Raw genomic sequence first — 72089 nt, forward strand, 5'->3', positions numbered from 1 at the left:
CTAGCACACTCTCATGGACACTTCTTTGGCCTTTGTAGCAAATACACACAATATGCGTCATGACCCCACTCTAGGCACATGGATACGTGGCCTGACAGTACACAATACTTGATACAAATACAAGAATGCCCAAATACAACCAATCATAAGCACCCGATTGCATGATAAATAAAGTACCTTTTGATCAGAATCCCACCTTCCAACATGTGTTCTTGGAAGATGAGCAAGGTAACACATGATTGATGTAGGTGGCAGAGATATGAATGGCACATCACATTAGCTACTAGTGTCTCTCAGGGGTTGCTAACTATCGGTTCAAAGAAATGAATAAGAAAAAAAAATCTCCCCTAGGTCGCTCACTTTTGGTCTGCTAACAATACCAATGAGGACAAAAATATCTAGCACGACTATGTTTCCTCTCAAAGAATGAGAGAAGAAGAATGAAAAAAGAAAGGAAAGGAGGTGGAGAAAAAGAAAGAAAAGAGGAGAAGGCACTTGAGTTGTAGTAACAATGTCGGGAACCAAAAAGTTAGAGGATACTTTGGATTGATGATTAAGCAATCCTATAGCTGTAGTCTATAGGATGTATCAACCAATGCCAATATTCGAAGGAAGTGGCAGGAGAAAGAAGGATGGTGACTAGTCCCATCTAGGACGAAGTTATCTCAAGTCGAGCCCTACTTAAGACAGCAATCTAAAGAGAACAAATCACTAGTGAGGTGACCAAAAATATAGGAGACAAAAATTAAATAGGGAGAGATGCAGAAGGAGGAAAATCAAAAAGATTAATTCTCATCATTGCTTTGAATGATTAGCAGGTTATGTAAGGATTTCAAAATCTAATAAAAACCCCCTCACGCCCAATCTTTGATTCAAAGCAATGTTACATGGATTTATTGTATGAAATATGCTAGCAAGTGGGTATGAGAAAAGAAAAATGAAATAGGAAGATTTGAAAATGAAATAGGAAATGAAATAAATACTCGTGGCTAGAATTTAATGATTTGTTGGAGTGAGGGGCACGTATGCACCATTTCATCCCTTGCTTGATGGAAATTGTTCATTCTTGGAGGATAATCATTTTGGAGAGTTTTTATTCCCACAAGTATGGGTTATTTTGGCATTTTTATTATTCTTTTGAGTTATCTCCAGGTCATCTAAACTATTTGTACACTTCAAGAAAAAAAAATTGGGCTTTTCTTGTAAAATTATGGAAAAAAGACTTTGTTACCCTCATAAAATAGAGCAAAATCACTTTCCATTGTTCATCATCATCATTCACTCACTTCTTCTCTAGAGGAGGGTGAATTATCTCTCATCTTTGTTTTTGGATGTAATATGATCATTTATAGAGTGACTTGTCTTGGGAAGGTGATTTTTGCATGGAGATACTTTTGGGATTGGTGAAGTGATTCTTGTTGGAAATGTGTAAGTTTATTGTCACATTTTTCTTTCATTTTGCATGCTATATTTATGAAATTATGGCGTCTATGAGTGCCATGTTAACAAGTGCAATATATAATCTTGAAATCTTGATTCTTGATGGCATGTAATTTTTTTTTTTTTGCAAGAATCCATCAAAGGAACTTGGTTCATGCATCCTTTGACATCAAAATATCCCACATAGAGAAGTTTCTAGGTGTTTCTAGGTAAATAAATTCAATCTTTCACCGTCTTCATCCAAGGCCCTTTATCATTGACCATTCCCTAATTGTCTCCATTGCCCAACCAAAAGCCCTTGCATACCTACCCAAGTCATAAGCGACCAACATGGTGTCAAATTTTTGTCACCAAAAGATAGTCAGATAGGAATGTAAGAGAGGAAAATCGAGAAGATGGGTATTCATAAGACAATGTGATCGACCACAAAGGGTCTAGATATACCACCTAGGTCAAACACTTCACAGAACTCATTCAAGCATGGCCAAATATAACACATGAATACAACAACGGAAACACTTTTGGCTCAAGTAGTGAATTATGATTAAAATAAAAGGTGATAAAATATCCTCTATTTACCCCTAGAGGTGAGGGTTCTAACATGATCAATACCTACACTTACAAAAATGCTCGAGATACATTGCAAGAGCCTATATATGCCATGCCATTATAAAAATGAGAGGCATCTTGGATATGCCAGTAAGATAGATTTGAGTACTTCCTCATAAGTTACCTTGAGGAGTGAAGGTGACACCAACTCTCTAGGAAGGGCAGGAGATGAACAAAAGAAAGAGGAGAAAATAAGGGAGGCAGCAACATTGTTGATGCACCATTAAAGACAAACGGTGGCAATGCCCATGCAAAGAAAGAAAGGGAATCAAAGGTGGAAGAATTATTGAAATACCTATGAATGTAGGAGGCAATAATTACACAAAGTACTAACTAGTTTGCAAGAGTTGTGAGGAGTAGTGAAGGACCAACGAAGATGAGATCTAGAAAAGCTAGTGCAACAACAAAGGCTACTAGAGGAAACACTAGCATGGAAAGGGGGTGAGCAGTGACAATGATAGTGAGGTGTCAATTAAGAAAGAACTCCTTGACACCAATGTGTAGTTGGGTAAGGAAAGAGAAAATGAGAACGAGTCACTTGAGCTATCCCACTTCATTCTTGGGCTCCAACATAAACTACCCAACAAACCTCCTTGTAAGGAATTACACATATTCTCAATTGCTACTAATTATTCTCAATGCCATGAATTTCTTTGATGCACAAGGATCATTTCCACAAAGGCTCCTTTCCCATCATTTATCGTAGTCATGGAATGATTCTTGTTGGAAATGTGTAAGTTTATTGTCATTTTCTTCGATTTTGCATGCTATATTTTCTGAAATTAGGGTTTCTAGGATTGCCATATTAACAGGTGCAATATATTATCTTGAAATCTTGATTGTTTATGGCATGTAAAATTTGTTTTGCAAGAATCCATCAAAGGAACTTGCTTCATGCATCCTTTGAACTCAAAATCTTCCACATAGAGAAGTCACTAGGAGTTTCTAAGTGAAGAAATTCAATCTTCCACCCTCTTCATCCAAGGTTGTAATCATCCTAAATAGGAAAGCAAGTGATATAGAGCAAGTAATCTGTGCAACAAATTATAAAAACAAAATACACATTAAACATCCATAGAAAAGCTACAAATATGGAACTGCTGAGCCATTTTATTACTTTTCTAGAGGAAAAGTACAATGCATAACAAGATGGTGCACTTGGGCTTGTCTCACTGGACAAGCATGACCAAATCCACGTGAGAAAATGGCTAAACTAAAGGTTGTCCAACTGCTGCACCAATCTACACTATGTTGCCCAGAAAACTACCTTTCTACTGAAGTTCGAATAGCTGAAAGGTCCACTTCCTATGCCCAAAAAGTTATATGATTTTAACCCCAGACTCCTTGGTCTAAACCCAGAAAAACCCACAAAGGGTTTTGGCTGGTTCAGACTACTGAAATTCGACCCCCTTGGAGCCCAACTTCAGCTGCAACTACAAAACTCGGCCTGCTAGAAACTGCCTGTAAATCCTCTTGGAAATGGTCCCAAAATGTTGGGCTGACCCCTGCTATCCAATCTCTGACTTCTCGAATGGGCTTCCGGTCTTTGGCACGTGCTCCCAAGCTCCATGAAAACTGTTGGAATAGCCCTTGCACTATCCTCTAGCCCAACAATTCGAACTATTGGAATGTTGGTTGTAAAACTCAGCAAGAATGTTGGCCTAGTGCTGCTCTCTCAGCCCTCTAACTCTCTCGGCAAACACCTAATCTCTGATGGCTCCTAGCTCCCTTTGAGTATTCTCTAGCTACCCAGAAATACGCACACCCTGCTCTGCGAGATGATGGTGTTGTCTCACAACACTGCAACTCCTTAAAAGCTTGTGGAACTGCCTCTCTAGGGCGGGCACGGATGGTCCCATGAATAAAAAGTTGAATCTCCCACCTAAGAGATTCATGACTAAACAGCCAGTTGACTCAGCTAAACAGCAGATCGAACAGTCAAGTAATTTTGTTTGCAAGATGTAACAATGAATCCAAAATGAGAGCTTCTCCCTACTTATAACTCCTTGGGCCCTCCTTGCCTTATGTGGGCCCCTCCATCCACCTATTCGACTTCCCTCCAAGCAATTCGAATAGCCCAGTCCGAATTCTCATGTGGGTAGCCCCCACATTCCACTAGCAGCCAAAAAACATCGAATTGCCTCCTATGTCCCCAAGTAAAAAACGATGGGTCCTCTTCCTTAGCAAAAATTTGTGCAAAATTGTGTAGCAGCACCCTGTTACAAATGTATCAGAGAAGGGACATGACAAAGGCTCTTTATCAATGACCTTTCCCTAATTTTCTCCATTGCCAAACTAGATAAAGGCTTTAATCTAGTAGTATTTGATCATTATAAATCCCTCTTTCTTTTTTAATTTCATGGTAGCTTGGCCTAGGGTTAGCTTAAAATATGAATTTTATAGCGATTTTCTGTGGATATGTTATTTTCTTATTGGAAGGGATTGAATTTAATAAAAAATAAAAATAAAAATATAACATTGATTGAATATTTTAACCTCAAAATTAGGGTTGATGTCTTGGTATTTATTGTGGTCATATGCATTTTCAGCTATTTGAAACTATTGTTTACATAACCCTAGCTTGCTGTAATATCCTTAAGGGAAAGTTAATAGTAAATATTCAAAGAAAAATAGACAAACACACCATAAAATCAAAACAGACAATCAAACCAAGAATTTTCATCCAAAACAACGTTGTATACTCATTTTATTAATTGGAAAGAGGTGTAGAACAAGGTGTTGGAATGAGTGCACCTGGGCTTGCTCCAATCAAGCTAGAGAAAGCCCAAAATGACCACTGAATCACCCTCCTCTAATGTGCTGTAAATTTGGCCCAAGTGTTGCACTGTAAATACCCAAAAATGGTGTTGTTGCCTGAAATGATCTTCTGCTAGAGCCCTTTTCGCTACTCAGAAAAATCCAGTAAGTTAACCCCGGACTCTACTCATGAAACCTAGAATAACCCATGAAGGGTTTGGCCAAACCTTGACCCCCAAATTTCGACCCTCTTGTGCTTGACTGGCTCTCCTACTGGGTAATCGACCCACTTGAATATTCTTCTGTTGAATGCTCCATAAATGTGTGGAAACCCTAGTAGAAGGCTCCCCAGGCCTTCCCTCTTGATTTCCTCCAAAAACTCCCTTATCTCCACAATGTTGATTTGGGGTAGCATCGGATGTGCTCTAGCCACAAAATTTGGTGGAGAGGTTGGGGCACATGATATCTCCAATACCAAGAAAGGGTTTGGGCAGATTCTAAACAGTTTAGGAGATATTAAAATAATTAATATTTTTAATGGAGTCCCTAAGTCTAAACTTAGGGAAGTCAAAATATTAATGTGAATTAATATGAAACTGTGTTAGAATGGTCCAAAAGACATGGATCAAGCTAGATCTAATCTTAGCCATTGATTAGGGACTTAATCTCGGTTGTTGATATGTCAACGAGAAAAGTATAAGAGGAGGTTTGAGGGTCACTTGGGGAGAACACCAGAGTAATCAGTCATTCTATTCTCTAAAGCGGGGTTTGCTAAGAGACATAGAATCAGTGATCGGAGTTGCAACTGAGGGGCATTGAGTACAGAGAGACAGAGAGGTAGAGATAGTGTTGGGAGAGCAGCGCAGTAGCCATGGAGAGTGACGCAGTAGCAGGCAGGGTTCACGTAGGGCCACGCAGAGATAGACGGGAGCTGTGCAGAGCTTCAGAGAGGCCAACGTTGTTGATGCAAAGGGCTAGAAGGCTGATGCAAGGCCTCCTGAGGCTGATGCAGATCCTTTTAGGGTGACGTAGGGCCAACGCTGGGCAGAGAGAGGCTGACATAGTCTAGAAAGGCAGACGCTAGGGTTTCTAGGGCAAATTGTAGCTGAGGAGCTGCCAGAAGTTTTATCCGGGGTTTTAGCTGGGAAATTTGTCTCAAACTGAGAGGTATTACTGGCAAGGAAATTCTTTGTTGGGCAGGCCAGATTTGGCACCCAAATTGTACTATGATATTGCTTAATAAGAAAACCCTCAGATAGCTACACCGATTTTCCCACATTAGGTTTTTCCAGGGACATTGGTCCAGAAATAACGGTGTCATTTGGTGTGATTGTTTCTGTTTCCTTCAATTGTTGATCTGTAATATGTTGAGCATGCACTAGTGTTTATTTTCAGTATTTACATTGTAAATAACTTGTTAAGTAACTGAACAAGTAGGTAGGAATCAATTAGATAAAGTGCATGGAGGGTTTCTAACTGGTAGACTTAGAAAATTCAACACACAACTTCCTGGAGTGCCTCTAGTTATGACTGCACAGTCCCTACATTGTTGTAACTCTCCCTGCTGCTGTAACTCGACTCACTGTTGTAGGTACAAACTGCGATGAAGTAGAACTCCCTCCTTGGGCTGGCACTCAAAGTCCACTAAAGCAAGGGCCGAGATTTCTGCTCGGAAACACCTGATGTGCTGAACAACACATGCAGACTTCACTCACTGATCAAGCGTGCTCTTGTCAAAAGATAAATTTTGAAAATGATAGATGACGACCAAAAATGAGAGCCCCTCCTTCCTTTTGTCGATTTGCCTCCAAGGCTGCCCATGTGGGCCCACATCGAATTTCCCTCACCAATTTCGCTCAAATGAGAGTAGACTCTCCATGCGGGCCGAAATTCCTTTGTGGTGGCCCCTACACTCCACCAAAGCAGCAATCTTTCCATCAAACTCTAATGTTGAGGTGCTTCTCATGCCAAAAATCGAATGTGGGTCCCCTAAGCCCACTTCTCCTAAGTGAAACAATGCAATACGACAAAATTGAGAAAAATTCTAGACTCACTTAGTGAAACACTAAGTAGGAATATCACACTTGCCTCCTTCATACCCTATTGGACCTTTGTTGAACTTATTTCTTCTTAGTGCCCTGAATTTCTTAGATGCATAAGAATTATTTCCATAAAGGTTCCATTTCCATAATTCAATGTAGCCATGGAATGATGACATCAAGCCTAACTACCATGGAGAGACAATATTAGCTAGTATATGAATATAAATATTTAAATGTAATGTAAGATGGAGATTGTAGGAAAATAATACCTGCACTTATCTAAGAGTTTTACATGCAATGCTAGAGCCTATTTAAGGCACGCCATAATGAAAATGAGTCTACTTGAAGATGCTAGCAAGCTATATGTGAGTACAATAAAGCAAGAATAAAAAATTAAATAAAGGAAATGTAAAAAAATAAGGCATAATTAATTCGGGAACCTACTTAGGTGTGCGAACAATGCGAGCGTGGTATTCTCATTGCTGAAGCAAGATATTAACATGCAGTGATAATATTAGAGTATTTGTTGAAGTACGATGTAAAGATGCATGCAAAGTCAAGAATGAAGGAGAGGAGAAGATTAATATGAACTTTAACAAAATTATAACAATAAGTAATCTATGATACGCAAGTATTGAAATAAGAGACAGAGCAAAAGGTTTAACTACCGTGGAACTAAATAGCAATGAAATATGAAATTAGATAATGAAACACTATATAATAAGGAGAACACAATAGATAGATACCTACATGTATCCAAGCACAAGGTGATGCAATGCAAGAAACTGGTTTAGGGTGTGTCGTATGAGAGACAAGACCATGCTTAGACATCCTTAAAAACCAATTGTAAATAATGTAAAGCAATAGGCTCCATAAATTAGATTAAGAAAATGTAAAAAGGAAAGGGATAAAAATTAAATATAAAATTCCCATACTGACCTAATGATGTGGTGTTGTTTCCCGCATGGCATCCTCTGATGCAGCCATGTCACCTTCCTTGCCACCTTAGCATTGTTATGTAAACTTGACTCAGTCAAGGAGTCAAAGTTACTTGTACAACAATGGTGGTTTTGGGCACATGCTTTTGGTTTCCCATGGTTTTTCTCTGATCCGAACCCCATGTTCCTTCTTTGTGGTAGGTATTCATGGCTTGCAGGTCAAATATTTGAATGTTGTTGAGTTTTTTCTGATTCCTATTGTAGAAAAAAAACATGGCTCAAATTATGTAGATAGCGTGTATTTTATTATATTACATTGATGTGGAGGCAGAAGTGATAAGATGAGTTATAGAGGAAGTTCTTGCTCCTCTTGTTGGCATGACCACCATAAGATCACTTCTATGTAGAGAACTAGATTCTATCCACCGAATGGAGTAGAAGAAGAAGACGAATGGCTTGTAACAAGGAGAATGGACTGTCTATGTTGAACAAGTTCTTGATATTCATGAACAAACAAAAGAAAAAGGACAAGGAGAGATGTTAATTCCTGGCCTCAGAGTGTTGCGATTTCGCAAATGCAGACAAACGCAGGCATAAGATAATTTGAGAGATTGTAGGAGAGGTTATGGGGATTCAAAACCCAGAACTCAATGAACACCAACTCCAGGACCTCAACAACAAAATGAAAAAGAGTTTAGGGAAAACTAGAAACGGTAAGCTTAGATCATAGAGCTTTACAACCCAAATTATGTCAAAGGAGGGGCCAAGATGAAGTACTTGGAAGGAAACAGGGTTTACGTACATAGTGCTACCAACAAGGAACTTGGTTATAATTACTTCAAGGCTGAACATTTCCTCCCTAGTGTCAAAGAGTTATTCGCTAAAGCCCAAAGGCAAAGAAGAGGAGGTCAAAGTATACAAGCAAATTGATACCAGTTATTATGGCTACATGGATGACAAGGACAAGATCTTGGAGAAAGTTGAGTGGCCCACGGAGGAGGAGATGCAAGCCAAAGCACCTAGGAAATGGTTGTTAAGATGACAATTGTAACAAGAATTTAAAAGGAAAATGGTTGTTAATATGACAATCGTAACAACAATTTAAAAGGAAAAAAATTACAATCGACTTGAAATTTTTTACATGTATATGGGCATAATGTTGGAAGACTTGGTAAGGCATGTGTACCCCTAGCAAATTACTGGTGAAGTTTGGAGTTATACCTAAGTGACAGGGGGCATGCCAAATTACAAGGTACAATAAATAGAAATTTTGAGGGTTTAGGGCCTAGAGGTGAGCGGTGTTGGTTCACTTGGTCGCTTTGACTAGTTTTGATCAAGTAAAATCCAAGTCAAGGTTTAAGAGGGGGTTGTTTGGTAAACTTCACTCATTGAAAGAGTCAAATTTACTTCGTCAATAGTGGTGGTTTTGGGCACATGGTTTTGGTTTCCCATGGTTTTGCGCCCACATATTGCATGTAATGAAGCAAGTAAAAGGCTTCAGAAAAATTCATTGTAATGTTCCATGGATGTGAGCGGTGAAGCCTCACTTAGACAACTTGGTTTTACATGGCCAACAAGCAATAATAGAATATTCTACTAGCTACTTTTTCCCTGAATAAGGGTTTTTTAGGATAAAACTTGTGTTTTATGTTTTGTTGTTGGTTATTTTAATCCTCTCTTAATAAATTTAATTTTCCCTCCAACAATTTTAACCAGGCCACCATGTCATCCTTCATATCCCCCTTTACTGCTTTCATCCTCTTATTGAACTTTAATACTACAATTTAATTAAATTAGGTCCCCACCTATACGATAAAATTAGGTTTTATAAAAATGAGACATCATTTGGCTGTAGATTTTGGAAACTCAACCCAACTATAGGCACTATTGAAGTTAATATTTCTGCAACAAGCCACCCCCGAGCTAGGGCTATGAATCCAAAAATATAGGCATCTTTTTTCAGTTTTATGGTCTGTCCACTCTTACCACAATCCAAACTCTCTTTACTCCTCATCCTACACTACCCATAGAACCAAATCCCCTTGTTTTCAATGTAGTCCCTCAACCTACACCACCACCTTCATGGGATCTAGCATAGACTAGCCAAGATACCCTCGGCTAGGAATTACTTGGATTCTCAACTGTCACTAATTGTTATAAATGCCTTTAATTTCTCAGGTACCCATGCATAATTTACACATGGTTTCCTTTGCCATAATTCATTAAAATAATAGAATCTTATGTGGGTACTCAAACAATTCTTACCATACAACCTTTGGTAGAAGACTAAGAATCCCCAAATGACAACCAAAAACCATGGAATATGTAGGCATGTTTCCAACTCAAAACATGGCTCTCGAAGAAACACATGTAACTCAATTTTCACACTAACTTCAAGGTAGGTATGACATAGGATGACATAAGAAAGGAATTAAGTTAAATAATAACATATTGTAATTTGTTTTTGGCCCCCTTGAGACCCATGGTCCCCAAGTTTCCCTCTCTTGTGGAATCATATCAACCCCTCTTTCCTTCATTCTTGGGTGCATCCATTGTTTTATTATTACTTTCAATCTACAACTGTTACACAATACATTGCTTGGACTTTGGCAATTCATTGCAAACATGAATAAATATTGCTAATCTAAAGATCATAATTGGGCTATAATGCACGTGAAAATTGTGAGCGTGGTAATATCATTGCTAGAAAAATCTATGCATATGTAATCATAGTTTTATAATATTTTTTGCTAATAGAGTTCTCATTTATGACAAAAAGATGTCATTGATGTCAAAGGGGAGCATGAGACACTAGCAGCAAGACCATCCTTGATGATGAAAGAAGCGGTAGGACTCTTCGTGAAGTAGTATGACGACTTGTCCTTTTGCAAGGTTTCATTACATGAGGATAGGGGTGTGTTACCCACAATTTTGTGAGTAATATCCCTAGGATAATTTTTTTCTCCAAGATGGTCCTCAGCCAGCAGCCAACAGCCCCTTACAGTCACTAGCTAGCTCATTGTGCCATTTCTCTACCACTTGGGCTAGCCATGTGGTCCTTCGCCTATCTGCCATGATAATATGTTTGAAGGTGGGCCTCAAGGTATGCCTTGTCATTGGGAAATTGAGTATTGTAGTTTTCTTATGATGGACACTTCTGGGCATGGATTAATGGGGGGATTCAGTGGAAAGAATGGGCTAGGTCTGTGCTCTTGTCACTTAGACCCTTTTTGGGTATTAACCTTGGATTCTAGTCCAGTGAAACCTCTATTACTGACCATTTGGCTCTAGGGGTGGTATTTCATGGGAAACCTTGATTTTGGTTGCATGGTACCACTCCTTTAATGACTTATATTACCCTATTTCCACTCATTATTATCCCATCCATCATTTCACCCACCTGGGTCCACACTCCTCCATTGGGTCCACATAGCGTTAGCATGCCCCTTCCCCTTGCCCACACCTTGGGTCATGGCCTAGAATGAAGCTTGGAGTTTGATGTAGCTAGAAGAAAGATAAAAGCATTTATGGCCACACTCAACATGAAACTGTACCACAAAATCCAAAATATGGTTGGGACAAACACATTTAGCATGTGGGAAAAAGCCAATACATGAGATCTACCCCATCATCATGGCCATCACCCTGGTTTCTACAAGTTCTATGAACTTCCTTCATCATATAGGAACCCATGATTGTCCCGACCCCTAGTGGGCAATGAACCGCCCCACCTTAAAAGGGGGTATTCACTGCTACATCTCACACATCATGCTTTTACCCCTTAAGCCCCGAGCAGTTAATCAAAGAAAATCATAAAAAGGCAAAAGTCATATAAGGAAGGATGGAAAAATCAAGTTTGGGGCACCTCATGTGCCATGATTTCTCCCTCCCATACATTATAAATCCAAGTGTGGGCTTCCCTCTTATTAGCTACCCTTGTACCCCAGCATGTGACAGAGGGATGCCCCTTCTCATCCCCTACTTTATTCACCTATCTTTCACATGCCACCACCTTTTTAACGATGTACCTTGACTATATTATCCCCTTTAGAAGAAGAAACCACCTAATAGGATTATTGGTTAAACCCATTTGGAGTTTAGGAGACATTGGCATATCCCGAAGCCCATTACGGAAGGGAAAGCCATTATGAAGTCCCCATCTATGGTCCATGATTTGATAAGCTCATTACTCGATCTCACTAATGACTTGTTGTACTGGAAGGCTAGGGGACACATTGAATCTAATGCAGGATTGCAAATGGTCTCCATTTTGGGTTTGGTGTCCCTATACGAGGTCTTAATCCTTCAAAGTGCTACATTGGTGCTTGAAGGGTGTGTGTTGAGAGCCATGGGCCTCCACGTCAGTAGAAAAAACTCCATGGATCCCCACATCCATTTAGAGATTGCTTGTGGTTCACTTATTGGATGAGGAAGATGCACTTGGTCCATCATGCCCAGCTGGCCCCATATTTGCACCATACACTTGGCAGATGATCCAGGAATTGCATGATGATGTGGCATCACCTACGCCATCATCCTACCCTTGCAGGCGATCTACAGGCATCTTCGATTTGTTTGGAGACCCATGAGGACACTTGTGTGCCCCCACATGTCATTTGGAGCACCACGGTTATTACAAGGGGCCAATCCCTTGTCCACTGCTTTTTAGGGTCCTACTCTTCATTGTGGCACCCATGGACCTTATTATGCCTCTTAGAGTGCCCTAAAACATGCATAGACTATTATTTGACCTCTTGAAAGGCTTACTTTTTCATTTATGAGCTAGTTTGGTGGGCTTGTCACCAAAAGTTGAATTATTAGAACATTATTTTATTTTTGGGCTTATGTAGGCCAAGGAGGCTAATTCGAACTCCTAATTTGTGTATAAATACAAGTGAGATGAGCTCTCTCTTCTTTAGAGAAATTCACACTTTTTCTAGAGGATGAATTGGAGCTTTATGGATATATTCTCTTGGAGCTTCTCTCTTGTCAATTGTGAATGGTTGGATATATTCTGTTACATGTAAGCACATTTTTTTAATGTTATTCTTGTTTTACTTTGTCATATACATTGGATTGGGATTTTTTGTTCTAGGGCTAATCATTGCATGCATTTAATGCTTAAAATTGTGGAATTTTGTCTCTATTATAGCATCTCTCAATGTTTGGGCCATGTAATATGAACGATATCTTCTAGGGGTAATTCTATCAAAGAATTTTACCTTGATAATCCATTTCCTTTGCACATCGAAGTATAAAAGCTACAAGATTGCTTCCCCTTGACTTAGAAGGCTAGAGAAGTGGTCTTGAGGCCTCCTTGAATGGGATTCAAGAAATCCTACTCATATTCATCAAAAAATCCATTCTCCCAAAGATTAAGGCATTGATCTACCAAAAGGTGATCACAAAAAATCACATTCTTTCACCTTCTTTTAGGTCCAGCCAAATTGGGGCACCTAGGCCATCAATTTTGTCGACAAGCTAGCCCTCCAAAAAGTTCGATCCCCTAGGGTCTCCTGCGTTGGTGTTTCCTTAAGCTCTCCTCCAATTTTGAAGCCATTCTGACGGTGGAGTTGGGAGAAAAGCCAAGCCCTAGCTCCAGGATCAAACATTGCATTAACATCCCCAAGGTTGGTACCTCGTAGGATCAAACCAACACCTTGAAGTGAAAATTATTTCTTTGATCCTCTCCACACCATGTCTAGGGTAAGAACATCATTGGTTGTTGTACACATTCCCCCTATTCTAGACCGGGTCCACTTGGTCCCGTGTCGCCCCATTCCTTTGAAAGACAATTCTTTAAGAACCATCCAGGATACCAATTACAATAAGGATTTTAGGGATTGGGAAGTTCCTTCATAATTTATATCCCATAAATCTAACCCTTGAATCCTCAATTCATTTACCTAGAAGACATTATACTTTTCTAAGAAAGCAAGAAAACCTTATCCTTCTAACTCTTCCGAGAAAGGGATTATTTGGGTCACTCCACATCATTTCATTGACTTATCCTTCATCGGTAACTCCATAATATATCGAGTCTCCTCCCATCGGTGAAAGTCCGTAAATTGAAGGGAGCCTGAGCTGAGGTGACAGTGGGCTAAGTCTCCATTTGTTGCCCTTGGCCTAACATTTCCCCTTTAGGAATCCCCTTTACATCCCTTGCTAGTTTGAGTGGTAACAAGGTGCTTGATGTTATTTGAGTTTTTGAAGAAGAAAAAATGCCCAAAATATCTCACCAATAGTATGGTTGCGTAGTTCTTATCGATACCTCTTCAACGCTATATTTTTCTTAGAAAAAATCCTCCCGGATGAGAAGTTATGGCCAGTTGAAAATTAGTATTAATGGGGAAAAAAATTAAAAGGAAATATTATAGGGCCAAACCCAAAATATTAATTTGTTAAAAATCGTGCAAGTTTCTTGAAGATCCACCACTAGATAGGCAGATAAATTCCCACAAGCACATGGAGTTATGGACTAGTTAACGTAGTTAAAAACCATGCAAGTCTCAGATCAATCCATTGTGTGCTCAAAAAATTAATGGTCAGAGGAAGGAAATGATGCTCGATGTTTAACTAGTCCAAGCAGACCAATAGGATTATGACACGTGGCAAGGTTATATTAGTAGACGATGTTAGCATGTTGATGAGGAGCCACCTCAGGCTGCCACTTGTCAGACAAAACTGGAAATTTCAACTATCTAATGAGCGTGTTTTGGGTGATATGTGGCCCACTCTAGGTATGCCACATGGTTGTTGTGACATTGTCGATGGAATTAGCATTTGAACACTCAATGACCATGGGCATGGTCTTATGGCTTATGGAAACGTTGGCTCCGGGGTTAAAAAATCAGTCTTATGGTCGATTAGGACAACCATGTGACCATAACTAGTCATGCGACTACGATTTGAATGCAATGGAGGAGCGATGACACATATTCGATCGAACAATGAATGAGTTTTGATATGTTAAGTTCAGTACAATGATCTGATGGTTTGGTTTGAAATCAATGTAATACATGACATGGTTTGGAGTGGTTTTGATTTTTTCTATTCGTTGTGGAATTTTGGCTATGAATTCGTAACAAAGATCCGATCATGTCAACTCGTTGCAAGGTTTTGAAGCCATTATAATTTTGTTGCGCATGTTTTGAATATGGAGTGTAACTCTTTCATGTGGAGGTCCTGTGACAATATTATGATTTGGTTTCGTTACAACCCATCAACAAACTAGCAGAGATCTCATATATTGAGCGGAGCATGAAGGTTTGGCAGAGGTAAGTTTCGACATGAGTTTAAATTTAGAAAGGGAGTTCATGTGGAAATATTATATGGTGGAAGCATATAATAGAGGTTGAGTCTCATTATTGATCCAGTGATATTTGGTTATGGTTATGTTTAGATGGTTCATGGCTTGTTGCTAATTTTTTTTTTTACATAGTCTGGGTTCTATACATCAAATTAATCACTCAATGCATGCAATCGATTGACATGTCAAATCATTGCACGATGCAATAATAGGGAATCTTGATTGGCTTAGACCTTGACACATAGATGCACCATAAGTTGATGTAAGCATTTAAAACAATATGAATCATTGCACCACTCTAGGCACATGGATACATGGCCTAACAGTACACAATACTTGATACAAATACAAGAATGTCCAAATTCAAACAAGCATAAGCACCTAATCGCATAATAAATAAAGTACCTTTTGATCAGAAGCCCACCTTCCATCATGTGCTCACGTCGGCTACTAGTGGCTCTCAAGGGCTCTTAGCTATCAGTTCGAAGAGATGAATAAGGAAAACGTTTTTCCTATGGGCCACTCATTTTTGGTGGGTAACAATACCAATGAGGACAAAAATATCTAGCACGAGTATGTTGCTTCTCCAAGAATGAGAGAAGAAGAATGAAAAAGGAAAGGAAAGGAGGCATAGAAAAAAGAAAGAAAAGTGGAGAAGACGCTAGAGATGTACTAACAATGTCAGGAACCAAAAATTTAGAGGAGGGATACTCTGGATTGATGATTTAGCAATCCTATAGCTACAGTCTATAGGATGTACCAATCAATGCCAATATTCAAAGGAAGTGACAAGAGAAAGGAGGATGGTGACCAGTCTCACCTAGGAAGAAGTTATCTCAAGTCGGGCCCTACTTGAGAAAACAATCTAAAGAGAACCAATCATTAGTGAGGAGACCAAAAATATAGGAGACAAAAATTGAATAGGGAGAGAGAGGCAGAAGGCGAAAAATGGAAAAGATTAATTCTCATCATTGCTATGAACGATTAGCAGGTTATGTAAGGATTTCCAAATCTAATAATGGATGGATAAATTGCCTATCATTCAAGGAAATAATGCAGTTAGTGCTAACTCTCATATAAAATCTTTTGGTTCATGGCTAGGTAAGTATGCAAGGGCTACTGATTTTAATCATGAAGATGTAAAAATGACCCTTTTTGTTCTTACCTTGGAGGGGGATGCTTTAGATTGGTTTATGAAAAAGCCTCAAAATTCATTTGATTCTTTGCAATTGATTGTTAATGCCTTTAAGGAAAAGTATGGAGATAAGAGAGAAGGAAGGCATCTCGTAAAGGCTATCAGTTAATTCAAAAGAGAGAAAATGAGATCGCAGAAGAATTTAACAAGAGGTTCAATGATATTATTAAGGAATTACCTCAAGATTATAAACCTATTGATAAATCTCTTAGGGACTTTTATATTGATGCCTTTAGCCCTGAGCCCTCTTATGAGTTAAGACGTGCTAAACTTCCTGATTATAGGGATTGTCAAGTAGTAGAGCTTGAAAAAGATAAGGCAACATCTGGGAAGTCTGAAATCCCAGGTTTTGATAGAGCTTCAACGAAATTGAAAGAACCTAAAGGAAAAGAGGTTCAGGAATCTGATAACGACCTTGTTCAAAAATTACTGCAAAAAATTGAAAGCATGGAGATTAACCAAGTGAAATTAACCTCTAACCATGCTAAGGAAATAACTACTTTACAAAATAGGTTGGTCCAAATGGAAAGAGCTCAAACACAAAAATTTCTAGCCTAGAAATAATAATAATAATCCAAATAACAATTGGCAAAAGAAAGGTCAATCTAGTGAGCAGAGACCACCTAATCCGCTTGAACATACTAATTTGGTTGATGATGCCCCGCCTTATTGTCGGGCTTGTGATGCTCCTCATGAGGAGGCTACTTGCCCCATAGAAGAATTTTGGATAATGGAATGTTTGGGGCAAGTAATCAAATAAATGTAGTGGGTAAAGAGTTTTCTTTGTCTATGGAAGACTGGATGGAAGTTAAGGAAAACAGTCGAGATGTTATGCCTCCCACATCAGCTTTTAGTATAAATAATTTTGAGAATGAAGATGATATGATGATTAAATTATATGGTGAGAAGCCTTCTCCAGAGCGAATCATGGAAATTGCTAAAGATAAGGGTTTAACTTATCAAAGAAGAGATAAAGATCAAAGCAGGAACCAAATTCCCCCTCGAATTTTTAACCCAGGTTCAAACTCTGGGTTAGATGTCGATTTGGGAAGTTGGTTTAATAATGCAAAAATCTAGGTTCCTGTCACCGAGATTGCGAAGATTCCTTCCCAAAGGGCTAAGTTACTAAAAGCTATTGAAGCTCCTCAAGTGAATGTTTCTCAACAGAAGGCACCTGAGGTTGATTATCAGGATGCTCCTATATATTTGCAAAGTTTAGATTCAGATAACAAGGATCATCAACCATTCTTTATTACTTTGATGGTTAATGGATATAAATTGAATAAGTGCATGCTAGATTCTAGTGTGTCAGCTTGTGTCATGACCAAAAGGGTCATGGAACAACTTAATTTAAGAGTTTCTAGGACTTACTACAATATATGTGCCATGGATTCTAAGAAGATTGAAGTTCACAGTCTAATCAAGGATTTACAAGTTCATTTATTAGCTTACCTTGACATTATGATTGTTATGGACATTGTTGTTGTTGATGTGCTTGATGCTTGGGGTATGATTTTATCTAGAAAATGGGCCTCTGATCTAGGAGGGAGTATTCAAATGAATTGGTCATATGCTATGATTCCTTCTCCTAGAGGTGATGGTTTTGTGAGACTTAATAGAGAGCCTGAGAGAAGATTCCATGTTGAAGATCCTAAGAGACCTCATAATGAGATAATTAAAGAACAATCTAACATTGGGAATTATGCTATCCTGTCTAATTCCATAGTTCTTCCCGATGATAAGGTTGATAAAAAGATTGGGGATCTCAAGGATAAAGTTTGGTACATGTATTTTGATGGTGCATCGTCTAGGCACGGTAAAGGTGCAGGAGTAGTATTAAAATCACCCCTTGGTCATATTTTCAAGTTTGCCTATCGGTTGGAATTTGAAGCAACCAACAACGTTGTTGAATATGAAGCTTTGTTATTGGGTATTAAGTTGGCAAAGGCTTTAAGAGTTAAGTTGCTTAGCATCAAGGGGGATTCTGACTTAATTATCATGCAGATTAAAAATAGATTTACATGTAAAAATCAAAGGTTAAAGAATTATCGAAATGATGTATGGGATACTATGGAATACTTTGATGCCCTTGACTTTGAGGCTATCCCAAGAGAGCAGAATAGTTCGTCAAATGAGCTTGTCGTAGCTGCTTCTACTTTTCTGTTATATGATGGGATGATTAAGGATAAGATAAAAATGGAAGTTATATTTAGGCCTTCTATTCCAGATAACTCAAAGCATTGGCAAATTTTTGATGACGAGAAACAAGTGATTCATTTTCTTGATAATTTGGATGAGTTTGAGAATTTTCGGATAGATTCTAAGGAGGATGGGTCTGATGATCATGAAGATATCATAAATCCTACTCCTAGGAATGTGGTTTCTTTAGAACAACACTTTTATCAGCATGATGCCACAAAGATGAAAGAGGAAAATAAAATGGATCTAGGCGAATACATTGAGGTAAACATTGGTACTTCTAGGGATCCAAAGATTATTAAAATTGGTAAGGGTACTAATGTTGAAGAAAGAAAAAATTTAACCAATTTACTTCGTGAATATTGGGACGTTTTAGCATTTTCTTATGATGAATTAAAAGGTTATAGGGAAGATTTCATGGAACACACTATCCCTTTGAAAGATGAAAATGATAAACCCTTTCATCAAAAGCTTAGGAAAATAAATCCTAAGTTAGCCCCTTTGGTTCAAACGGAGCTTTCAAGGATGCTTGCAGTGGGAATTATTGCTCAAACGAGGCTCAACATGGTGTTCCAACCTGGTGATTGTTAGGAAAAAGAATGGTACAATAAGACTTTGTGTCGATTTTTGAAACCTTAATTAGCATGTAAGAAAGATAATTACCCTTTTCCGAACATGGAGACTATGTTGCAAAGAGTAACTGGTTCTGGAATGATGTCATTGCTAGATGGCTTTTCTGGATATAATCAAGTGTGGGTTAAGAAGGAGGATCGTCACAAAACTACATTCACCACACCATGGGGTACTTTCAAATATATTAGAATGTCGTTTGGATTAACCAATGCTGGGGATACGTTTCAAAGGGCTATGGATTATGCCTTCAAAGGTTTAATTGGGAAGTTTATCGAAATTTATTAGGATGATCTTACTATTTTTCTAAGGATAGTATTAGTCATATAAGTCATATTAGGCAAGTTTTTGATAAATATAGAGAGTATGAGATTTCTTTAAATCCGGCTAAGTCTGTTTTTGGAGTAACTAAAGGGAAATTACTTGGTCACATCATTTCTAAAGATGGAATCAAGATTGATCCTGAAAGCGTTGAGGCAATCCAAAAGATTCCTCTTCCCCATAATCTTAAATCCCTTCAATATTTTCTTGGAAAAACAAATTTTCTTAGAAGATTTATTCCAAATTATGCGGAAGTAGCTAAGCATATTCAAAGTCTTCTGAAAAAAGATGTAAAATTTGTTTGGAAAGAAGATGGCAAAAAGGCTTTTCAGGAAATCAAAGGTTCTATTGCAAAAGCCCTATTTTAGTTAGTCCCGATTACTCTAAGGATTTCATGATTTTCTCTTTCGCTTCTGAAGATACCATTGCTAGTGTCTTATTGCAGAAAAATAAGGATGGTCATGAGCAGCCTATTACTTTCATGAGTAGAGCGCTTCAAAATTATGAATTAAAATACAATACTATTGAAAAGCAAGCCTATGCCTTAGTCAAATCTCTTAAGCATTTCAAGACTTATGTGGGTTATTCCAAAATCATTGCTTTTGTCCCACATTCTGCGGTTAAAGATATATTAACTCAAACTGATTGCTTAGGGACTCGTGCTAGGTGGGTTACTAAAATACAAGAATATGACTTAGAGATTAGACCCACCAAGTTAGTAAAAGGCCAAGGCTTGGCTCAAATGATGACCGAAAGTAATAAAAAAGCTCTTGGTTTGATTTGTCTTAACGATTCATCTTCACTTGAGCTGCAAAGATTAGGAGAGCATGAGTGGTACAAGGACATAATTTATTACTTGTTAAATCTTACATGTCCTAACCATTTAGTCACTCATAAGAGAAGGGCTCTTAGATTAAAAGCCACTAAGTATTGCCTCATGAAGGATGGCCTTGGATGGAGAAATCCTGAGGGCATAGTACTTAGGTGTGTTGATGAAATTGAGTCCAAGAAGTTAGTTTCTGAGTTTCATTCGGGGTTTTGTGGTGGTCATTATGTTGCTAGAACTACTGCCCACAAAATTCTAAGAGTTGGTTATTATTGGCCTTCGATTTTTTCTGATGTGCATAAGTTTGTTAGAAGTTGTCAAGCCTGCCAACTGTTCATTGGGAAACAGAAGCTTGCTTCCCTGCCCTTACAACCTGTGGTTGTGGAGGCACCTTTTCAGCATTGGGGTTTGGACTTCATCGGGAAGTTTCATGAAAATTCTAGCAATGGCTACTCATGGATTTTGACTGCTACCGATTATTTCACTAAATGGGTTGAAGCCATCCCTGCTAAGAATGCCACTGAAAAGGTCATTATGGATTTCATTGAAAATAATATCATTACTAGATTTGGTGTCCCTGCTAAGATCACTACTGATAATGCCAAGGCTTTTAGTTCTTCAGAATTTTCATCTTTTTGTTTCAAGTATGGCATTGTTTTATCTCATTCATCAAATTACTATCCTTAGGGTAATGGACTTGCTAAATCAAGTAATAAAAATCTCATAACCATTATCAAGAAGATAGTAGGAGAAAATAAGCAATCTTGGGATAGAAAAATCAAGTATGCTTTATGGGTAGATAGGATTACTAAAAAGAAAGCTACTAGTTAAAGCCCCTTTGAATTAGTTTATGGCTTGGATGTAACTTTACCTGTGCACCTGAAATTGTTAGCTTATCAACTCTTTCAGCATTTTTCCACTAATAAAGATGTTATTCAAATAGAATTAATCAGATTGTGGAGTTGGATGAAATTCGTAGGATAGCTTTTGATAATATATGTAAAAGTCAATCTTACATTAAGAAAAGCTTTGATAAATCATCTCGATCTAGATATTTGCAGGTTGGAGATATGGTACTCCTTTGGGATTGCAAAAATGAAAAACCGGGAAAACCTAAGAAATTTGACAATTTGTGGCTAGGACCATATATTATCCGAGACATTGATGGGCCAAATTCATTCTACTTGAGCAAATTGGATGGCAAACCACTTGACTTACCTGCAAATGGCCAAATGTTCAAGCTATTATTCAAAGATGACATCTGATGCCATGGGGCATCTTCTGTATTGTATTTCTAACCCTACACCTTGTCATTTCAACATTTCATTTCTGTTTTAGGATTAGATTTACTTTTCATGTTACTAGATAGTTAATAAATGAAGAGCTTATATCTTTCCTGTGCTTAATGTTATATGATGATTTTGAATGGATGCTACTTATGTTATATTGTGTGTTGCGTGGATGCAGATTCTGGATTCTCACATTCCTACAGTGCAACAACGTGTCCCCAAGTAGAGCCAGATGTTGACCACTACGTGTCAATGACCCATAGCAGTACACCCCTTTTTTTCGCAAAAGGGATAGCACCTGATTGATGTGTCCGCGTCGTCCAGCTATCATCATCAGCTTGGTTGTCATGTTATAATGTAAACCCATTTTGCATGTATGTGATGTAAAGAGTCTCAACAGATATGTGTCATGTATGTAATTGCCTAGGTAAACCTATTTTTCTGGTAAAGATCTACATTCCGGGAGGTTTTTTGTCTCACTGATTCATTCTCAGATGGTCGGTAGAGTTTTCCTTCAGCCTTACCCCAAAGATGGAATGAATTTTATCACCGTGATCTTAAGCGAATCCTTGTGTTATAGATCGAGTCTATGTAAAAGTGATTTGGGAATAATGCTAACTATTTGGTTAGGTTATTTTATTACAAATTGCTTAGTCTATTGGATTATATTTGTGTCACAGAAATGGGTAGTCTGTGAGGGTCTATTTCAGATGGGTTTTACCCCTTGTGATGTAAAAGATATGAAAATAATGATGTAAAGTGTCTTGAGGGTTGGAAAAGTAATTTATCCCCTCATAGGTTAATTAATTAAATTTTTTGGCCAAAATTAATTAAAATCTTAAGCCAGAAATTTAATTAATTATAGTTCCTAGGTAAATTTAAATTTTCCAAAGGCAAAATTCGTGGGTCCTTAAAATTCAAATTTGAAAAGGCCCAGGGACTAAGGTAAATTGATTATTTTGCTAAATTTTAGGCCTTTGGTTCCTGGGGTTATGTCAAAGTCAAAATTTTGAGGAAATTAATTCAAAAATTTAATTTTTGAATTAATTAAAATGCATTTAATTGAAAAATTCGAAATTTCCTCAATAATTAAAATTTTGACGGATGAGATTAAAAGAAATTTTGATCCTCATCAACGGTTGAGATTACTTTGACAAGGATCACTCGAACTAGCTGTTGGAAGATTTATATTTAAGTAGGAGGTCAGTGGTCAGTTGAGATCATCCAATCTTTGGATCATGTACTAAGTGAAAAGGTCTCTTGTAATCTTTTTATGAGCAATAAAGAAAGACTTTGGGGTTAAATTGCTGTTGGTGTTACTCTTCCTGGAAATACTATAAGATGTGTCATTTTCATGCATAGATTTCTTTTTAGCCATTGATGATAACTTTTTGAAGAGCGATTTGAGTACAGGTATCTTGCTCAGTCGCTAGGGTTTGAATGATAATTTAAGTTTTGAATATAATAGTAGCTACCTCTATTTATTTGAATTTTATTATCGTTTTCTCGCTCTATGTTGATGGTTAAATTGAGTTTTGCAGGAAATCCTTGATTATTAGATCATCAGGCGTTCGGGAAAGTTCTCGGCTGAACCAACCAACTCCCGATCTATGTTTTTTGAAGAGCCCAGCTTAATTTGATCCCGGGCTTATCATAAGATATTTTTTATGGGTGATGCATGAAGGGTTTTGAGCTCAGTACCTCCTCTAAAATTCAAAATTTTAAATTTTCTATGCTAAATCGATAGATCTGGTTGTTGAGAGCCTCAAATTATCAGATCTGGGAGAGGAGTTGGACTCACACTCTCCAGATCTGATAGATATGCCATTCATGAATATAGATCTATAATTATTTTCAATTTTCTAACTTGGGTTTTCAGGGTTTTACTTTTTTGGGTCATTGTATATATCGTTATGGGTGTTTCTTGTTGTCCTGAAGCTGTAGATCTGAAGCTGAAAGCTATGCAAAGTCCAAATCTAGGCCCTGGAGTGTAAGATCTGGATCTCTAAGGGTCCATCAACATCATTTTGGTAGGGATCATATCCAGATTTTGCAGTCCAAGGGTTTAAATTTATTTATTTTAAGATCTGAAAATTTTCGTGAGGGTTTCATTAAGAAATCTGAAGCAGAAGGATTTTAAATTTTAAATTAAGATTACTGGAATTTTTTTTAGAGGTTCTAGTGATTTTAAGGGGTTTCTGGGCCACCATCTTGCTAATTGATTCTTTGATTTGCTGCCTGGTTTGTTTTAGGGTTCACTGTGCATTTCAATTTTTTTTTTAGAAACCCTTCTACTGCAGCTTTTCCTTGCTGTGTTTTTTCCTCCTGCATTCATCAAATCTGTAACCCTCGAACCTGCAACCCCTCCACTACTAGAGCATCCCATTGTTGAGTTTTCTTTCCCTTACCTGCAGTTCGATCCTCTTCTCCATTTTCGCAGGTTCTCCTCTTCCAGTGGCTCATTCCCTAGCTCCCACGCTTACCCTCTGCCACTGCCCACACCTTTTCTGCCTTCACGCATGATTTCCATACTCCATCACTTAATCCTCACGCCATCAAATCAGCCTTCTATAATCCACACATTCACTGCTTCAACGTTGCTTTCTCCTCGACATTCCCTTGCATTTCATCTGCTGCTCCATCTAGCTCCTTAATCTGCATGTCCCTTTCCACTGCAAACCGTGACTTCTTAACGGCTCCATCGTTGTCCTTTCTCATCAAACTCCCTAACCCGAAACTCTATCTCCCATCCACACGTCTAGCCTCCTTCCACTGCATGTTGCTCCTTGTTAAACCATCTGTCGACCTGCACATCGAAAACTCTCATCGCTGCCTCATTCTACTATCTTTCCTTCGTTGCATCTCTTCCTTCCATCGTCCAGATCTCACCTGCTGTCTATGTGAGCCTACTGCCTTCACGCAATCCACGTAGCCTTCAACCTACAAACAGCAAAGCGTTCTGACTTTTTCTTTACTTTATATTTTTTTTTTGTTTTAATGTGTTTGGGTTAAGTGTTTTTTTATGCATTCGAATTTATTTTTATGTTTTTAGGTTTGAGTTCATTAGGATTAGCCTATGTATTTTAGTTTCATTAAAATCTTAATTTAGATTTGGTTTCCCTTTTTTTAAAAAACCTCCGATTTCATTTTAGTTTGATTTCATTAAAAAAATTTAAATCTTAAAAAATTATATTGGATTTTTTTTTTTTTTTTTTTTTTTTTTTTTTAGGACTTTTTTAAATTTTAGGATATTTTTAATGTTTATAAATTTTTGAATGTTTTAGATTTTTAGGATTTTAGAATTTAAAAAAAAAAAAAAAAAAAAAATTAAAAAGAAGTTCTAAACATAAAAATAAAAAGTGAAAAAAAGAAGGGGCTTCTTTTTCATTTTTAACGTGAATTTGAAATATCCTAATGTTTTAAATCAAAATATATTTCACATTTAAGGGTTTTAAGTTTTTTATGTGGCCTCTGGCCCATTAAAAAGTTTTAAAATTATTAAATATTTTTCGATTTATTTTGGTCACATTTAGTCTTGTTTAGCACATCGAAAAGTTTTCCTAAAGACTAATCAAATTTGTCAATGATAAAATCTAAAGGAGAATTTCGTGGTATCAACATTTCTTTTTCTCTATAGTTAAATGTGCTTAAATTTTCATATATAAAGATTAACTGTAGGAAAGTTGTAAATTTCCTATATTTGGGTCACTAAGCATAATCATTTAAATTCTAGGATCTAAATCAGTTAGCATTTAAATTTCGTGGTTGTTTGGAGTATTTGAATCTCTTAAAATTTAATTGTTAAGGCATTGTGCATCTGTTGAATATCTTGCATCTATCTATCGTCATTGCTTGGATTATTTAATGCTCATTAAATGCTAGAAATTTCACAAATCTTTTCAAGTGATTGTTAAAAAATCTTGTTGTGGAACTATAATAGATTGCATACCTCTGTTTCCTACGCTGAATATTTGTGAAAATTTGTTGACATTGATATCGAATTGCAAAGTAAGTTTTGTTCTCTTTGAGCTATAACTGTATGAGGAAGATTTTGAAATAAGCTGGTGTTTTAATTGTAATATCTTCAAAAGTTTATCTTTTAAGTCTTCATCCATAAAGCGAGCATTTCATTTGGGTAATTGAGGGCTTTTTGTGACATAAGTGTTTTCCCATCCTCGAGTCTAGCTTCATCTCATCTTCTGGTGCATTTGCATATAAGTTAACTTTGCATAGATAAAATTTACTTCCAAGCATAAGCTTGGTCGATGGACAGATAGATCTCCATCTGTCTTTTCTTGAGAAACCTGTTTTAATAGTACTTAAAACAGTGACCTTGCAGTCGTCAGAGCCACAGTTCTCTGTAGCGCCGGAGGCACCAGGTATGTTAGAAGTTCAAGAGAGGTATCATTAATCACACCTTAGTGTGCTTCTCCTGATCTTCTCTCTGCCAATTACTATGAAATCAGGCTCAACATAGAAAGGATTGAAGGGTTCACATTTAAATAGGCATTTAAACTAAAATTAACTAAGATTTTGCATCTCACATTAGTTTTAGAATCTGCATTTCATATAAGATAGTCAATCATCTAAGCAACAATTGCTAATCTATTACTTGATCTTAATTTCCCTAGTATGGTCCTTGACTCCATAAGGCACTAGTATCAATCGTTTAAAATCTAATGAAATCCTAAGTCTTGCTAAATCTTAATCAAGTACTTGATCGCCTCGCTATGTCTCCCGAACTGGTTGGTTCCCAACTAATTCTTCTTCATTACATTTTTCAATAGGGTCTACCCCCTTTAGCCTGCTATAGGGAGACAACTTAAACAGAGAGATTGGGGATCAAGGTGATAGCCCCTGATCTGAGCGTTGTCGCAGTGCCTAGACATTCTATGCGACAACACCATCATTCACCAGTCAAGGATTCCTAGGCCCAACGAGGCTCCACCCTCTAGAATTTACCATGTATCCCGCCATTCACCAACTGAGGATTCCTAGGCCCAATGAGGGTATACACAATCAGACTTTACTACAACCCACCTTCACCGGTCCAGGGATTCCTAGGCATTGTGTTTCCTCTTGAGACCACCCCACATAGTTTCGGAACCATCTGAAAATCCAACTCAACAAAGAAAGAGAAACCCTATCACACCATGGTTGTCTGGAAATTACAAGGCAAGGCTGAAAACCACTTTCACACCTGGAAAAAATCATGACCATGATAGTAAGAGAACTAAGTACAAACATGCATGTACCATGCATGCCACAACTAGAAAGGAAATCATACATGCAACTTGATACCTGCAAGTAATCCTGTTGTAGATGCTAGAACCCGCTCTTCCTTGCTTGATCTTTGCTTCCCTTTTCTTTCTTGTCCTTCATTTGCCTTCCTTCTTCCAATGCAAGAATGCTCCAAGAATTCTCTAAGTATCCAAGAGTATGAGAGAGTAGAGAGAATAGAGGGAAAGCTCCAACACTGAATTGAAAAAAGGTTGTGAACTGGTCCTCATAAGCCTTTTTATCAATGATCCCTCTATTTTCTTCAATTTCCAATATTTTTCCTTCATTTTCCTCTTCACATGCAACCTGTGACCTTTCACCTTCCTTTTCTCCTAATTTCCTTTATTTTCATCCATAAAATGCCAATTAGGGCCTCTTGCCTTTACAAATCCTTTGCCATTTTCCTTAGCCATAATTAACCAAATGAACACCCACACGAGGATGTTTTGGCCAACATTCGGCTTGGAATAAGTGTCCCATGACCTTGGTTATTATTTTTCCTTTATTAACTTTATTACATGTATTTTTAACCAAGGGTTGTTACAAGAGCCTAATTAGGGAATGCCATATTGAAAATGAGAGTCTTCTTGATGACGTTAGCAAGTTAGATGTGAGTACTTTAAAGAAAGAATAAAAAATTAAATAAAGAAAATGTTGATGTGGTGTTGTTTCCCACAAGGCATCCTCTGATGCAACCATGTTACCTTCCTTTCCATCTTAGCCTTGTTATGTAAACTTGACTCAGTGAAAGAGTCAAAGTTACTTGGACAACAATAGTGGTTTTGGGCACATGGTTTTGGTTTCCCATGATTTTGTTCTAATCCAAACTCCATGTTCCTTCTTTGTGGTAGGTATTCATGGCTTGCAGGTCAAATATTTTAATGTTGTTGAGATTTTTGTGATTCCTATGGTAGAAAAAAGCATGGCTTAGAGTATGTAGATAACTTGTATTTTATTATATTGCATTGATGTTGAGGAAGAAGTGATAAGATGAGTTGTAGAGGAATTTCCTATTCCTCTTGTTAGTATGGCCACCATCGGATCACATCTATGTCAAGAACTAGATTCTATACGCGGGATGGAGTAGAAGAAGAAGAAGAAGAATGGCTCATATCAATGAGAATGGAAGGTCTATGCTAAACATATTCTTGATATTCAAGAACAAATAGAAGAAAAAGGACAACGAGAGATTTTCATTCCTTGCCTTAGAGTGTTGCGATCTCACAGACACATACAATGGAGGCATAAGATAATTTGAGAGATTGCAAGAAAGGTTATGTGGATTCAAAACCCAGAACTCAATGAACACCAACTCCATGAACTCAACAATAAAATCAGCAAGACGTTAGGGAAAACTAGAAATGGGAAGCTTAGATCATAGATCTTGGCAACACAAATTATGTCAAAGGAGGGGCCAAGATGAAGTACTTTGAAGAAAACGAGGTTGATGTAGCCACTGATACCAACAAGGAACTTGGTTATAAGTACGTCAAGGCAGAAAATTTCCTCCCTAGGGTCAAAGAGTTATTTGATAAAGCCCAAAGGCAAAGAAAAGGAGGTCGAGGTATATAAGAAAATTGATGCCAGATATTATGGTTACATCGATGACAAGGAAAAGATCTTAGAGAATGTTGAGTGGCCCATGCAAGAGGAGATGCAAGCCAAAGCACTCAAGAACTAACTATTGAGAAGATGACCGTAACAACAATTTAAAAGGAAAAAAAAGAGTAAATTTTACAATCAACTTGAAAAATTTTACACGTAAATGGGCATAATGTTATAAGACTTGGTGAGGCATATGTATCCCTAGGAAATTAATGGTAAAGTTTGGAGCTATACCTAGGTGATAGGGGGCATGCCAAATTACAGGGTATAAAAGATACATATTTTAAGGGGTTAGGGCCTAGAGGTGAGGGGTGTTGGTTCACTTGGTCGCTTTGGCTAGTTTTGGTCAAGGAAACCCCAAGTCAAATTTTAAGAGGGGGTTGTTTGGTAATCTTGACTCGGTGAAAGAGTCAAAGTTACTTGGTCAATAGTGGTGGCTTTGGGCACATGGCTTTGGTTTCCCATGGTTTTGTGCCCATGGATTGCATGTAATGAAGCACTTAAAAGGCTTCGTGAGAATTCATTGTAATGTTCCAACTTGGATTTGCATGGCCAACGAACAAAATAGAATATTCTATTCACTAGTTTTTCCCCGAATTAGGGATTTTTAGGATAAAACTTGTGTTTTTATGTTTTTTTGCTGGTTATTTTAATCTTCTCTCATTAAATTTAATTTTCCCTCCAGCGAATTTAACAAGCCCACCATGTCATCCTTAATAGCCCCCTTTACCACTTTCATCTTATTATTGCACATTAATACTATAATTTAATTAAATTAGGGCCCACCTCCACCATAAAAATTAGATTTTATAAAAATGGGACAACATTTGGCTGTAGATTTTGGACACTTAACCCAACTATAGGCACTATTGCAGTTAATCTTTCTACAACAAGCCACCCACGAGCTAGGGCTATGAATCTGAAATTATAGGCATCTTTGTTGAGTTGATGTAAGATAAAAATATTTTCTCAGGCCTTGACACATAGACACACCATAAGTGGATGTAAGAATTTCACACAATATGAGTCATGACCCCTCTCTAGGCACATGGATACATGGCCTGACAGTACACAACACTTGATACAAACACAAGAATGCCCAAATACAACCAATCATAAGCACCCAATTTCATAATAAACAAAGTACCTTTTGATCAGAAGTCCACCTTCCAATATGTGCTCTTGGAAGATGAGCGAGGTAACACATTACTGATGCAGGTAGCAAAGATATGAATGGCAAATCACATCAGCTACTAGTGGCTCTTAGGGGCTACTAACTATCAGTTCAAAGAAATGAATAAGAAAAAAGTTTCTCCCCTAGGTCACTCACTTTTGGTTTGCTAACAGTACCAATGAGGACAAAAATATCTAGCACGAGTATGTTGCTTCTCAAAGAATGAGAGAAGGAGAATGAAAAAACAAAGGAAAGGAGGTGGAGAAAAAAGAAAGAAAAGTAGAGAAGACACTAGAGTTGTAATAACAATGTCAGGAACCAAAAAGTTAGAGGTGGGATACTTTGGAATGATGATTAAGCAATCCTATAGCTGTAGTCTATAGGATCTATCAACCAATGCCAATATTCGAAGGAAGTGACAGGAGAAAGGAGGATGGTGACCAGTCTCATCTAGGAAGAAGTTATCTCAAGTCGGGCCCTACTTAAGACAACAATCTAAAGAGAACAAATCACTAGTGAGGTGACCAAAAATATAGGAGACAAAAATTGAATAGGGAGAGAGAGGCAGAAGGAGAAAAATCAAAACGATTAATTCTCATCATTGCTATGAACGATTAGCAGGTTATGTAAGGACTTCAAAATCTAATAAAAAACCCCTCATGCCCAATCTTAGATTCAAAGCAATGTTACATGGATTTATTGTATGAAATATGGTAGTAAGCGGGTATGAGCAAAGAAAAATGAAATAGGAAGATTTGAAAATGAAATACGAAATGAAATAAAAACTCGTGGCTAGAATTTAATAATTTGTTGGAGTGAGGGGCACTTATGCACCATTTCATCCCTTGCTTGATGGAAATTGTTCATTCTTGGAGGATAATCATTTTGGAGAGTTTTTTTCCCACAAGTATGGGTTATTTTGCCATTTTTATTATGCTTTTGAGTTATCTCCAGGTCATCTAAACTATTTGTACACTTCAAGAAAAAAAAATTGGGCTTTTCTTGTAAAATTATGGAAAAAGGACATTGTTACCCTCATAAAATAGAGTGAAGTCACTTTCCATTGTTCATCATCATCATTCACTCACTTCTTCTCTAGAGGAGGGTGAATTATCTCTTGTATTTCGTTTTGGACGTAATATGATAATTTATAGAGTGAATTGTCTTGGGAAGGCGATTTTTGCATGGAGATACTTTTGGGATTGATGAAGTGATTCCTGTCAGAAATGTGTAAGTTTATTGTCACATTTTCTTCCATTTTGCATATTGTATTTATGAAATTAGGGCGTCTATGAATGCCATATTAACAAGTGCAATATATTATCTTGAAATCATGATTCTTGATGGCATGTAACTTTTTTGCAAGAATCTGTCAAAGGAACTTGGTTCATGCATCCTTTGACATCAAAATATACCATATAGAGAAGTTTCTAGGGGTTTCTAGGTAAAGAAATTCAATATTTCACTGTCTTCATCCAAGGCCCTTTGTCATTGACCATTGCCTAATTGTCTCCATTTCCCAACAAAAAGCCCTTGCATACCTACCCAAGTCATAAACGACCAACATGGTGTCAGATTATTGTCACCAAAAGATAGTCACATAGGAATGTATGAGAGAAAAATCGAGAAGATGAGTATTCATAAGACAATGTGATCGACAACAAAGGGTCTAGATATACCACCTAGGTCAAAAACTTCACAGAACTCATTCAAGCATGGCCAAAAATAACACATGAATACAACAATGGAAACACTTTTGGCTCAAGTAGTGAATTATGATTAAAATCGAAGGTGATAAAATATCCTCTATTTACCCCTAGAGGTGAGGGTTTAACATGATCAATACCTACACTTACAAAAATGCTTGAGATACATTGCAAGAGCCTATCTATCCCAAGCCATTATAAAAATGAGAGGCATCTTGGAGATGCCAGCAAGATAGATTTTAGTATTTCCTTATAAGTTACCTTGAGGAGTGAAGGTGACACCAACTCTCTAGGGAGGGCAAGAGATGAACAAAAGAAAGAGGAGAAAATAAGGGAGATAGCAACACTGTTGATGCACCATTAAAGACAAACGGGCAATGCCCATGCAAAGAAAGAAAGGGAATCAAAGGTGGAAGAATTATTGAAATACCTATGAATTTAGGAGGCAATAATTACACAAATTATTCACTAGGTTGCAAGAGTTGTGAGGAGTAGTGAAGGACCAACGAAGATGAGATCTAGAAAAGCTAGTGCAACAACAAAGGCTACTAGAGGAAACACTAGCATGGAAAGGGGGTGAGCAGTTACAATGATTGTGAGGCATCAATTCAAAAAGAACTCCTTGACATCAATGTGTAGTTGGGTAAGGAAAGAGAAAATGAGAACGAGTCACTTGAGCTATCCCACTTCATTCTTGGGCTCCAACATAAACTACCCAACAAACATCCTTGTAAGGAATTACACATATTCTCAATTGTTACTAATTATTCTCAATGCCACGAATTTCTTAGATGCACAAGGATCATTTCCACAAAGGTTCCTTTCCCATCATTTATCATAGTCATGGAATGATTCTTGTTGGAAATTGGTGGGCTCCAGTATTGTAGCAATAATGCTACAACTCCTGGGGCTTCCTATCTCTAATTTTATCAACCCGGTAGTTCGTAACAAACTTGGAAGCGACGGTGCTGTATGCACAAGTACTAGCTCTTGCCGCAGCTGTCACTTGGTCAGCTGGCACAAGTCTGCTAGGGGCTCAAGCCAACTTCTATGAGCTCTTAGAAGAAGCTTTTTAACTGATGGACGAAAGCTAACTCAAAGGAAGCTAATCTACTTGCCAAAAGAAACTGAAAGCCAACCAAAACATGGAAACCCTAGTAAACCCTAATCTGACTAGTTTAACCTCTATGATGCAATAGTGAGAGTGCAAACTTCTAGAAATGATGCCATTACTGCTAGTGATATGAAATGCATGAACTTAAACTACTTCTATTGAAAAGAACATTGTTTTTGTATTTTTGCTTAAGTGGTTGGAGTTATTATGATTTTGTTTCTTATTAGGGTTTGACTGTGCAGGAGTAGTGCAAAGCAAGAGAAAGCTTGGGAACGGTCAAGAGGGCTAGGAGAGGTTCCAGGGGATCCCTAACATCATTCCACAGGAGTCCACAACGTTCAGGTGCTTGGCAACCGAGTTTGCAGGCTTCTACAGGATGTCTGCAGGGGATCCTACAGGAACTCGGGATTTCTACAGGAAGTCTGCTAACTTCTATAGGATGTGCTGCCGTGGGAGTTTTGGGTGATGGAGGAGTGAAGGAGCGGTATGGGTGGATAGGGAGGATGAAAAGGGAGCTTGTGATGGCTCAGGGACAGAGAGATAAGATGGAGAAAGAGTGGGTAAAGTTGGTTGGTGGATAGAAGGGTGGAAGCAATGAAAAGTTAAAAAGATGGAGCTACGTGAGAAGTAGAAGGGTTGGAAGGAAACTGAGCTGAACAGAGGATGAGTAGGTGGCTTAGGCACGGTTCAGAAAGAGAAGAACACGATGAAGTGGTGCTGTGTAGTGGAAATGAAACAAATCACCCTTATCTTGCATGTAAACGAAAGTTCACCAACCTATTCTAACTGTTTTATTAGGAATCAAAGAACAGCAACGTAAGTTGAAAGGAATTCGTGCATAATGCTGAACCAAAGAGTCATTACTCAAGATATAATCGCATGAACAATTCTTCAATCGAAAACATTACATCAATACTTGCATGCATATGTTGAAACAGTGTTTTTTTTGGCAGTTGGCAAGGCCTACACTTCCGGTCCCCAAACAGAGGTGAAAGTGAGCATGCATTCAACCTTTTTGAACTCAACTTAACTTCAATCTCCCTACGCTAATTCTGAACTAATGAAACAACTGCATTCATGAAAATAACCTACGTAACCAAACCGAAACAGTCAACTCAGCAAACTGTATTTTTCAAGTGCAAGTAAAGGAAAGAAATGCAATGATAAAAAAAACAAGTAACAATACAAAGGAAAGGAGGTCTATTGCTCTCAGGTTGGGCCCTAACCTGAGAGCTATAGCTCCCTTAAAAACTTAGAATTGAATCCAAAGCTGCCTGCCTTTATTGAATAATCATGAGTCTAACATCATGCCAAAACTGGCTTACAAAAAGACTAACTGGCTAACCAAATTGACTAACTGAAATGAGGTCTTAAGCCCTCTTATTTATACAATTTGAGGACCCAACAGTCCTCCTAAAATTTGGGGACTCGGCTGCCCAAAACTTGGAGTTAACAGCAGTCCTATTTGACTTGCTTGGCTGCCCTTGTGCTGATTGATTCGGTGGCCTTTGAACTCCGAGCTGATGGTGGAGAATTTGAGGTAAGGGCCCATAGATGAAGGGGACACCTTCCTACAAATCCTCTAGCTTGTTCTCCCACGAATTTGGCTGCCAAGTGCTCATTAAGACCTTCCATTTTGTCTCCAAGTTGACCAAAAAGGCTACACAAAGCACCCATTAGACTTGTTGGCATAATGACTAACCAAATTCACTCTATTAACATAAAAATAATCAAAAACATGCAATAAACCAATGAGAATGGTGGATTAAGTCAACTTAGGAGGTTGAATGAGCCCAAATAATTGCCCATTTTTGGGGCTCATCATCACCCCCCTACTGAAAGTGTTGCTCATCCTCTGAGCAACCAATCTCTCTCCTCATCTTTGATGGCCCAGGTGGCTTCTTTGGCTAACATCTCGGCCGATTTCTCCTTTGGCTTCCCTCTTTTCAAGCTTCCTGTAGAAACAGTTCTCTGTCTTCCTGTAGAAACAGTCTGCTAACTTCCTGTAGAAACAGTCTGCTAACAGTTCTCTGTCTTCCTGTAGAAACAGTCGGCACTGTCTTAGCCTGCTTGGCTGAGGGTGTTTTTCCTTTCAGCTTGGCTGTGGCAGCCTTCGTCTTCTCTGTCAAAGACAATTCACCAGCATTTTGTGTGAAAGCAAATATACCATCAAACTATCACCTCTCAGCTCCAAAGTAAGATCTTCACAGAAATCATCAAAGATGAACATCTTGCCAACAATCCTCAAATGCTAAGTTGGACCAGTTAGCAGAATGAAGCCATCACCAAATCACCCCACTTTTCAAAGGCTTTGGTAAGCAGGTTATTGTGCTTAAGCATATTAGTAAAGGGAACAAGTAGCAATATACGAACACACCCAAGTCCCAAGTTGAAAACACCTTCCTCTTTTATAAATTTCACAAACATCAGTGAAACAAGGAGACACAAGACAATCAATCAAAACCAAGCCAAAATAGTGTTTTCAGGACTTCCTGTAGAAAGTCCTGTAGCTGATTTTTGGCTTCCTGTAGAAGCCGTTTTCACACTTCCTGATTTGGCTTGCATGGATGGGGTTGTCTTCTTCTTCAATTTTGCTGATGCTAGTTCCAGGACCTTGAGACCTGACCCTCTAGTGGTGAATGCTGCCTACACTAGCATCCTCAAGTATCAAACTTGAAAATTTTGAGAAATGTATGCAAATTTGACTCCATTTCAGCTGCCTGTTCGTCAAGGTAAATTAAGAAGCTCTGATATGAGTCAATCCCTTTGAAAATTGCATGGAAGTAATCATCTTCGATCTTATCTCTCTTTGCAAAAAGGCCCTTGGTGTCTACTTTCTGATTTATCTTGTTGCCGTTTTCACCAGCATCATTTACAGCAGTTCTTAGAACTTCATCCATATTAGTATCCTTGCTGCCTGGATCCAACTGAAATGTTCTACTAATTTTTTGGCACAAGATGCAACTTCTTTGGAAGAGACAACTCTGGCTGGTCCCTCAGTCTCTTTTTCAATATCCATGTCAAAACGTGTAGACATCATCGTTTTAATTAATTGGGTTTCCTTTACTGAGATTGCCTCACCAAGCTTTGTCAAAGGCTCATCAAGAAGCTCCACGTGGTTTTTTACAATTCTCCAAAGCTTGTAGCACTTTCTTTTTTCCCAGAAGCATTTCTCTTGCAGAAGATTCCTTGCCAGCCTTTACACTAGCAACAGCCTGGAGTTTAAGTTTGTCCATAGCTTCTGTTAACCTCAGAAATCAAGATCTTGCATGGTTTGCTCTTTCAGAACTGCAAACTCGATGAAGAAAAGTCCAAGCTTCTCTGCTTTGGAAGGATATGCCATACTTCCTATAGAACTTCTTCTTGTAGAACTCTCGTCAGCTTGTGAAGGATGTCACTGCGCCTCTAAATGAGCCCAGTACGTGGGAGAATTTCAAACTAGACCGAGAAGCTCAGTGGAGGACGGCAAGTTAACAGCTTGTGCAAACTTCAATTGACGATGTGGCAAGTGCAGATGAACAACAATTCGTGAGATTCAGCCGAGCCTACTTTAGTTGCTGCGTGAATTGTGGTGAGCTGGCGAAAACATGTGCACTGGCTTTTTAGAACTGCAGTGATGTTATGAACTGCATGTCTTCATCTATCTGTCAATCATCTGATGTCCTGTGCACTGGAGTTCAACAGATCTACCACTAACTGTGTTTTTCAAATTTTTCATGAATGACCATACACGTATGCTGCGTGATTTTTCCTTGAGCGCTAGAGAACTGGGTGTCTTGCTACATTCATGGCTTAATTTCACCATTCCATTCGTTCATGCAATGCTTAGACTAGATTCATGCAATAGATGAACAAGGTTTAGTCACGTACCTGAAGTCAAACGGCTGCTTGTGAAGCTTTTTTTTTTTTGCTGCTGCATGCTCTGATTCTGCTGCTGCATGCTTGGATCCTTTGATTGCGTGAGGGCTTGGCTGATGATTTTTGATTGCTTTTCCTTGTGCAGGTGTCCTCTGGCCGGATCTGAGCTGCATGCAATTGTTTCCACGTTCAGATCTGCACGTTCAAGCTGCTGCTGCTGCAATGTCACAGAACCAGAACTTGTTTTCGCCATTGCTCTCAAACGGTAAACCGGATTGATTTGAAACTCGGTGAGCATGTTCCTATCATCATTATGCATCTCCCATAGCAAAATCATGATCAATGGATGCACGGATTTCAAGAAAAATGGAAAATGGCTGAAGATTTCAGAGCTCGATTTCTCGGAAACCGTGCATCAGAATCGGCTGAAACTGCTTGGGTAGGTTACTATCACCCATGTGCATCTCCCCATGAAATAGGTTTTGAAACGGATGCACGGATATGGAGAAAAGACAAAAATGGCTGATGGTGATGGAGGCTGATTTCTTGGAAACCGTGCACCGGAATTGCATGGAACTGCTCAGGCATGTTTCCATCAACCTTGTACAATTCCCCATAAAACGGTTTGTCAAATGGATGCATGGTTTTCAAGTTATGGCAAAAACAAATTTTGTTCTAGGTATTTTTGCTTCAAGGCCTTTTGCATGTGCTTGCATGGAAGGAAAAACTGAGCTTGGGCTGTGATGCAGGTATGGAGATGATGGAGGAGGAGTTGGAAGATTGCATGAGGGCTTCTGAACCCTTGAGGAAGCTACCATGTTCGCCAAACCACTTTTTGAAATGCATGCCTAGTTTCCCACAATTTCTACAGGAAGTTCCTGTAGAAGCACAATGAGAAGCACAATGAGGTGGAAAAAATGATGGAGAAAGGCAAGGGATGGACACACAAGTGCTTGTAGGCCTAATCAACAGATTCCCACCATCAGATTCCACTTTTGAAATTGAATTTGGCTCGTCCAAAGGTTCTACAGGATGCTTCCTGTAGAAATACAGAGCTTCCTGTAGAAGGCACAAGAAAAATTCCTTTAACCTTGATTCGAGTGCTCCTCCTGTCATGAAGCGTCCTTCTTGCAACCTGCAATGTCATTGCTGCAACATGAAATTATTCAATGGAGATTAGCTTTATTTTTCTTTTTCTTTTTCTCTTTTTTTTTGAAAAACAACTAGGGTGCCTCATGGAGGTTTTCACCCTAATTGCCTGCCCTGGGCGCCTCCAAGGAAGGTTTTCACCCAGGGATCTTATTCCATTTTTATTTTCTCTTTTTTCCAACCCATTGACCACCTCATGGAGGTTTTCAATCAACGAGCCAATCTAAGGCGCCTCCAAGGAGGTTTTCACCTTAGATTTTTATTTTTCTCTTATTTTCATTTTTTTTTTTTTTTTTTTTTTTTTTTTTCTACCCTACCCTACTTGAAAACAAAATCATTTTCAAGTATAAGAATACTTCCAATGGAGCCATGTGCACATCGAGATTAGAGAAAAAATGATGTGAAGGCTCGAAATGCATGCTTGGACAAGTATCCAGATCTCAGAGACCAAATGATCTGGCGTTGAAGGGATCAAACAAAGCTGAGGAAGAAAGTACTTCTGCAACTTAGTGACCTTCTGAAACCATATCTCAATATAGCTTTGATATCCTTGGTTCTTTTGCTGATCTGGATCATTCTTCATGTCACCTTCTATCATGACCTTCTGATCTTCCTCTTTTTGTTGATCTTTCTCTTGAGTACATGGAGGATTTGATGATAACCATGAGGGAACTCTCTTGATCTCTGATTTAGATCTCTTCTCTTCATCAAGTGTAGCCCATGGTTCTTTGATCTCCTCTTTGGAACCTTCTTTTTCCTTTGGTCCTTCAATGTTGTCAATAGATTCTCTCTTTTGCAACACTCTTCCTGAGCTTTGGTGAACATCATTGAGCTCAAAAGGAGTCATTTGCACATGTTGTGCCTCAGCTTTGCAATTGGGTTGAGCTACTCCATTGTATGGCTTTGGAAATGGTACGGGTAGTTGAGTGGAGGTGTGAAATTGAGATGGAGATGGATGGCAGTGTGGTTGGGTAGGCATTTGGGGTTGCCTTGGTGGAGGAGGAGGCGATGGTTGTGGATGAGCAGGTGGTGGAGGAAAATGAGCGGGATGAGAGTTGTACTGGGGCCTCCACTCCTGATAAGGTTCATTCCACTGAGGTTGCGGCTGAGCATAAGAGTGAAACGAATGAGCAGTTGGTTGGGCATAGTATGGATCTGTGAAGGAATAAGGAGGAGGTGTGAACCAGGAAGGGTGAGCAGGGGGACCCCAAGAAGGCATGAAGGTGGCTTGATAAGGGTCATAATAGGTCTCGGGTGTCCCTTGCAGTTCCTGCTGGTAAGGTATAGGTCCATGCGGCCTCCTTTGGTTCATATAATAGAGTGATTTAGTGGCTCCTTTGGCTCTCTGATAGGCAGCTTTGATTCTGGGTAAGGAAGGGCACTGATCTGTAGGATGGTATTCTTCACAGATGAAACACACTTCTAGGGAGTGCATTGGACATTCATTCCTAGGATGCTTTCTAGTGCACCTAGGACAAAAGATGACCAAAGCCCTCTTGGCTTCTTCTTGCTTCTTTTGGATCCGCAAGGTATCCAGTTGCATGGCAAGAAACTGCCTCATATCACTCTTGAAACCTTCGATCTGATTTTCAAATTCATCTTTGGACAAGGTGCTGCTCCCAACGTTTCTGCTTGTAGCCATTTGCTCCAGAGGAATGTTTTCTTCTTCTTCTCCCCTAGAGGTTCTTTAAATATGCCTTGATGTCCACCCAGGGGTTCTTTAATCACAGCCATCGAAGAAGAGATAACGTTGGCTGTGTGAAGCAGTGGGGGGTTGTGCAATCATTTTTCTAACTTATCTCTACTCCTACAAGGCATGAAATGAAATCTTTTTGGTTGATTTTTTCTTTTTTCTACTTCTACTTGCAAAACTGAAATAGATTGAACTGCAACTAACTATCTTGCTAAAATGAAAATGCGGAATTGAAATGAAAGCAGGAAAGGACTAATCTATTTTGCTCAAATGAAATTGCAGGAATGAAATGCTAGTCTACGCTTGCGGAATTGAAATGCTAATCTACGCTTGCAGAAATGAAATTGCGGAATTGAAATGCTAATCTACGCTTGCAGAAATGAAATTGCGGAATTGAAATGCTAATCTATGAAAGCAAGAAATGCTAATCTATTTTTGCATAAATGAAATTGCATAAGGGAAATGAAATAAACTACTTAGCAGAAGGTTGTAGTAGAAAATAGAAGAATAGCAACAATCACCAATACTCTGCCGCTTCCCCGGCAACGGCGCCAAAAAGATGGTGGGCTCCAGTATTGTAGCAATAATGCTACAACTCCTGGGGCTTCCTATCTCTAATTTTATCAACCCGGTATTTCGTAACAAACTTGGAAGCGACAGTGCTGTATGCACAAGTACTAGCTCTTGCCGCAGCTGTCACTTGGTCAGCTGGCACAAGTCCGCTAGGGGCTCAAGCCAACTTCTATGAGCTCTTAGAAGAAGCTTTTTAACTGATGGATGAAAGATAACTCAAAGGAAGCTAATCTACTTGCGAAAAGAAACTGAAAGCCAACCAAAACATGGAAACCCTAGTAAACCCTAATCTGACTAGTTTAACCTCTATGATGCAATAGTGAGAGTGCAAACTTCTAGAAATGATGCCATTACTACTAGTGATATGAAATGCATGAACTTAAACTACTTCTATTGAAAAGAACATTGTTTTTGTATTTTTGCTTAAGTGGTTGGAGTTATTATGATTCTATTTCTTATTAGGGTTTGACTGTGCAGGGGTAGTGCGAAGGGAGAGAAAGCTTGGGAACGGTCAGGAGGGCTAGGAGAGGTTCCACGGGATCCCTAACATCATTCCACAGGAGTCCACAACGTTCAGGTGCTTGGCAACCGAGTTTGCAGGCTTCTACAGGATGTCTGCAGGGGATCCTACAGGAACTCGGGATTTCTACAGGAAGTCTGCTAACTTCTACAGGATGTGCTGCCGTGGGAGTTTTGGGTGATGGAGGAGTGAAGGAGCGGTATGGGTGGATAGGGAGGATGAAAAGGGAGCTTGTGATGGCTCAGGGACAGAGAGATAAGATGGAGAAAGAGTGGGTAAAGTTGGTTGGTGGATAGAAGGGTGGAAGCAATGAAAAGTTAAAAAGATGGAGCTACGTGAGAAGTAGAAGGGTTGGAAGGCAACTGAGCTGAACAGAGGATGAGTAGGTGGCTTAGGCATGGTTCAGAAAGAGAAGAACATGATGAAGTGGTGCTGTGTAGTGGAAATGAAACAAATCACCCTTATCTTGCATGTAAATGAAAGTTCACCAACCTATTCTAACTGTTTTATTAGGAATCAAAGAACAGCAACGTATGTTGAAAGGAATTCGTGCATAATGCTAAACCAAAGAGTCATTACTCAAGATATAATCGCATGAACAATTCTTCAATCGAAAACATTACATCAATACTTGCATGCATATGTTGAAACAATGTTTTTTTTGGCAGTTGGTAAGGCCTACACTTCCGGTCCCCAAACAGAGGTGAAAGTGAGCATGCATTCAACCTTTTTGAACTCAACTTAACTTCAATCTCCCTACGCTAATTCTGAACTAATGAAACAACTGCATTCATGAAACTAACCTACGTAACCAAACCAAAACAGTCAACTCAGCAAACTGTATTTTTCAAGTGCAAGTAAAGGAAAGAAATGCAATGATAAAAAAAACAAGTAACAATACAAAGGAAAGGAGGTCTATTGCTCTCAGGTTCGGCCCTAACCTGAGAGCTATAGCTCCCTTAAAAACTCAGAATTGAATCCAAAGCTGCCTGCCTTTATTGAATAATCATGAGTCTAACATCATGCCAAAATTGGCTTACAAAAAGACTAACTGGCTAACCAAATTGACTAACTGAAATGAGGTCTTAAGCCCTCTTATTTATACAATTTGAGGACCCAACAGTCCTCCTAAAATTTGGGGACTCGGCTGCCCAAAACTTGGAGTTAACAGCAGTCCTACTTGACTTGCTTGGCTGCCCTTGTGCTGATTGATTCGGTGGCCTTTGAACTCCGAGCTGATGGTGGAGAATTCGAGGTAAGGGCCCATAGATGAAGGGGACACCTTCCTACAAATCCTCTAGCTTGTTCTCCCACGAATTTGGCTGCCAAGTGCTCATTAAGACCTTCCATTTTGTCTCCAAGTTGACCAAAAAGGCTACACAAAGCACCCATTAGACTTGTTGGCATAATGACTAACCAAATTCACTCTATTAACATAAAAATAATCAAAAACATGCAATAAACCAATGAGAATGGTGGATTAAGTCAACTTAGGAGGTTGAATGAGCCCAAATAATTGCCCATTTTTGGGGCTCATCAGAAATATGTAAGTTTATTGTCATTTTCCTCGATTTTGCATGCTATATTTTTTGAAATTAGGGTTTCTAGGAGTGCCATATTAACAAGTGCAATATATTATCTTGAAATCTTAACTATTTATGGCCTGTAAAATTTGTTTTGCAAGAATCCATCAAAGGAACTTGCTTCATGCATCCTTTGAACTCAAAATCTTCCACATAGAGAAGTCACTATGGGTTTCTAAGTGGAGAAATTCAATCTTCCACTGTCTTCACCCAAGGTTGTAATGATCCTAAATAGGAATACACGTGATCTAGAGAAAATAATATGTGGAACAAATTTTAAAAACGAAACACACATTAAACATCCATAGAAAACTTGCAAATATGGAACCACTGAGCTATTTTATTACTTTTCTAAAGGAAAAGTACAATGCATAACAAGATGGTGCACCTAGGCTTGTCTCAATGGACAAGCATGACCAAATCCAGGCGAGAAAATGGCTGAACTGAAGGTTGTCCAACTGCTGCACCAATCTGCACTATGTTGCCCAGAAAACTACCTTTCTACTGAAGTTCGAATAGCTGAAAGGTCCACTTCCTATGCCCAGAAAGTTATATTCTTTTAACCCCGGAATCCTTGGCCTAAACCCAGATAAACCCACGAAGGATTTTAGCTGGTTCAAATTACTAAAATTCAACCCCCTTGGAGCCCAACTTCTGCTGCAACTGCAAAACTCAGCCTACTGGAAAATTCTTGTAAATCCTCCCAAAAATGGTCCCAAAATTCTAGGCTAACCCCTGCTATCCAATCCCTGACTTCCCGAATGGGCTTCCAGTCTTTGGCACCTGCTCCCAAGCTCCACGAAAACTGTTGGAATAGCCCCTGCACTATCCCCTAGCGTAGCAATTCGAACTATTGGAATGTTGGCTTTGCTGGCTGTAAAACTTAGCAAGAATGTTGGCCTAGTGTTTCTCTCTTAGCCCTCTAACTCTCCCAGCAAACATTTGATCTCTGATGGCTCCTAGCTCCCTCTGCTTATTCTCTAGCTACCCAGAAATACGCACTCCCTGCTCTGCGAGATGATGGTGTTGTCTTACAACACCACAACTCCTTAAGATCTTGTGGAATTGCCTCTCTAGGGCGGGCACAGATGGTCCCTCGAAGAAGAAGTTGATTCTTGCACTTGAGAGATTCGTGGCTAAACAATCGGTTGACATAGCTAAACAACAGAGTGAACAGTCAAGTAATTCTGTTTGCAAGATGTAACAATGAATCCAAAATGAGAGCTTCTCCCTACTTATAACTCCTTAGGCCCTTCTTGCCTCATGTGGGCCCCTCCATCCACCTATTCGACTTCTCTCCAAGAAATTTGAATAGCCCAATCCGAATTCTCATGTTGGTGGCCCCCACATTCCACTAGTAGCAAAATAAAGTCGAATTTCCTCCTAAGTCCCCAAGTCGAAAATGATGGGCCCTCTTCCTTAGCAAAAATTTGTGCAAAATTGTGTAGCAGCACCTTGTTACAAATGTATCAGAGAAGGGACATGACAAAGGCTCTCTATCAATGACCTTTCCCTAATTTTCTCCATTGCCAAACTAGATAAAGGCTCAAACCTAGTAGTATTTGATCATTATAAATCCCTCTTTCTTTTTTAATTTCATGGTAGCTAGGCCTAGGGTTAGCTTAAAATATGAATTTAATAGCGATTTTATGTCCATATGTTATTTTCCTATTGGAAGGGATTGAATTTAATAAAAAATAGAAAGAAAAATATAGCATTGATTGATATTTTAACCTCAAAATTAGGGTTGATGTCTTGGTATTTATTGTGGTCATATGCATTTTCAGCTATTTGAAACTATTGTTTACATAACCCTAGCTTGCTCTAATATCCTTAAGGGAAAGTTAACAGTAAATATTCAAAGCAAAATAGACAAACACACCATAAAATTAGAACAAACAATCAGACCATGAATTTGTGTCCAAAACAACATTGTATACTCATTTTATTAATTGGAAAGAGGTGTAAAACAAGGTGTTGGAATGAGTGCACCTGGGCTTGCTCTAAGAAAACTAGAAAAAGCCCAAAATGACCAGTGAATCACCCTCCTCCAATATGCTGTAAATTCAGCCTAAGTGTTGCGCTGTAAATGCCCAAAAATGGTGTTGCTTCCTGAAATGATCTGCTGTTAGAGCCCTCTTCGCTGCTCAGAAAAATCTGGTACGTTAACCCTGGACTCTACTCAAGAAACCCAGAATAACCCACGAAGGGTTTGGCCAAAGCTTAACCCCCAAATTTTGACCCTCTTGGGCTTGACTAGCTCTCCCACTGGGTAATTGACCCACTTGAAGATTCTGCTACTGAGTGCTCCATAAATGTGTGGAAACCCTATTAGAAGGCTCCCAAGGCCTCCCCTCTTGATTTCCTCCAAAAACTCCCCTATCCTTTGACATCAAAATATTCCACATAGAGAAGTTTCTAAGGGTTTCTAAGTAAAGAAATTCAATCTTTCACCGTCTTCATCCAAGGCCCTCTGTCATTGAACATTCCCTAGTTGTCTCCATTTCCCAACCAAAAGCCTTTGCATACCTACCCAAGGCATAAATAACCAACATGGTGTCAGATTATTGTCACCAAAAGATAGTCAAATAGGAATGTAAGAGAGGAAAATCGAGAAGATGGGTATTCATAAGACAATGTGATCTACGACAAAGGGTCTAGATATAGCACCTAGGTCAAAAAATTCACAAAACTCAATCAAGCATGGCCAAATATAACACATGAATACAACAATGGAAACACTTTTGGCTCAAGTAGTGAATTATGATTAAAATCGAAGGTGATAAAATATCCTCTATTTACCCCTAGAGGTGAGGGTTTAACATGATTAATACCTACACTTACAAAATTGCTCGAGATACATTGCAAGAGCCTATCTATGCCACACCATTATAAAAATGAGAGGCATCTTGGAGATTCCAGCAAGATAGATTTGAGTATTGCCTTATAAGTTACCTTGAGGAGTGAAGGTGACACCAACTCTCTAGGAAGGGCAAGAGATGAACAAAATAAAGAGGAGAAAACAAGGGAGATAGCAACATTGTTGATGCACCATAAAAGACAAACAGACAATGCCCATGCAAAGAAAGAAAGGGAATCAAAGGTGGAAGAATTATTGAAATACCTATGAATGTAGGAGGCAATAATTACACAAAGTATTAACTAGGTTGCAAGAGTTGTGAGGAGTAGTGAAGGACCAACGAAGATGAGATCTAGAAAAGTTAGTGCAACAACAAAGGCTACTAGAGGAGACACTAGCATGGAAAGGGGGTGAGCAGTGACAATGATAGTGAGGTATCAATTCAAAAAGAACTCCTTGACACCAATGTGTAGTTGGGTAAGGAAAGGGAAAATGAGAACGAGTCACTTGAGCTATCCCACTTCATTCTTGAGCTCCAACATAAACTACCCAACAAACCTCCTTGTAAGGAATTACACATATTCTCAACTGTTACTAATTATTCTCAATGCCACGAATTTCTTAGATGCACAAGGATCATTTCCACAAAGGCTCCTTTCCCATCATTTATCGTAGTCATGGAATGATTCTTGTTGGAAATGTGTAAGTTTATTGTCATTTTCTTCGATTTTGCATGCTATATTTTTGGAAATTAGGGTTTCTAGGAGTGCCATATTAATAGATGCAATATATTATCTTGAAATCTTAATTATCTATGGCCTGTAAAAGTTGTTTTGCAAGAATCCATCAAAGGAACTTGCTTCATGCATCCTTTGAACTCAAAATATTCCACATAGAGAAGTCACTAGGGGTTCTAAGTGGAGAAATTCAATCTTCCACCCTCTTCATCCAAGGTTGTAATGATCCTAAATGGGAATACAAGTGATCTAGAGAAAATAATATGTGCAACAAATTATAAAAACGAAACACACATTAAACATCCATAGAAAACCTGCAAATATGGAACCACTGAGCTATTTTATTGCTTTTCTAAAGGAAAAGTACAATGCATAACAAGATGGTGCACCTAGGCTTGTCTCAATGGACAAGCATGACCAAATCTAGGTGAGAAAATGGCTGAACTAAAGGTTATCCAACTGCTGCACCAATCTGCACTATGTTGCCCAAAAAACTACCTTTCTACTGAAGTTCAAATAGCTGAAAGGTCCACTTCCTATGCCCAAAAAGTTATATTCTTTTAACCCCGGAATCCTTGGCCTAAACCCAGAAAAACTCATGAAGGGTTTTAGCTGGTTCAAATTACTGAAATTCGACCCCCTGGAGCCCAACTTCAGCTGCAACTGCAAACATCAGCCTGCTGGAAACTTCCTGTAAATCCTCATCGAAATGGTCCCAAAATGCTAGGCTAACCCTTGCTATCCAATCCCTAACTTCCCGAATGGGCTTCCGGTCTTTGGTACCTACTCCCAAGCTCCACGAAAACTGTTGGAATAGCCCTCGCACTATCCCCTAGCCCAATAATTCAAACTATTGGAATGTTGGCTCTGCTGGCTATAAAACTCAGCAAGAATGTTGGCCTAGCGTTGCTCTCTCAGCCCTCTAACTCTCCCAGCAAACATTTGATCTCTAATGGCTCCTAGCTCCCTCTACTTATTCTCTAGCTACCCATAAATACACACTCCCTGCTCTGCGAGATGATGGTGTTGTCTCACAACACCACATCTCCTTAAAATCTTGTGGAACTACCTCTCTATGGTGGGCACGGATGGTCCCCCGAAGAAGAAGTTGAATCTCCCGCCTGAGAGATTCGTGGCTAAACAGTCGGTTGACGCAGCTAAACAGCAGAGCGAACAGTCAAGTAATTTTGTTTGCAAGATGTAACAATGAATCCAAAATGAGAGCTTCTCCCTACTTATAACTCCTTGGGCCCTCCGTGCCTCATGTGGGCCCCTCCATCCACCTATTAGACTTCCCTCCAAGCAATTTGAATAGACCAATCCGAATTCTCATGTGGGTGGCCCCCACATTCCACTAGTAGCAAAATAAAGTCGAATTTCCTCCTAAGTCTCCAAGTCGAAAATGATGGGTCTTCTTCCTTAGCAAAAATTTGTGCAAAATAGTGTAGTAGCACCCTGTTACAAATGTATCAGAGAAGGGACATGACAAAGCCTCTCTATCAATGACCTTTCCCTAATTTTCTCCATTGCCAAACTAGATAAAGGCTCTAATCTAGTAGTATTTGATCTTTATAAATCCCTCTTTCTTTTTTAATTTCATGGTAGCTAGGCCTAGGGTTAGCTTAAAATATGAATTTTATAGTGATTTTATGTTCATATGTTATTTTCCTATTGGAAGGGATTGAATTTAATAAAAAATAAAAAGAAAAATATAGCATTGATTGAATATTTTAACCTCAAAATTAGGTTTGATGTCTTGGTATTTATTGTGGTCATATGCATTTTCATCTATTTGAAACTATTGTTTACATAACCCTAGCTTGTTGTAATATCCTTAAGGGAAAGTTAACAGTAAATATTCAAAGCAAAATAGACAAACACACCATAAAATTAGAACAAACAATCAGACCATGAATTTGCATCCAAAACAATGTTGTATTCTCATTTTATTAATTGGAAAGAGGTGTAAAACAAGGTGCTGGAATGAGTGCACCTGGGCTTGCTCTAAGAAAGCTAGAAAAAGCCCAAAATGACAAGTGAATCACCCTCCTCCAATATGCTATAAATTCGGCCCAAGTGTTGCACTGTAAATGCCCAAAAATGGTGTTGCTGCATGAAACGATCTGCTGTTAGTTCCTTCTTCGCTGCTCAAAAAAATCCGGTAAGTTAACCCCAGACTCTACTCAAGAAACCCAAAATAACCCATGAAGGGTTTGGCCAAAGCTTGACCCCCAAATTTCAACCCTCTTGTGCTTGACTAGCTCTCCTACTGGGTAATTGACCCACTTGAAGATTCTGTTGTTGAATGCTCCATAAATGTGTGGAAACCCTATTAGAAGGCTCCCCAAGCCTTCCCTCTTGATTTCCTCCAAAAACTCCCCTATCTCCACAACTTCCCGGAGTGCCTCTAGTTATGACTGCACAATACCTGCGTTGTTGTAACTCTCCCTACTTCTGTAACTTGACTCACTACTGTAGGTACAAATTGGGATGAAGTAGAACTCCCTCCTTGTGTTGGCACTCAAAGTCCACTGAAGCAGGCGCTGGGATTTCTGCTCAAAAACACCCGATGTGCTAAACAACACATGCAGACTTCGCTCACTGCTCAAGCGTGCTCTTGTCAAAAGACAAATTCTAAAAATGATAGATGACGACCAAAAATGAGATCCCCTCCTTCCTTTTGTCGATTTGCCTTCAAGGATGTTGGTGAGCACCAGTATTGCAGCAATAATGCTGCAACTCCTGGGCTTCCTACTTTTATCAAACTGGTAGTTCGTAACAAACTTGGAAGCGAAGGTGCTGTATGCACAAGTAATAGTTCTTACTGCAGGCTATCACTTGGTTAGCTGGCGCAAGATCACTAGGAGCTCAAGTCAACTTCTATGGATTCCAGAAGAAGCTCTATATGTGATGAAAGAAAGGAAAGCTTACTCTACAGAGGCTACTCTACTTGCAGAAAGGAAAAGAAGACTGGAATGTAAAGTAAACATAGTAAACCCTACTTAACCAACTAATCCTACTTTTGCAGAAAGAGAGATGAAAAACCATGAAATGAATGCCATTACCTACTTAGGAAGTAAACAACATCTACTCAAGCTATTTCTAGAAGTAAATGAGCAAAAAACATCCTTTTGGATTTTTATGTGAAATTATCATGCATGTAATTTATTTGATTGTGAATGTGATAGCGATTAGGTGGCGATGGAGGGCGGTTTTGGGACTTGAGAAGATGTAGGATGGTGTGGATGGGTCCTAGGAGGTCTCAGGTGGCCTTTTGGAGGCTTTTCCCGCAATCAGACTTCAAAAAGAAGCCTACAGGAAAATCTACAGGAGGCTGCAGGGGATCTACAAGAGGTCTACAGGAGGATGCTGAGAGCAGTTTTGAAGGTTTTGAAGGTGTGAGAATGGGTGGAAAGGGTAGCTGAAGGTTGGGATGATGTGTTAAGGTGTCTAGGGGTCACCAAGGATTTCTAGGAGAGGAAAAGATGGTCGGGAGAGAGGAAGAAATCCTATGGAAAAACGCAGAAAACTAAGGCAGATTTGAGGTGAACTCTGGGTGACATGTAGGGCATAGATTAGGGAGAGAATGTGATGGCTGGTAGGCTGAATTGCTGTGAGAAGAGATTTTCTGCAAAAGGACCTGAAAATCAAACAAGGAGATCAAGCAAGCAAGGAAACTAAGTACATCAAAAAACAGAATTTTGCATCAAGCTAATCTAGATTATGAGCTATGGAAAGAAATGCTAAAAAATGCTATAATGAGAGAAAGCATGGAAGGAAACTTATTGCAAGACAGAAATGAGCATGGTGAAAGAGATCTAAAGCAAAGCATTAACCTTCTAACAAACTGCAACACTAGAAATCCTATGGAGAAGGCAAATCTGTGTTTTTTGTGGCAGCAAGAGGGTCTTGGCCTCAGTTCATGGTCCCAAAGGGAGGAAAGGAGGCCAAGGCTCTATTGATGGCCTTTTTGTATCTTCTTTCTATCACTGTTCAACCTACTATAGAAAACTCAAATGGAAACAACCTTCTAAATTACCAAAAGCAACCTATTCTTAACCAAGAAAGAAATTTATCTAACAACAACTAATCCATAAACTGAAACAAAGCATATAAATACAAACAAGAGGAGCTTGGCTGCTTGGATTGGGCCCTAACCCAAGAGCTTCAGCCCTCTGAGGTAACTCAATGCTAGCTCAAAAAGGATCTCATCTTTATTATCAAAATAATAATAGGATTACATGAAACTGTCAACAAAAGTAAGCTCGAAGTTGAGCAAAGTAATGCTGCAACAAGAAGTCGAAAATTTGACTAACTCCCTAATGAGGCCCTAGGCCTTTCTACTTATACAACTGAAGCTCCCAACAACTTCCTTAAAATTAGGAAAGCTTGGCTCTCAACATTTGAGATAAACATAAGTTATCCTCCACTTGCTCAGCTGCCTCCTAGTGCATTGATTTGGTTGTTTGTGCTCTGAGCTGCATGAAGGAGAATTTGAAGTGGGGAGTCATAAATGAGGGGGATACCCTCCTATAAATCCTCTCCTTTTTCCACTTTGAATTATTGTTGCCAATTGTCCATTAAATCTTTGACTTTGTCTTCAAAATTCAACAAAAATCTGCATTAAACACATATTAGACTCCATGGCAACATAACCAACCCAACTCACTCCATAAGCATAAATATAATAAAAAAACATGCAATAAGCTAAGAGAATGGTTGATTAAACTATGTTAGGAGGCAAAATGAGCCCATATAATTACCCATTTATGGGGCTCATCATCACCCCCCTACTGAAGGTGTTGCTCATCCTCTGAGCAACTTAGTCCATCTCCTCATCTTTGATGGCCCTGATGGCCTCCTTGACATCCCATGCTTCTGATGTGAGCTCCTCTTCTCTGTCATGGAATCCTGCCTTTCTGTCCACCTCTTCCCACTATTGTTGCTCTTCTTCCTCTTTTCTGCCTTCTAGCATGCCTAGCAGCAGTGGGGGACTCAATTTGAGGCCAATCCAATTGACCTTCAAATTTTGCATAGAGCGCTTGTACAGTGGCACTCTCCTTAATGCTTCTTTCATCCTTGTTGGGGAGTGATACTCCCTGATCTGCAAACTGTGTGGTAGGGTGTTCCATCTCCTCATACAAGCATGAATACAGTCATCCCCAAGTAATCTTTCCATATCCTCAAAATGTGCAATGGCTTGAGCCTGATCATTGATATACTTAGGGGCAATTTGGGGATTATTTGCAAGTAGTTGGTGTGTGCTGATGAGAGCCATGGGATCTGATGGCTCAACTCTGATCATTAAGGGCTCATTCTGCTCCTTTATCATCAACTTTCTTATTTCTGCTGCCCTTAACTCCTCATGATTCATCCATGATGCCATGGCCATTAGTTGTAGGTCCCCTAGCCTAGCATTGGGGTCCCACACATTCATGTCTGTGAGGGCCATGTTATGCAAATAGAATTCTACTATTTTTGCCTTGTCTTCTGATGAACTTTGGTCACATAGGTCCATAAATTGTCTATAATCTTGGAAAGGCATTGTGCCTCTCTGTGCCAAAGTATTTATCTGAAACTGCAGCCATTGGTCCTTGAGGTATAATCCATATGATTTTGCTGGTGTTTTGCATTGCAGTGCCTCCATGGACCAGCTGGCCATGCATACCAATTGTGTCTCTTTTTCTTGTAGCTGTCTTTTTAGCAATTCATTTTCTCTTTGAAGGCGAGTTCTTGTGATTTCTTCTCTATTTCTGACAACAATTAGTTCTCTGCCCATTTCTCTGAGTTGATTCTCCATCTGGCCAATATCCTCAACTCTCTTGGATTTGGCAATTTGCATCCACCTATGGCTTCTTATTCTTTCTTTCTCCAACTCAAAGAAAAGTGGGATTGCAAATTTCTGTGGAATGATTCTCCCCCCCTCAAGAAGATTATAGTAAGAGCCCAAACTAGGCTGGGGGTCAGGTTCTTGAGCCTCTGTTACTTCCTCCTTCCCCTGTGACTGTCCTTCTAGTCTTTTTTCAAGTTTTTCGATCTCCTGTAGTCTTGACAGGGTCTCCTGTAGAACAGTCTGTGCCTCCTGTAGGACTGTTTTTGAGTCCTGTAGTTCTACTTTTTCCTTCCATGTGGGAGATCTAGGAGTCCCCCTTTCATAAGTGATAGGTGCCTTGGAAGGGGATTCCTTCCCTTGGGCAGAGGGTGAATCTTCAATAACAATGGGCACTTTAGAAGAAGGTTAGGGTTTCCCTTGTTTGATCCTTGTGCTCTTCCTAGCCCTAAAATACATTGAGGTCTGCCTCTTCCTCTTTTGTTTTGGTTTAATTGGGGTGCTGAGGGCAGTGAGAGCAGCTGTTGCCTCTCTTTCTAGGGTCTCAGGAGACACCTCGGTCTTTTCTGCCCCTTTTTCTCCTCCTTTTGTCTTTTTCTCTGTCTCTGTTGGTTTTGTTTCCTCCTGTTCTATTTTGGTTTCTTTTGTTTTGGTTTCTTCCTCCTCTGTTTTGGTTTCTTCCTTCTCCCCTTCTTGTTCCTCAGTTTCTTCCCCTTCTCCCCCTTGTTGCTCCTCCTCCCCACTATCAGAAGGATTGATATCATATGTGAGGGCCTTTATGTCATCTTCTGCTGTCATGTTTCGGAAAATCTCCCATGCTATGGGGATTGTGAAGGTATGGAGGGCTTCTTCCACTAACATTTTAATTAACCCATGGTGAGCCAGCTGATCTGGACCTCCTGCCTTCAACTTAATGCTGGAGTCTATGAGGGACTGCAGGAGAAAATAGGGGATGTTGAGTTTCTGGGGTGTTGGAGTGTCCATGCCATATCTCAGCTCATGGAGAAGTCTAAAATGGTAGCCATAGACTATGCTATACCTCCCTTCACAGGAAATATATTTGATGATTTGGTAACTGACCTCATCCCAAGGGTAGGGTATGCTTGTCCTTCTAATGCCATTTTTGTCTTCTACAGGATGTTCATTGTTTTGGAAGAAGTTTTTCTTAGCAGCTTGTCCAATTGGCTTTTCATCTTTTCTCCAAGGTAATCCAAGAGAAAGGGTAGTAACCCTACTGATAAATTCTGGGGTTAGTTCCATGGAAAGACCTCTAAAAGTGATAGTGGCATGGGTTCTTGAGTGAGGGACTAAAGAAAGGGCAAATTCCTAAGCAACTTCCTCATCAAACCCTTGGAATCTCTCAAAAAATGTCATCCAATTTGCCCTGGTGAATATGGCTACTACCTAGGGATGTTCATGGAGCTTGGTTGAATTTGTGGGCTCCTTCCTCATGAATCCCCCTGTCATTTTTCTTATACCCCTTTTGAACACCAAATGATGGAGACAAGAATTTTGTAGAAAACAGGAAAACAGAGAAAAACTGTGTTTTTTTTAAGAAAACAGGCAGAAATTTTTTATGTAATTCCTCTTCTTCTATGGACTCAATTCCTCCTTAAAATTATATCATTCCTTGCACATATTGATAATCAAGGTGGGTATGCACAGAACCTACCTCCTCAAGCCAGAAATCGAGCAAAAACCCCGTGTTTTCTCCTTAAAAATAGCTTACTGCCCCTCCTGTAGAACTGCCTGTAGGTGCTCCTATAGAACCTGTAAGTGCTCCTGTAGAACGTCGATAGCAGGAGGATGGATGAAAGTGATGGAGAACGATGGTTTCGAGGCTATGGGGGTGACAAAGAGCTTGTTGCAGCTAAGTGGACGAGGATGAAATGAAAGAAAAGGTGGTGAAGGAGTTTCGAGGAGGAGTACTTATTTCTTCTTTTAGATATTTCTAATGAGGGGGTGAGCTGGCAAAAAATGTACGTTGCCATATTTGGACCATTGGTCCCCACTTGCCTTGTCATCATGCTTTCTTCCTGCAATCACCTCCCATCATTGCATCGGAGTTTGCAAACCCTCCACTACCTATCCTTGGGATTTTTCTCTGAGTTTGACTACATGCACATGTGGTGGCAACTCCGGATGAGCGCAGTCAACTAGATGAGGGTGGCCAGTTAACTGGCCACCTTTTCTCATTCAACCCTAACCATCTCATTCGCTTATGCATATTTTTCAATTACACCAATGCAATAGAGGAGCGGGTTAGTCACTTACCTGTGAGTTGAATGTATGTGCTGTGAGGCATTTTGGCTCCTTTTGCTGCTGCATGCTTGTATTTCCTTTGTTGCATGCCTGTATTTCCTTTGTTGCATGATTTCTGCTTTCTGATGTGTGGTTGGTTGTTTTGTGCTGGTATCCTCTAGTTGGATCTAGCTTCAGATGTCTCCTTCAATCCCATGGTTGCACTTCTTTTGCTGCTGTGGCTTGATTTTAATGGGATCAGCTACTACAGGAATTCCTACAGGAGCTCCTGTAGCTGCTTCTCCCTTTAAAATTTTAGCTAATTTTTGTGCTGGGAGTGGTGAGGATGATGCCAGAGATGCTGATGGAGATGGAGAGGTACTTGGTAAGCTGCAGGTGAGATTTGAGGTGCTGCTCCCTTTATTTTTTGTTTTTTTTCTAAAAACTGGTTTCTGTGTTTCCCTGTGACAGGAAGGGAAAAAATGATGATGATGATGTGATGCAGGTGTGGGATGGATGGCAAGGAGGGTGGATAGCTGTAGGAGGGTCTAAATGCTTTTCATGAAACTTCCCATCCTCTCAAACTGCTTTTTGGAACCATTTCTGGCTCTTTGTGATTTCTACAGGAGCCTCCTATAGAACACACAGTTCTCGGCAAAAAACACAGTGGTGTGGAAGAAAGGTCAGAAATGATGGAGAAGAGTGTGGAGGAGATGAAATAGGCTTTTTGGCATCTTCCCTTGCTCCTTGTGGTCCTCCTGCAACCCGCAATGCACATTAAAACTCAATTTTCTTTTTCTTCTTTTCTCTATTATTTTTTTTTTGGAAAGACAACTAGGGCGCCTCAAGGAGGTTTTCACCATGATTGCCTACCCTGGGCACCTCCAAGGGAGGTTTTCACCCAGGGATCTTATTCTCTTTTTCTTTTCTCTCTTTTTTGCATCACTGGGCTGCCTCAAAAGAGGTTTTCAACCCAATGATGGGACTCAAGCGCCTCATGGAGGTTTTCACTTGAGTCCTTATTATTTTTCTTCTTTTTTTCTCTGTTTCTTCAGTGTGTGGAGGCTAAGACATGCCCCACTACCATCACTGTTTTATTCAGATCTTCAATGAACTCTCACTTGAAGAGGGGCTTCTTGTAAATTTTCAACCTATGTCCATTGACAAGCATGGGGATGGCTTCCGCATCAATGGTTCTGATCAAAACTGAACCATTGCCATTGCATTTTTCCACAGTGTATGGTCCCTGCCATATTGTCCTCAACTTGCCCTTGAAGTTCTTATACCTTGAATCATAGAGCAGTGCCCAATCTCCCTCTTGGAACTACTTCTCCTTGATATTTTTATCATGTCATATCTTCCTCTGAAGTTGAACTACCTCTGTGTGGAGGAGGGCCTGCAATCTTTGTTCATCCAATCCATTGAGCTGGAGTAGTCTTTCCTTTTGTGCATGGCTGAGGTCTAGATCCAACTGAGCTGCCATCCTTAGTGTATTGTATTCAAATTCTATTGACAGCAAAGCCTTCTTCCCATAGACTAGTTCATAGGGTGTGAACCCTGTGGTGGTCTTCCATGTTGTGTTGTAGGCCTAGGTGGCCTCAAATAATCTATCCGCCCAATATTTTCTGCTGCTACTCACTACCTTGGTCAGAATTACTTCCAAATCTCTGTTAGTGACTTCCACCTGCCCATTGGCTTGTGGATGGTAAGGGGTGGAAGTCCTGTGCTTGATTTTATGATGTGTGAGCAGTTCTTCAATCAAATTGGAAGTGAACTGACTGCCCTGATCTGTGACCAATTCTCTTGGATACATGAACTTATACAATATGTTTTCTCTCAAAAACTCAGCTACCTTTTCCTCTATTATTGCTTTGATTGCTTTTTTTTCTACCCATTTTGTCAAATAATCAGTGCACACAATGATGTATTGCTTTTGTTTTGAAGGAGGGTTGATAGGACCCACAAAGTCCATGCTCCACTTCTCAAATGGCTCAAAGGTCACTTGAGGTTGCATGGGCATCTCATCCTTTGGAGTAGGTTTCCCCATCCTTTGACACCGATCACATTGGTTGGTGTATCTCCTCACATCTTGATGAAGAGTGGGCCAATAGTAGCCTACTTGCAATATTTTGAAGGTAGTCCTCTTTGCTGCAAAATGGCCTCCACAAGGCCCGTCATGATAGGTCAGGAGAATGTCAAAAACTTCCTCCTCCCTGACACATCTTCTCAAGATCTGATCTGGGCCAAGTTTGAAGATATTGCCCCCAATCCAGGTGAAAGGGGTGCTTTTCCTCACGATCTTTCTCTTCTCCTTTGAGGACAGGTGTGGTGGAAACTGTGCTGAAACCAAGTAGTTTGCTATATCAGCAAACCATGGAGAGAGTATTGAGATAAAAAACAAGCGTTCATCTGGCATTTTATCATCCACCATTCTTTCTTCATCTACAGGCAAATTTACTCTAGAAAAAAAGTCAGCAACAACATTTTCTTTACCAGGCTTATCAACAATGGTCAAATCAAACTGCTGCAGTAAAAGCAACCATCTAATAATGCGAGCATTTACATCCGGTTTGTTCATTAAATATCTAATTGTAGCATGATCAGTGTGCATAAAGGTTGATAGCCTATGATATAATGTTTGAATTTGTTTAAGGAATGCACCACAGCTAGGAGTTCCTTCTCGGTCACGTGTAGTTTAACTCTGCCTTTGACAAATTTTTGCTTATAAAGTATATGGCATAAGGTAACTTTTCATCAATTTGTCCTAAGGTTGCTCCTATTGCTTTGTTCAAGGCATCTGTGTGAATGTGGAAAGGTAGGGCCCAGTTTGGGCCTTTCAAAATTGAGGCAGTCACAAGTTTGCTTTTCAAGGTATCTAGGGCTTCTTGACAAATTTTAGACCATATGAACTTGACATCTTTTCCTAAAAGAGAAAACAACGGAGAGACTAACTTACTGAAATCTTTAATGAATCTTCTGTAATATCTAGCTAAGCCTAGGAAACTTCTGACATCTCTCACCTTTTGAGGTGGCACCCTTTGGATGATGGCAACTTTATTAGGGTCCACCTGCAGTCCTTGTTGAGATATTGCATGACCTAGCACAGTCCCTTAAGTCATCAAAAATTCAAATTTTTCCGGACTGAGGGACAGGTTCATTTCAATACACTTGTCCAAGACTTTTCCTAGGTTAGATAAAGCTTCCTAAAAGTTAGAACTATCAGGAGTGAAATCATCCATATATATTTCCACTGCATCATGAACCAATTCAAAAAATATACTCAATACTGCTCTCTGGAAAGTGGCTGGAGCGTTGCACAAACCAAAGGGAAGGACCCGATATGCAAAGGTACCCCAAGGACAAGTGAAAGTGGTTTTATCTTGGTCTTCCCGGGCTAATTTAGATCTGATTGTATTCGCTAAACCCATCTAGGAAGGAGAAAAACTTTTTCCCCACCAACCCATCTAACACTTGATCTATGAAAGGCAAAGGAAAATGGTTCTTTTTAGTGGCTTTGTTCAATTCCCGATAATTGAGACAGATTCTCCACTTACCATTTTTCTTTGGCGCTAGCACCAAAGGAGAGACCCATTCGCTGTCAGAGATGAGGTAGATGAATCCTGCATCAAGTAAATTTTGCAATTCTTCCTTAACAATGTCTTTAAGGGCTGGATTCATCCTCCTTTGAGGCTGCCTGATTGGTTTGCAATCTTCCTTAATGTACATATGATGAGTACATACTGAAGGGTGCACTCCCTTCATCTCCTTATAACTCCAGGCGAAGGCATCTAAATGTTTTCTCAATAAGCTACATAGTGCCTTCTCGTGAGAAGTGGATAGGGATGGATTGATTTTCAAGGTTCTTTCTAAGCCGAACTCTATATTATTAACACAGAGAGAGGTCGGGTCGACCACACAGAGATCAGTTAAGGGATTGTTTTGGGTTTCTTTCACCATGTCCTCCAATGGCAAGATACTGGGGGGTGGATTATGAATTAAATTTTCAATGATATCATCCTCATCTTGCAGTTTCACCCCCCATGGCGATTTCTAATGCACAAAGTGGTGCAGAATAGACTTCATCCTCATCCTCCTCCTCCAACCAGAGAGGTAGATCATGTTCTAGCAAGGGTTGGGCAGGAGGGTATAGGACTAACTGTTTGGACATATGCCCGTTCTTGATGGTCATGTTCCCAGCCCGACAGCTAATATAGGCATCAACAGTAGCCAACCAGGGTCTTCCCAGGATGAGAGGATACCCAGTGAGCTTTGCCTTCGGCTGGAGAACCAAGAAATCAACAGGGTACTCCCAAGAATCAATGGAGACCATCACATCTTCCACAATCCCCTCAGGGGTCACGGTGGAGCAGTCTGCTAGCTGCAGTACTATCGTGGTCTTCCTCAAGGAGCCCTGGAGGTTGAGTTTGAGCATGGTATCCTTTGTCATCACATTAATGGCAGCTCCCAGATCAATCAAGGTGTGTGGGATCATGGTGCCATTGATGTGGACATCAACTACTGGGCTTCCAGGGTCCAGATATTTCAAACAGATTACCTGCCCCAACATCAGGTCAGACAGTTGTCCTATGACATTGATGGTTGGGGCATCTCTCTAGCGCTTGCTTGGATGCTTAAAACACTTCTCTTTGATCAACCGATTGTATATAGGCACATCTTTTATGGCTTGGAGAAGTGGTATCTTCACACATAACTGTTTCAATTCTCCCAGAAGTTCATTTTCTTCTGGGGTGGGCTGTGTTGTCCCGGATAGTCTCTCAGGAAAGGGTGGAATTGCTTTAGGTTCACTTTCCTCTTTATCTTCCTCAACCTCCCTAGGGGGAGGCTTTCTATCTGGGAGAACCTTCCAAGATCACAGGTTAATCTCCTGAATCTCCACAACATAAGTTGGGCATAATGGTTCCCCACTATATACTTGCTAAGCTTGTTTGTTGTTCAGGTTCAGGTTCGGCTGGGCAGGGATTTGGGGTTGCCTTGGTGGAGCAAGAGGCAATGGTTGTGGTTGAGCAGGTGGTGGAGGCAAAAGATCGGGAGGAGAGTTGTACTGGGGCCTCCACCCCTCATGAGATGCATTCCACTAAGGTTGTGGCTGAGCATAGGATTGGAATGAATGAGCAGTTGGTTGGGCATGGTATTAAGATGGAAAGGACCAAGGAGGAGGCATGGACCAGAAAGGATGAGTAGGAGGGCCCCAAGAAGGTATGGAAGCGACTTGGTTGGGGTTGTAGTATGCCTGAGATGTCCCCCGCATCCCCTGCTGGTATGGTCTGGGTCCATGCGGTCTCCTTTGGTTCATGAAATAAAGTGGTTCAGTGGCTCCTTCGGCCCCTTGGTATACAACTTTAAGTCCGGGCAAGGAAGGGCACTTGTCTGTAGAATGATCTTCTTCACAGACTAAACAAACCTCTATAGAGTTCAACGGGCATTCGTTCCTAGGATGCCTCCTGGTGCACCTAGGACAAAAAATGGCCAAATCCCTCTCTGCTTCCTCTTGTTTCCTTTTGATATGCAAGGTATCCATTTGCATGGCAAGATTCTGCAGCATCTCACTCTTGAAGTCTTCCAGCATGTTTCCAAGTTCACATTTGATGGATGAATTGGATGAGGAGGTACTAGCTATGGGTTGACCCCCCCTACCTCTCTTTTTGGCTACTCTAGAATGGTTTCTAAATATAGTATTTATGTCCTCATAAGGTAGTTGGTAGATGTCTCCCCCGGCCAGTAAATGGAGGGTGTCTAGAAGGTCTTTTGGAATTCCCCTGAGTAGGACCAACTTCAGAGATTCAAGGTCAAGTGTGCACCTGGCCCTTTTGTAACTGAGCTGGAACCTCTCTTCATAATCTTCCAAGGATTCATCACTTCCCATGGTCATTCGGAAGATTTCTTCCTTGGTATCTTTTGACCTACAGTAGTCTCGGTATTTGTTATTAAAGGCCTACTGCATCTGAGCCCAAGTTGTGATGCTATTGCCAGGTAACCCCATGAACCAGCGCAATGCTGCATCCTTGAGAGTAGAAGGGAATAGTTTCAACTTTTGCTCATCTTCTGCATAGTCATAGGTTCGGCAAATGACAGCAAACTCAAACAAGAAGGTGTCAAGATCTTCTGTGGTCAAACCATGGAAGTGAGGTAGGGCTGAGGGACTTATATTCTTCATTTTGGTGTCCCCATTAGTCTCTTGGATGGGAAAGGTACCCTCTATTCTTTCTCCATTCCCCCTAGCATTTCTGTTCTCAGCCATTGTCTCAGGAGGGATGTTTTCTTCTTCTTCTTCCCCTATAGGTTCTTCAAATATCTCTAGTTGTTCACCTAAAGGTTCTTCTTGATCATTGCCACCGAAGAAGAGAGAAGGTTGGCTATGTGATGTAGTGGGGGTGTTGGGCAAGAATTTTCCTGAATTATCTTTGTTCCTACGAGGCATGAAAGGAAATCTTTTTGGTTGGTTTTTGTTTTTTTTCATTGCTTATACCTGCAAAACTGAAATTGATTGAACAAACAAATTGCAACTAATTGAAATGAACTTGCTGAAATGAAATTACAGAACTGTAAAGGAAAGCAAATGAAATGCAGAACTAAAAGCAAGGAAATGACTAATCTACTTTTGCTGAAATGGAAATTGTAGAATTGAAAAGGAAAGCAAGGAAATGCAGAAACTGAAAGAAACAACTACTCTACTTTTGCTGAAATAAACTACTTAGTAGAATGTTGCGATAGAAAATAGAAGAAAGCAGTAATCACAAAATATTTGGATGCTTCCTGCGCAATGGCGCAAAAAAGTAGTGAGCACCAATATTGTAGCAATAATGTTGCAACTCTTGGGCTTCCTACTTTACTTTTATCAACTCAGTAGTTCGTAACAAACTTGGAAGCGACGGTGCTGTATGCACAAGTATTAGTTCTTACTGCAGGCTGTCACTTGGTCAGCTGGCACAAGATCACTAGGAGCTCAAGCCAACTTCTATGGATTCCAGAAGAAGCTCTATATGTGATGAAAGAAAGGAAAGCTTACTCTACAGAGGCTACTCTACTTGCAGAAAGGAAAAGAAGACTGGAATGTAAAGTAAACCTAGCAAACCCTACTTAACCAACTAATCCTACTTTTGCAGAAAGAGAGATGAAAAACCATGAAATGAATGCCATTACCTACTTAGGAAGTAAACAACATCTACTCAAGCTATTTCTAGAAGTAAATGAGCAAAAAACATCTTTTTGGATTTTTATGTATTTTTATGTGAAATTGTCATGCATGTAATTTATTTGATTGTGAATGTGACAGCGATTAGGTGGTGATGGAGGGTGGTTTTGGGACTTGAGAAGATGTAGGATGGTGTGGATGGGTTCTAAGAGGTCTTAGGTAGCCTTTTGGAGGCTTTTCCCGCAATCGGACTTCAAAAAGAAGCCTACAGGAAAATCTACAGGAGGCTGCAGGGGATCTACAGGAGGTCTACAGGAGGTCTACAGGAGGATGTCGAGAGCAGTTTTGAAGGTTTTGAAGGTGTGAGAGTGGGTGGAAAGGGTAGCTGAAGGCTGGGATGATGTGTTAAGGTGCCTAGGGGTCACCAAGGATTGCTAGGAGAGGAAAAGATGGTCAGGAGAGAGGAAGAAATCCTATGGAAAAACGCAGAAAACTAAGGCAGATTTGAGGTGAACTTTGGGCGACCTGTAGGGCATAGATCAAGGAGAGAATGTGATGGCTGGTAGGCTGACTTGCTGTGAGAAGAGATTTTCTGCAAAAGGACCTAAAAATCAAACAAGGAGATCAAGTAAGCAAGGAAACTAAGTACATCAAAAAATAGAATTTTGCATCAAGCTAATCTAGATTATGAGCTATGGAAAGAAATGCTAAAAAATGCTATAATGAGAGAAATCATGGAAGGAAACTTATTGCAAGATAGAAATGAGCATGGTGAAAGAGATCTAAAGCAAAGCATTAACCTTCTAACAAATCGCAACACTAGAAATCCTATGGATAAGGAAAATCTATGTTTTTTGTGGCAGCAAGAGGGTCTTGGCCTCAGTTCATGGTCCCAAAGGGAGGAAAGGAGGCCAAGGCTTTGTTGATGGCCTTTTTGTATCTTCTTTCTATCACTGTTCAACCTGCTATAGAAAACTCAAATGGAAACAACCTTCTAAATTACCAAAAGCAACCTATTCTTAACCAAGAAATAAATTTATCTAATAGCAACTAATACATAAACTGAAACAAAGCATATAAATACAAACAAGAGGAGCTTGGCTACTTAGATTGGGCCCTAACTCAAGAGCTTTAGCCCTCTGAGGTAACTTAGTGCTAGCTCAAAAAGGATTTCGTCTTTATTATCAAAATAATAATAGGATTACATGAAACTGTCAACAAAAGTAAGCTCGAAGTTGAGCAGAGAAATGCTGCAACAAAAAGTCAAAAATTTGACTAACTCCCTAATGAGGCCCTAGGCCTTTCTACTTATACAACTGAAGCTCCCAAAAATTCCTTAAAATTAGGGAGGCTTGGCTCCCAACACTCGAGATAAACATAAGTTATCCTCCACTTGCTCGGCTGCCTCCTAGTGCATTGATTTGGTTGTTTGTGCTCCGAGTTGCATGAAGGAAAATTCAAAGTGGGGAGTCATAAATGAGGTGGATACCCTCTTATAAATCCTCTCCTTTGTCCACTTCGAATTATTGCAACCAATTTTCCATTAAATCTTTGACTTTGTCTTCAAAATTCAACAAAAATCTACATTAAACACATATTAGACTCCATGGAAACATAACCAACCCAACTCACCCCATAAGCATAAATATAATTAAAAAACATGCAATAAGCTATGAGAATGGTTGATTAAACTATGTTAGGAGGCAAAATGAGCCCATATAATTACCCATTTATGGGGCTCATCAGCTGCCCATGTGGGCCCACATTGAATTTCCCTCACCAATTCCGCTCAAATGAGAGCGGACTCTCCATGTGAGCCGAAATTCCTTTTGTGGTGGTCCCTACGCCCCACCAAAGCATCAATCTTTCCATCAAACTCTAATGTTGGGGTACTCCTCATTCCAAAAATTGAATGTAGGTCCCTTAAGCCCACTTCTCCTAAGTGAAACAATGCAACACGCAAAAATGGAGCAAAATTCGATACTCACTTAGTGAAACACTAAGTAGGAATATCACACTTGCCTCCTTCATAGCCTATTTGACCTTTGTTGAACTTATTTCTTCTCAGTGCCATGAATTTCTTAGATGCATAAGAATTATTTCCATAAAGGTTCCATTTCCATAATTCAATGTAGCCATGGAATGATGACATCAAGCCTAACTACCATGGAGAGACAATATTAGCAGGTGTATGAATATAAATATTGAAATGCAATGTAATATGGAGATTGTAAGAAAACAATACCTGCACTTATCTAAGAGTTTTACATGCAATGCTAGAGCCTATTTAAGGCACGCCATAACGAAAATGAGAGTCGACTTGAAGATGCTAGCAAGCTATATGTGAGTACTATAAAGCAAGAATAAAAAATTAAAAAAAGGAAATGTGAAAAAAAATGCATAATTAATTTGGGAACCTACTTAGTTGTGCAAACAATGCGACCGTGGTATTCTCATTGCCGAAGCAAGATATGTACATGTAGTGATAATCTTAGAGTATTTGTTGAAGTATGATGTAAAGGTGCATGCAAAGTCAAGAATGAAGGAGAGGAGAAAAATAATATGAACTTTAATGAAAGTAGAACAATAACTAATCTATGATATGCAAGTATTGAAATAAGAGACAGAGCAAAAAGTTTAACTACCGTGGAACTAAATAGCAATGAAATATGAAATTAGATAATTAAACACTATATAATAAGGAGAACACAATATATAGATACCTACATGTATCCAAGCACAAGCTGATGCAATGCAAGAAACTGGTTTAGGGTGAGTCATATGAGAGACAAGACCATGCTTAGACATCCTTAAAAACCAATTGTAAATAATGTAAAGCAATAGCCATAAATGAGATTAAGAAAATGTAAAAAGGAAAGGAATAAAAATTAAATATAAAATACCCATACTTACCTAATGATGTGGTGTTGTTTTCCACATGGCATCCTTTGATGCAACCATGTCACCTTCCTTGCCACCTTAGCCTTGTTATGTAAACTTGACTCAGTCAAGTAGTCAAAGTTACTTGTACAACAATGGTGGTTTTGGGCACATGGTTTTGATTTCCCATGGTTTTAATCTGATCCAAACCCCATGTTCCTTCTTTGTGGTAGGTATTCATGGCTTGCAGGTCAAATATTTGAATGTTGTTGAGTTTTTTCCGATTCCTATTGTAGAAAAAAAACATGGCTCGGAGTATCTAGTGTAAAAATTTCTGTTTTCCCACCCCGGTTTTCAGTTTCACCTTATTTCTCCCATATAGTTAAATGCCCATTCCCATATCCATACATTTAACACTGAAAAAATAAATTTTTGTTGAAAACACAAATTCTGAAAATTTTACAGAATGCTGGAAAATGCAGAAATAAAATTCAGCAGTTACAAACAGCCATTAAAACACATTTAAACACAGAGATTTTTTGTCAAGGTGACCCTAGAGAAACCCCCTACAACTCTTGGGGAAAACTAGTACGAGAGCTCTTCTTTATTTCTGAAAATTTCGTTTTTACAGTGAGAAATATTCAGCAAAAAAATCAGCAAGCAAATTTACAACTTATCTCTTTTCCCGTGCCTCACAGCAATCTGGAAATTACAGTAAACAAGACAGCAATAAATGTTGTACGGTCTCCTCGAATTTCGTGCCCACTTTCAACATTAAATGTTGTTGTATGGCTAGCATTAAATGCGTTGTACGGACTATAATAAATGCACTGTACAACCCTTGTTTTGCGTGCAGAAAAACCAGCAAACTGCTCCTCGAATTTCGTGCAAACCACTCCTCGAAAATCGTGCCAAAATCTGCCTTTCACTGTGTGCTGAATCAACTGTGCAAATCTGCTCAACTGCTGCCTTGGAATGTGTGCCAAGCTGCTGTCTCCTTCTCCTCCCTGCTCAGAAATCTCTCTTGCTCTCTTGCTCTCCTTCTCCCAATCTACTCATGAAAGAATGAATGACCTTTTCCTCCTTTTCCTCCTTTAATCTAACCCTAAGTGACTTTTGGGTGATCCCTAAATCCAATGGCTGAAATAGATTGAGATCTATGGCTGAGATTAAATGCTCATTTAAATCTCACTTTATATTTTTTAATTCACCCCACTTTAATAAAGACCCACTTAGTCATTTATTTCCAAAGTCACTTTTCCTTTCTAATTTTTCATTGACTTTATAAAAGTCGCTTTAAAATTAGACTTTAGTAACTTTATCACTTAAAGTCACTTTTAAATTAGATTTAACTTTATAAAAATTATAAAGTCACTTTAGGAGAAAAATTAAATTCATTTGGACACTTTTCCCTAGGCCAAAGATCAAAGCCTTAGGGAACCACCTGTCCTCCGGTACCAAATTTTGACACTCCCTCTTACCGAGGAAGGTGTTCCTCACCACACCCATCTTGTTCCTGAAGTAGTCATGCTTGCCCCGTGGTAAGGCTTTGGTAAGAATATCTGCAACCTGCTCACCAGTGGGAATATACTCAAGCTTCACAGCGCCCTTCTGAACACAGTCTCTGATGAAATGATATTTGATCCCGATATGCTTTAATCTGTCATGAAATACTGGATTCTCCGTGAGTTTAATGCAACTCTGATTATCACAGTAAATCACTGAAGGTCTCAACGGCTGACCAAATAAGCCAAACAACATCTTGTGAAGCCAAATGGCCTCACAACTAGCTAGACTGGCTGCCATATACTCTGCTTCCGCTGAACTCAATGCTACTGACTGCTGCTTCCGGCTAAACCATGACACTACTGCCGAACCCAAGCCAAAACAACACCCTTAAGTGCTCTTCCTATCAGAAGCACAACCTGCCCAATCAGAATCAGTGTAACCTACCAATCTCACTCCATCCCCCTGCCTGTAGTCCAGACCATAATCCACTGTTCCCTGCAAGTACCGCAAAATGTGTTTTGCAGCCTGTTATAGACATTTTTGTGCCTTACAGCTCTAAGCATGAAATGTCTATAAACCAAGGGCTCCTAAGTCCCTAAAAGTGTTGTTCTAACCCCTAAAGGAACAAGGTCAACAAATTACAGCTTTTCCCAGAAGTTCTCCACCAGAAACTGCTCAGAATAAGTCAAAACAGGATCATTTCAGCTGCTCCACTAACTAAGTGCGTTGCATAGCACCTAAATCCACTGGCTAGGTGCGTTGCAACGCACCTAAATGCACTACCAGGGTGCGTTGAGCGGGAAATGACAAATGGCAGTGTCATTCCGCAAGGTGGAAAGACAATGGAAGCTTCCAGAATCTTCTCCTATGACACTTGCCTCACTGAATTCGACCAAGGATGAGTAAGAGGCCTTCAGTCTCCAAGTGGAAGCAAGAACTGACAGAGAGAAGCCACTAATCAAATCACAAGCTAACTCATCCTCCTTGCATACATCTATATATGGATCCCTCATCCCAGAGATCCAGAGGCTGGAATTTTGCACATTGTAAGGAATTGTTGTTGGTTTTGAGACACATATCAGAGAATTGGGTGATCTATGCTTTGTTGGAGGTGAAGAGGGGCTTCTTTGCTAGGAGGTTGATGCTGGGTCAGGAATCATCGGTTGTAACTCCTCCTGGATCTTCTTGTATATCAATAAAAACTATTTGAGTTTCTTCTCCATGCTTTCGTATCATTGATGCTTGTTACATTTGTATGGTTAACTTAAATCTGATCCTAAGTTATTTATGAATATAAATCCATGTCTTTGTATAGTTTTCTTCTTCTGTGATCTTACAGGTACTTGGTGAAGCTGAGCAAGTAAGGGAGTAGGTAGCTGGAAGCTGTCAAAGAGGAGAGAGATTGGATCAAAGGACTAGCGCAAGACACAGGTTGGTCCTTCCTATTCCTCTTTGTTTATAGTTCATAAAGGAGATACAAAAGTAGTTTTCTCTGTTTGTTTCTAAGGCAGCTGTCACACCTTAGTGGGATAGAGCAGTTCTAAATAGACACTTTTCCCGGTAACAAAATGGCAACTCCACTGGGGACAATGTCTAATTAGTTTGTTTGTGTATCTCTTGCTGTTTGTTTCATAAACTTATAAGTAGCAATTGAACTGCATTTGCCATAACAAATGCAAAGTAAACATCTGCTACTTCAATCCATTCACTGGATCTGTTTATGATTTGAACAGCTAATTCATAGACTACCTGATTGCCCTTGTGATAGTTCTTAGACCCTCCTTAGATCTACCCCTGATTGTGCATTACTGATTGCTTTTACTCGGCCAAAAAAACAAAGATTAAACTGCAAACTGTGACCTAGAACCCGGATAGAATTCTCGTTTCTACCCCAGCGCAGGCACTGTGAAGAGGTTCTGCATTTCAACGCACTTCCCGAGAGGGAAACCTGCGCTGTAATGCAGTTTCTCTGTGTAACAGGTGCACTGATCAGCCTAGCCCTGTGCAGCTGAGGTTCTTTGCTTCATTATTTCCAGTTTTGTCTCTGATTTTTGCAGCCTACGATTAGTATATGATTGTTTCAAACCCCTTTTCCTTACTGATATTCCGCCTCATTTGTACAAAAGAACTGTAGATGTTTTTGTGTGTTTGTTGAGTCGTTTACAGTTTTCCATTGCAAAAGTATAATAGTCGTACTGTCGTCCTTTGATTTAGATCTATCGCAAGTGTCGATTTTGATCATAGGAGAAAGTTTATTTGCTGTTGATGGTCGATTATGCTTTTACTATTGCTTTTGGTTTGAATTTGTGACTTTCTAGTGTCAAAACAAGTATTTATTTCAAAATCATAAAGTGTCGTAATCATCTCTACCTTTTGATTTCGAAAAGAATCTTATTTGTATTTGTCGCTTAGAAGCAAATTCAGATTTGTACATCAACTTTCTTTTTAGCATCAATACTAAGAAAGTGAAAAACAAATACATGCATGTGCATATGCATATTGACAGTCTATTTGGCTTGATTTAGGAAAGTGTATTTACAGTGTGCTCTTTGCTCTTTGTGAAAAGATTGTGTCTTTCTTTTCCCCTAGTAGCTAGGATTTTCATTGCTGAAAAGAGATAAAAGTTTGTTTATCATCTTTAGATTGCATTTTAGGAATTACATCTACATCTCGTGGTGAACCCAAAAGGCAAACTTCATAAGAAAGATCAACTTAAAATAAATTCAATGAACCTAACAACGCTTTGGAACTTAACGCACAACATTTAGAGGTCTAGGCTAGAGACGTATTCTGGCGTCGTAAAGCCTGGTAACTGTTGTCCTCACTGATGGTTGGGTGATTCCTCCACTTTGAGACGGTAAGTGCCAGTACGGACTTGTGCTCCCACGTACCGTCGAGTATATTTTGGGAGACCCCTATAGGCTTAAATCCTTTATCCATAGGAAGCTGTGTCGGCCGCCGTACTGATCGCAATGCACTGAACACAGCCGGGAAGATTGACTGCCGTACCGTAAAAAGTATTCTGCAGTTTTGCGATTGGTTTGGTACTCCCTCTACCTAGACCTCCAGAGCAGTCCCTTTCGTTCATTTTCAAACTCTTTAACGGAAAAGGTGTTATAGACAATTTTGTCCCTTGCAGCATCAGGCATGAATTGTCAATAATCCAAGGGATCCAAAGTCCCTAAACATGATGTTCCTACCCCTAGAGGAACAAGGTCAGCAAACCAACAGCTCTCAGATCAGTTCTCCACCTGAAAACACTCAAAAACAAGCAATCCTGAAATCAAAGAAGGTGCTCCACTAGGCTTCTGTGCTGAAACTCAACTCCTCCATGGTGTACCTACGTTGCAAAGCAGGTAGAACAAAGGCCACCTGCGCTGAGCGAGATGGGACAAGTGGCACACTGAGTCATTGCTCTGGAATCTTCCAAAAATGACACTTGGATTAGGGATTTCACCTTGTGATGAGTCAGAGGCTCTGTTTCTCCAAGTGGAAGCAAGGTTCTCCAAGTGGACTCAAGAACTGAAGATCAACTGAAGAGAGAGAGGACACAAGGCAGCTACACATCAGTTGCAAGCTGACTCATCCTTTCTCAATTCATCTATATATTGAGCTCTCTCCTATGAGCTCAGGAGGCTGGAATTTTGTGCAAAGTAAGGATATGCTGTTGGTTTCACTATAGAACTATTAGGTGATTGCTTGAAGGAGGTGAAGAGGAGAAATTCTTTCTGCTGGGAGGTGTTGCTGGATTGGGGCCTTCAATGGTTGTAACACTCTCAGAACTTTACTTCTTCTATTAATAAAAGCTATTGAGGTTCTTCTATATACTTTTGTTTCAATGATGTGTTGTGATAATTGTATATTTGATTTATGCTAATCCTTGAATCAGTTATGATTGCATGCTTCTTGTAGTTTCTTTCTTTGTTATTTTACAGGATCTCATTGTAGCTGGGCCAGTAAAAGAGCAAGGAGCTGAGAGCAAGCAAGCAAAGAGAAGAGTTTGGATTCAACATTAAGCGCAAGGCAACGGTTAGTGCATTTCTTCATTCTCTCTTGCTTTCATAAAGAAGTAAACCTTAAGTAGTTTTCTTTACAGTTGTTACTGAGGTACTATCACCCTTAGAGTGGGATAGGGTCATCCGAATCGGATACTTTTCCCTACAACAAACTGGTGACCATACTGGGGATCGTATCTGTTTGATTGTTTGTAGTATTTTGCTATTCATTTCCTGAACAAAAGAGTACCAAATCGAAAAGCTTTTGACTATATCAAAAGCGAAGTAGAGGGCAGCTACTCTAGCTCGTTTCTGAGCATGTTCATGATTTGAAGAGCTGATCTACAAGGATCCTTGTAAGCTCTTAGTGATAGCTTTTCATCTTCCTTGTCATCCCTTAGTGTGTACTTGACTGATAGCTTCTGATTTGAGCAAAAACTGTGAATTTTTGAGAAAATTGTGACCCAGAAACTGAGAAAACGCAACTTTCGTTTTCCAAAGCAGGTAGTACACAGGCTACCTGCTTTGCAACGCAGGTCCCGAAGGGGCTACCTGCGCTGAGAGCCAGTTTGGCTGTGCAGCACCTGCGTTGGCCCAATTTTGCCTTGTGCATTTGGGGTTTCCTCCCTTTTTCTTGCCTGTTTTCACTATAGTTTTTGCAGTCAGTTACCAGTCTTGTACCTGTTCTAAAACCAACCTTACTTGCATCATTCCGCTTCTGTTATATAACGAAATTGTACTTGTTCTTTTGTATTTCTTACATCATTTACAATTTCCCATAACGAAAGTGAACTAGTCTTGCTTTGGCCTCTTAGATCTGAACCTGTGTTAGGCATTTTGCTGGTCTAAAGAGTTAGCTTGTTTGCTGTCCATAGCTGATTAGTCTTTTTACTTTCGTCATTATGGTTTGATTTCATGTATTTCTAGTGATTAAACAAGTAAAACTTAAGGTGTCTTCTGATTTTGGACAAGCTTGTTTGTTTTCGCTTTAAATCGAAATCAAAGTTATATAACAACTTTCTTTTTGTAATACATCAACATTAAGAAAGGGAAAAGAAAATACATGCATTGTGCATTTTGCATTTGAAAAAGTTTGCATGATGATTTAGGAGAAAGTGCATTAGTGTGTGCTCTATGATCTGTGTGAAGAGATTTGCCTTTCTTCTCCTCAGTAGTTAAGATTTTCAAAGTTGAAAGATTGAAAAGTTTGCTTATCATCTTAGACTGCATTCAGGAATTTGTTACATACATCTCGTGGTGATCCTTAAAGGCAAACTGCTAAGCAAGATCAACATTAAAATAAATTCAATTTACATAACAACGCTTTGAAACATAACGCAAACACATAGAGGTCTAGGTAGAGACGTGTTCCGGCGTCGTTAAACGTAGTGACTGTCGATCTCTACGAAGGTGGGTGATTCCTCCTGAGAGGCGGTGGCACTAATACGGACTTGTGCTCCCACGTACCGTCGCGTATATATTGGGAGACCCCTATAGGAATAAAGCCTTTATCCATAGGAAGCCGTGTCGGTCGCCCTACTGATCGCGATGCAGTGAACACAGCATTCACGAAGATCGACCACCCGTACCGTAAAACGTATTCTGTGGTTTCGCGAAAAGTTTGGCACACCCTCTGCCTAGAACTCCAGAGCAGTTTCTTTTGGCCTTTTTCAAACTCTATAACTGAAAAATTCCATCCGAGCATTTGTCACTTCGGGCTCGTTAAAACATCGAAGGGGACTAGAGTCATCTTTAGCTTTTTCTCGACTCTTAAAACATGAAAAAGCAAAGTTGTGTCTAAAGCGTCGTTAATAAAATTTATTTTAATTGGAACATAATCACCTGTTATTCCCGCGTTGATCTTTCAGTTGAAAAGTATGGAGCCCACCAACCAAGGAAGTCACCTTGGTGGAAATCCCAATCCCTTCTCCTCTTGGGGAGATGTTGGTGCGCCTCATATGGCCACATTGTCACTTCCAGGATTGACAATTGGCCTACCTGTATGGCTCTTTTCAACTAATGTAGTTCAAATCGCCACAAATCCTGAGCAGTCGAATCAACAGTCAGACCAGTCTAGAGCTGCCCACCAGCCTTCCACTTCTTATAATTCTTCCTCTGATCCTTCATCTTCACAAGGTAGAGACGGCGGAAGTCAGCCTCCCATGGAGAAGAAGGAAAAGAAGAAGAAAGAAAAGAAGCAGAAGGGGCCTATGGCGAAGGCAACTGGGGGCAAGCAAAAGACATCTGACAAAAATCCACACACTGCACCGACCGGGCCTAAATCGCCATGTGTCATTTGCAAAGGGACCCACTTTCATCGTGATTGTCCTTGTATTCCCCGGATACTAAGGGACTGGTCCCCGAGGTTGCACGATCCGGTAGCATCAACCTCTGGTAGTCATGTTGATTGCAGTCCATCAACTAGCGAGAGTGAAGGACGAAAAGGGAGACCAAGATCACCCTGTATGTTGTGTGAAGGCGATCACGCCATCCACCGATGTCCATTCTTAGATGAGGCGAAGAGAGTTTTGGAAGATCGTCCGGTTTCACCGTTACGACTTCCTCCTGGATACCAAAAACTCGCGCCAAGTCCCTCGATAGTTGAAAATCCGGCTGGCCCGCTCAAATGGTCAGCTAAAGTGTCGGTCATTGAGAATGAACCTGCTGAATCCAGACCAGACGAAAGTCTAAAGGTCGAAACGGCAGTTGACCCGGTTCTCCCTTCAGAGGCTTCATCCTCAAATGACTCCGTCATTGAAGACCCATCTTCAAATGACACCCTCACTGAAGAGGATAAGGATGACACCGTCCATATTCTTTTCATCAACACAGACTCTGATGAGCATCAGGGCAATGCGCCCATTCCTTTATCGCAGGAAGGAACATCGTCAGGGTCGTATCCGGCCGTGTATTCGGTCCCACCACCAAGCAACCTAGTTGTATCCTTTGATTGGAATCAACTAGGCAGACCCCGGTTACCAGCCAGTATCCCATTCAGAATCATCGTCCAAATCTACAGAATGGTGATGGCTGGAACTATCATTGATGAAGGGGCATCTGTGAGTATCCTTTCC

Source organism: Pinus tabuliformis, chromosome 5_1 (assembly GCF_031772625.1).
Source record: "Pinus tabuliformis cultivar Carrire ecotype Pingquan chromosome 5_1, CPIR1, whole genome shotgun sequence".
Lineage (NCBI taxonomy): Eukaryota > Viridiplantae > Streptophyta > Pinopsida > Pinales > Pinaceae > Pinus > Pinus tabuliformis.